This window comes from Zea mays, chromosome 1, assembly GCF_902167145.1.
Source record: "Zea mays cultivar B73 chromosome 1, Zm-B73-REFERENCE-NAM-5.0, whole genome shotgun sequence".
Lineage (NCBI taxonomy): Eukaryota > Viridiplantae > Streptophyta > Magnoliopsida > Poales > Poaceae > Zea > Zea mays.
In genome coordinates, this window is record NC_050096.1 from 234,213,722 (window position 1) to 234,285,379 (window position 71,658).

The following is a 71,658-nucleotide window of genomic DNA, read 5'->3' on the forward strand; positions in this document are numbered from 1 at the left end:
CAAAAGGACGACGACCACGACAGACAAAGGAAACCGGTTAATTCTAACTTTTCTTTTGACTACTCTCGTATTCCGCAAAGTTCAAATTCACATTTGCTTTCTATTCCACTCGGCAAGCCCCCACACTTTGATGGAGAGGACTACGGATTTTGGAGCCACAAAATGCGTAGTCACCTATTCTCTCTCCATCCTAGCATATGGGAGATTGTAGATAGTGGAATGCACTTTAATAGTTCGGATAGTCCTATATTCATTAATGAGCAAATCCATAAGAATGCACAAGCTACTACTGTTCTTCTAGCCTCATTGTGCAGGGATGAATATAATAAAGTGAGTGGCTTGGATAACGCCAAGCAAATCTGGGATACCCTCAAGATCTCTCATGAGGGAAATGACGCTACCTTGCTCACCAAAATGGAGTTGGTGGAGGGCGAGCTTGGACGGTTCGCGATGATAAGGGGCGAGGAGCCAACTCAAACATACAACCGGCTCAAGACCCTTGTCAACAAAATAAGGAGCTACGGAAGCACGCGATGGACGGACCACGACGTCGTCCGACTAATGCTCAGGTCCTTTACCGTTCTTGATCCTCATTTGGTGAATAATATTCGTGAGAATCCCAGGTACACCAAAATGTCGCCCGAAGAAGTACTAGGAAAATTCGTCAGCGGGCGAATGATGATCAAGGAGGCAAGGTATGTGGACGACGCCTTGAATGGACCGATCAACGAGCCGCAACCTTTTGCTCTCAAAGCCACAGGGAACAAGGAGGCGCTACCCAGCAAGGTGGCGCAAATTGAGGCGGCCGGTCTTAATGAAGAAGAAATGGCCCTCATTATCAAGAGATTCAAGACGGTGCTAAAGGGTCGCAATGGACAGCCGAGCAAGACTAAGACCAAGGGGAAGCGATCATGCTTCAAATGCGGTAAGCTTGGTCATTTTATTGCTAACTGTCCTGATAATGATAGTGACCAGGAAAAGGGGAACAAGAGGGAAAAGAAGAAGCATTACAAGAAGGCAAAGGGCGAGGCGCATCTAGGCAAGGAGTGGGACTCGGATTGCTCCTCGTCCGACTCCGACAATGAAGGACTCGCCGCCACCGCCTTCAACAAATCAACCCTCTTCCCCAACGAGCGTCACACATGCCTTATGGCAAGAGAGAAGAAGGTATGTACTCGCAACTCTACCTATGCTTCTTCAAGTGAGGACGAATCTAGTGATGAGGATGAAGTAGATTATTCATGTTTGTTCAAGGGCTTAGATAGATCTAAGATAGACAAAATTAATGAATTAATTGATGCCTTGAATGAAAAGAATATACTTTTAGAAAAGCAAGAGGATTTGTTGTATGAAGAGCATGATAAATTTGTTGAGGCACAAAAATCCTATGCTTTAGAAGTTAAGAGAAATGAAATGCTTTCTTTTGAACTATCTACTTGTCATGAAACCATTTCTACTTTGAAAGGTGTCAACAATGATTTAAATGCTAAATTAGAAGTAGCAAACAAATCCAATTCTTGTGTAGAACATGTTGAAATTTGTACTAGGTGTAAAGACTTTGACATTAATGCTTGTAGTGAACACCTAGTTTCAATTTCCAAGCTTAATGATGAACTGGCTAGTCTTAATGCTCAACTTAAGACTAGCAAGAATGATTTCGATAAGCTAAAATTTGCAAGGGATGCCTACACAATTGGTAGACACCCCTCAATTAAGGATGGACTTGGCTTCAAGAGAGAAGCTAAGAACTTAACAAGCCATAAGGCTCCCATTCCCGCCAAGGAGAAAGGGAAGGCCCCTATGGCTACTAGTGCTAAAAGGAACCATGCATTTTTGTATCATGATAGAAGACAAACTAGAAATGTAAGTCATGATGCTTATGATTCATATGTTTATGATTCTCATACCATGTTTGCTCCTAGTTCCTCTTATGTGTATGATAGAAATGTTACTAGGAGAAATGTTGTTCCTAAAAGAAATGCTATTCATCATGTGCCTAGAAGGAATGTTATTCATGCTCCTAGGAAAATAGCAAATGAACCTTCCACAATTTATTATGCTTTAAATGCTTCCTTTGCTATTTGTAGAAAGGATAAGAAAATTGTTGCTAGGAAGTTAGGGGCAAAATGCAAGGGAGACAAAACTTGCATTTGGGTCCCTAAGGATATTTGCACTAACCTTGTAGGACCCAACATGAGTTGGGTACCTAAGACCCAAGCCTAAATTTGCCTTGCAGGTTTATGCATCCGGGGGTTCAAGCTGGATTATTGATAGCGGATGCACAAACCATATGACGGGGGAGAAGAAGATGTTCACCTCCTACGTCAAGAATAAGGATTCCCAAGATTCAATCATATTCGGTGATGGGAATCAAGGCAAGGTAAAAGGGTTAGGTAAAATTGCAATTTCTAATGAGCACTCTATCTCTAATGTGTTTTTAGTAGAGTCACTAGGATATAATTTACTATCTGTTAGTCAATTGTGCAATATGGGATATAACTGTCTGTTTACAAATATAGATGTGTCTGTCTTTAGAAGAAGTGATGGTTCACTAGCTTTTAAGGGTGTATTAGACGGCAAACTTTATTTAGTTGATTTTGCAAAAGAAGAGGCCGGTCTAGATGCATGCTTAATGGCTAAGACTTGCATGGGCTGGCTGTGGCATCGCCGCTTAGCACATGTGGGGATGAAAAACCTTCACAAGCTTCTAAAGGGAGAACACGTGATAGGTCTAACCAATGTTCAATTCGAAAAAGATAGACCTTGTGCAGCTTGTCAAGCAGGGAAACAGGTGGGAGGAGCGCATCACAGCAAGAATGTGATGACCACTTCAAGACCCCTGGAGCTGCTGCATATGGACCTCTTCGGACCCGTCGCCTATCTAAGCATAGGGGGAAGTAAGTATGGTCTAGTTATTGTTGATGACTTTTCCCGCTTCACTTGGGTGTTCTTTTTGCAGGATAAGTCTGAAACCCAAGGGACCCTCAAGCGCTTCCTCAGGAGGGCTCAAAATGAGTTTGAGCTCAAAGTGAAGAAGATAAGGAGCGACAACGGGTCCGAATTCAAGAACCTTCAAGTGGAGGAGTTCCTTGAAGAAGAAGGGATCAAGCACGAGTTCTCCGCTCCCTACACACCACAGCAAAATGGTGTGGTAGAGAGGAAGAACAGGACGCTCATTGACATGGCGAGGACGATGCTAGGAGAATTCAAGACCCCCGAGTGCTTTTGGACGGAAGCCGTGAACACTGCTTGCCATGCCATCAACAGGGTCTACCTTCATCGCCTCCTCAAGAAGACGTCGTATGAGCTTCTAACCGGTAACAAACCCAATGTATCTTACTTTCGTGTATTTGGGAGCAAGTGCTACATTCTAGTGAAGAAAGGTAGAAATTCTAAGTTTGCTCCCAAAGCTGTAGAAGGGTTTTTGTTAGGTTATGACTCAAATACAAAGGCGTATAGAGTCTTCAACAAATCATCGGGTTTGGTTGAAGTCTCTAGCGACGTTGTATTTGATGAGACTAATGGCTCTCCAAGAGAGCAAGTTGTTGATTGTGATGATGTAGATGAAGAAGATGTTCCGACGGCCGCTATACGGACCATGGCGATTGGAGAAGTACGGCCACAGGAACAAGATGAACGAGATCAACCTTCTTCCTCAACTATGGTGCATCCCCCAACCAAAGATGACGAACAGGTACCTCAAGTGGAGGCGCTTGATCAAGGGGGAGCACAAGATAATCAAGTGATGGAGGAAGAAGTGCAACCGGCACCTCCAACCCAAGTTCGAGCGATGATTCAAAGGGATCATCCCGTCGACCAAATTCTGGGTGACATTAGCAAGGGAGTAACTACTCGATCTCGATTAGTTAATTTTTGTGAGCATTACTCCTTTGTCTCTTCTATTGAGCCTTTCAGGGTAGAAGAGGCCTTGCTAGATCCGGACTGGGTGTTGGCCATGCAAGAGGAGTTAAACAACTTCAAGCGCAATGAAGTTTGGACACTGGTGCCTCGTCCGAAGCAAAATGTTGTGGGAACCAAGTGGGTGTTCCGCAACAAACAGGACGAGCACGGGGTGGTGACGAGGAACAAGGCTCGACTTGTGGCAAAAGGTTATGCCCAAGTCGCAGGTTTGGATTTCGAGGAGACTTTTGCTCCTGTGGCTAGGCTAGAATCAATTCGTATCTTGCTAGCATATGCCGCTCACCATTCTTTCAGGTTGTTTCAAATGGATGTGAAGAGCGCCTTCCTCAACGGGCCAATCAAGGAGGAGGTGTACGTGGAGCAACCCCCTGGCTTCGAGGATGAACGGTACCCCGACCATGTGTGTAAGCTCTCTAAGGCGCTCTATGGACTTAAGCAAGCCCCAAGAGCATGGTATGAATGCCTTAGAGACTTTTTAATTGCTAATGCTTTCAAGGTTGGGAAAGCCGATCCAACTCTTTTTACAAAGACATGTGATGGTGATTTGTTTGTGTGCCAAATTTATGTCGATGACATAATATTTGGTTCTACTAACCAAAAGTCTTGTGAAGAGTTTAGCAGGGTGATGACGCAGAAATTCGAGATGTCGATGATGGGCGAGTTGAACTACTTCCTTGGGTTCCAAGTGAAGCAACTCAAGGACGGCACCTTCATCTCCCAAACGAAGTACACGCAAGATCTGCTAAAGCGGTTTGGGATGAAGGACGCCAAGCCCGCAAAGACTCCGATGGGGACCGACGGACACACCGACCTCAACAAAGGAGGTAAGTCCGTTGATCAAAAAGCATACCGGTCAATGATAGGTTCTTTGCTTTATTTATGTGCTAGTAGACCGGATATTATGCTTAGCGTATGCATGTGTGCTAGATTTCAATCCGATCCTAAGGAGTGTCACTTAGTGGCGGTGAAGCGAATTCTTAGATATTTGGTTGCTACGCCTTGCTTCGGGCTCTGGTATCCAAAGGGGTCTACCTTTGACTTAGTTGGATACTCTGACTCCGACTATGCTGGATGTAAGGTCGATAGGAAGAGTACATCGGGGACGTGCCAATTCTTAGGAAGGTCCCTGGTGTCATGGAATTCTAAGAAACAAACATCCGTTGCCCTATCCACCGCTGAGGCCGAGTACGTTGCCGCAGGTCAGTGTTGCGCACAACTACTTTGGATGAGGCAAACCCTGCGGGACTTTGGCTACAATCTGAGCAAAGTCCCACTTCTATGTGACAATGAGAGTGCTATCCGCATGGCGGAGAATCCTGTTGAACACAGCCGCACAAAGCACATAGACATCCGGCATCACTTTTTGAGAGACCACCAGCAAAAGGGAGATATCGAAGTGTTTCATGTTAGCACCGAGAACCAGCTAGCCGATATCTTCACTAAGCCTCTAGATGAGAAGACCTTTTGCAGGTTGCGTAGTGAGCTAAATGTCTTAGATTCGCGGAACCTGGATTGAATTGTAGCATACATGTAGTTATGCTTTTGATCATGTTCCTTTGTGCATTATGTTGCTTATTATGGTGCTCAAGTTGTACAAACACTCTGGACCTCACAAGTCCGTTGCATAGTGATGCACATGTGTAGGGGGAGATGTGTTACAACTTGACCCTTTGAGACTAACCATGTGCTTGAGTTTGATAATTTAGTCTCGAAGGAGGATTGAAAGGGAAAAGGTGGACTTGGACCATGAAAGACTTCCACTGCACTCCGATGAGAGGGTAACTAATTCCAAGTTCATCTCATGAAATCTTATTGCCATTTGCTCTTAATTGAAGACTTTGGTGAGGCAATGGGGTTAACAGGCCAAGATTGATCCCGTTTTGGTGCTTGATGCCAAAGGGGGAGAAAATAAAGGCCAAAGTGATAAATGGATCAGCTACCACTTGAGAGATTTTGAAAATAGTAGAATAGAGTTTTTGTTTTGTCAAAAGCTTTTATTGTCTCTCTTGTCAAAAGTTGGCTTCTTGTGGGGAGAAGTATTGATTATGGGAAATAGGGGGAGTTTTTGAAATCTTTGATCAATCTCTTTTGGAATAACTCTCTTTATGCTTCAACATGTGTGTTTGACTTAGAGATAGAGATTTGAGTTTGATTTGCAAAAACAAACCAAGTGGTGGCAAAGGATGATCCATATATGCCAAAATTGAATCAAAATCAATTTAAGTTTTTATTTGAAGTGATTTTGCACTTGTTCTAGTTGCTTTATGTTGTGTTGGCATAAATCACCAAAAAGGGGGAGATTGAAAGGGAAATGTGCCCTTGGGCCATTTCTAAGTATTTTGGTGATTGAGTGTCAACACAAGTGCTTAAATGTAAATCAATGCCCATGGATGAACAAAGTGCAAATCTTCAACAAAGGTATGTTTCTAAGTCTTAGTACATTGGTTTTGTGTACTAATATATTTGTCTAAGTGTTAGAAACAGAAAGAAGAAGAGAAGAGAAGACTTGGCTGTGTGCAGCCAAGGGGCTGTTTCGGTCTGGGGCACCGGACTGTCCGGTGGTGCACCGGACAGTGTCCGGTGGTGCACCGGACAGTGTCCGGTGCGCCAGGCTGCCTCGGCCGAAGAGGCCGCTCTCGGGTTTTTCTCCGGCGACTTCGGCTAAAATTCACCGGACTGTCCGGTGTGCACCGGACTGTCCGGTGAGCCAACGGTCGGCCGGGCCAACGGTCGGCCGCGCGATCGGCGCGCGACACGTGGCCGAGCCAACGGTCGGAAGGGAGCACCGGACTGTCCGGTGCGCCAGATCTGCAACGGTCGGCAACGGTCGGCTTCGCTTTCTATGGAAACAAATCGGGCACCGGACAGTGTCCGGTGTGCACCGGACTGTCCGGTGCGCCACGAGACAGAAGGCAAAGATGGCCTTCCAGATTTGTTCCCAACGGCTCCTAGCTGCCTTGGGGCTATAAAAGGGACCCCTTGGCGCATGGAGGAGAATACCAAGCATTCCTTGAGCACTCTTGATCACTCACACATCAATCTCGCGCACTTGTTCGACATTCTAGTGATTTGAGCTCCGTTCTAGTGTGCTAGTCTTTTGAGCTCAAGTCTGGGTCTTGTGTGTGCGTATTCGCTGTGATCTTTGTGTCGTGTGTGAGTTGCTAATCCCTCCTTTGCTCTGTGATTCTCTGTGAACATCTTTTGTAAGGGCGAGAGGCTCCAAGTTGTGGAGATTCCTCGCAAACGGGATTGAGAAAAGAAAAGCAAGAACACCGTGGTATTCAAGTTGATCATTGGATCACTTGAGAGGAGTTGAGTGCAACTCTCGTCCGTTGGGACGCCACAACGTGGAGTAGGCAAGTTTTGTACTTGGCCGAACCACGGGATAACCACTGTGTCATCTCTGTGATTGGATTCTTGTGGTTATTGTGTTTTGACTCCTCTCTAGCCACTTGGCATAAACTGTGCTAACACCTAATCAAGTTTTGTGGCTATAAGTTTAAGTTTTTACAGGATCACCTATTCACCCCCCCCTCTAGGTGCTCTCACTACTCCCCATTGACCACTACCTAGGTGGTCCGGCAGGGCATCACTACGTAGCTTTTACAAAGATTCCCTAGAGATCGTAGCTGCCCGTTAGGTTTCTCCAGTTTGATAAACACAGTACCCCTCCCCGCAGGAGAGTGACTAACAAAGAGCAAAACGAAAGAACCTCGGCACTCAGCCTCGGCAGAGCAAGCACTGTGCCTGGACCCCATTGACGGCACGACGGCTAAGCAACTACACCTCTAGTTCATCTAATTAATCAGCTAAGGGCATCCCATTTCACCCTCATGGTTGCACTGTTATCCCGGGTGGTCTCTCAACGAACCAGTCCTTACGGAGAGGTACTCAGGAAACAGCCTGAGCCCCCTAGAGTATCACAAGATCATCAACATCAACAGGATAACAGTATCATAAATAGTCACATCATGTTCATTGATTATGTTAAAGCAATAGCAAAGTGCTAACCATAACAACCCAATAGGTCATCAAGGACAAAGTAAAGTGTAAAGCTAGTCAATCCTTAGGTTTCCAGTGAGTAATGTGGGGTAGTAAGTTATAAATGAATAGGACATAGTGGGACAGAGGACACTTGCCTTCACCAAACTGCTGATCAGGGGCTTCCTCTGCAACTGCCTCGGGAAACACAGACTGCTCGTTGTCTACGCAAAGCAATCATTCACACTATGCACTTGGGAAAATAACAAACAGAAAACAATATACCAAACATATGCAGCAGAGAGGGGTCACAAGTTCATAACAGAAAAGGGATAGGCACTCTAGTGTTCCCTAGGTCTGGGGTAGAGGACTACACAAAGTGATTCACTATCCACTAATCAGGTCAAAGTTAGTGGTGGGATTAAGTAATTATCTGGTTTAAGTTCCTAAACTTAAGTGTTTAAGTCCATAAACTTAAGTAATCCAACTATTATTAAAGTCTACTCATTTCCAATTATCTTAAATAAGGTTTCAATAGTCTTAATCCTATCCTAGTGATTACCTATTAATTAATACATGGAAACAGCAGGGAAACATTGCATAAACAGATAGATAATAATATTATGAACATTTTGCAATTTGAAGCACCTAATTTGGAGTTCATATGACAAAGTTATGAATTTTACAAGTTTAGGGGTTAAAATTATACCCTAAGGACTTATTTTGAATTAAATAAAAGGGCCAGGGACTTAACTGCGAGAAACCAGGGACGGCGGGCGCAATTTCCAGAAAACAGGGGGGCTCTTTAAGAACATGCGCGGGCGAAGGGGTATCGGGCGCCTACAACCGTTGGATCTCAGATCTACGGCCAGGATTAGATCCTGCGGGCGGGCGCGCGGGCGCGCGGCGGCGGGAGCGGCTGACAGGCGGGGCCGGGCGGACAGCGCGGGCGCGGGCGACTGGCAAGCGGGACCAGGCAGGCAGAGCGCGCGGGCGGACTGACGGGCGGGGCCGGGCGGACAGCGCGGGCGCGCGGGCGAGCTGACAAGTGGGGCCTAGCGGGCAGAGAGACGGGATGAGGGGGCAGTGGGCCTGGGCCGCTGGATCGCTGGCGGACGGCCAGGATTAGGTCCGGGCGAGTTGAATCAGGGCCGCCCGATCTGGGCTGAACGGCGGAGATCGGATGGGCGGCCTGGGTCTTCCCTACGGCTAGCTGGGCGGCGGCGCTCGTCCCCGCGGCGGAGGGCTCGCCGGAGACGAGGGGCGCGGGCGATTGGCGGGGCTCTGGGGCAATCCGAGTGGTCGGGGAGGCTAGGGAGGGCACGGGGACTCCATTGGTGGGGTCTGGGTCAGGGCAGAGGCACCGGAGGGGGGCGATTCACGGCGGGGCGGCTCGGCGGCGGGGCTACTCTACTCCGGCGAGCAATCAAACGCAACAGAGAGCAAAACAAAGGGCGATAGGGGCGGGAGAGGTCCGTTACCTCAAGGCGGGCTCCGGGGACTCCTCGGCGGCGACGGAGACGCGACGGGGACCCGGGTCGACGGTGGCGGCTGCACGGCGGACGACGGGTGAGCGCGGGCAGAGAGAAATAGGGAGGGGGAGAGGGAATTGGGGCGCGTTCCGAGTTGCGGGCGTCGGGGCGGAGCTCACCGGGGCTAAGGGCGCGGCGGAGCTCCAACGGCGACGAAGAACCGAGCTCGGGACGGCGGGGTTATGGCGGCGGTGCTCTGCGTGCGCGCAGCGAGGGGGGGAGAGAGGGTCTACTGGGCGCAAATGGGGGGAGAGGGTGAGGGCGAGTGGGCTCGGGGCACAAGTGGCCGAGGGCGAGGTGGGGCGAGTTCCACGCGCGACGTGGGCGCGGGGGAGGTGGGCGCGAGCAGCTCGGCGGCGGTTACGCGGGGACGACAGGGCTGACAGCCCGGGCCCGCGACGCAGAGAGAGAGAAGAAAGCGGGTGCGGGCGCGAGAGAAGCGGGGCTGACGGGTTGGGCCCACGGGCAGAGAGAGAGCGAGGGAGCGGGCGCGCGCGGGGAAGGCGGGCGCCGACGGGTAGGGTCGGACGAGCAGTGGGAGAGGGAGGCGGGTGCGCGGAAGGCGGGCGCGCCGACAGGCCGGGCCCGCTGCGCAGAGAGAGAAGGGGGGGAGGCGCGCGCGGGGTGGGCCGACTGGGCCGAAAGGCCGAGGAGGGCGGGTAAGTGGGCTGCTTTGCCTTTTCCTTTTATTCTGAATTGTTTTTCCCTTTTCTTTTATTTATTCTATTTGATTCAAATTCAAATGAGCCCCAAATTCAAATTAGACCTTTTGAGAATTATGCACCAAACAAAAGTGAAATCTAGGGTTCAACATGATGCAACAATTCATACTCCACTAGGGTTTAACATAATAAACTATGGTTACAAGTAAAATAAGCACTTAGCTTCTATAGAAATGAGAGAGAAAAGAATTAGGAAGGATGAGAAAAGGAAGTAACACCTGAATTTGTGAATATGAGCAAAGAAATTTTATACCCCCAAATTCAGGGTGTTACAATGGCTCTCTAAGAGAGCAAGTTGATCTTGATGACATAGATGAAGATGATGTTCCAACGGCCGCAATACGCACCATGGTGATTGGAGATGTGCGACCACAAGAACAACAAGAGCAAGATCAACCTTCTTCCTCAACGATGGTGCATCCCCCAACTCAAGATGATGGACAGGTTCCTCAAGAAGAGACGCGTGATCAAGGGGGAGCAGGAGAAGAACAAGTTATGGAGGAAGAAGCACCACTGGCTCCTCCAACTCAAGTCTGAGCGACGATTCAAAGAAATCACCCTGTCGATCAGATTCTGGGTGACATAAGCAAGGGAGTAACAACTCGCTCACGTTTAGCTAATTTTTGTGAGCATTACTCGTTTGTCTCCTCTATTGAGCCTTTCAGGGTAGAAGAGGCCTTGCAGGATCCGGACTGGGTGTTGGCCATGCAGGAAGAGCTCAACAACTTCAAGAGGAACGAAGTTTGGAGCCTGGTGCCACGTCCCAAGCAAAATGTTGTGGGAACCAAGTGGTGTTCCGCAACAAGCAAGACGAGCACGGGGTGGTGACAAGAAACAAGGCTCGACTTGTGGCAAAAGGTTATGCCCAAGTCGCAGGTTTGGATTTCGAGGAGACTTTTGCTCCTGTGGCTAGGCTAGAGTCTATTCGAATATTATTAGCCCATGCCGCTCACCACTCTTTCATGTTCTTTCAAATGGATGTGAAGAGCGCTTTCCTCAATGTGCCAATCAAGGAGGAGGTGTATGTGGAACAACCCCTTGACTTTGAGGATGACAGGTACCCCGACCATGTGTGTAAGCTCTCTAAGGCGCTCTATGGACTTAAGCAAGCCCCAAGAGCATGATATGAATGCCTTAGAGATTTCTTAATTGCTAATTCTTTCAAGGCTGGGAAAGTCGATCCCACTCTTTTCACTAAGACTTGTGACGGTGATCTTTTTGTGTGCCAAATTTGTCGATAACATAATATTTGGTTCTACTAATCAAAAGTCTTGTGAGGAGTTTAGCAGGGTGATGACACAAAAATTTGAGATGTCGATGATGGGCAGGTTGACCTACTTTCTTGGGTTCCAAGTGATGCAACTCAAGGACGGCACCTTCCTCTCCCAAACGAAGTACACTCAAGATCTTCTCAAGAGGTTTGGGATGAAGGACGCCAAGCCCGCTAAGACACCGATGGGAACCGATAGACATGTCGACCTCAACAAAGGAGGTAAGTCCGTTGATCAAAAGGCATACCGGTCTATGATAGGGTCATTACTTTATTTATGTGCTAGTAGACCGAACATTATGCTTAGTGTATGCATGTGTGCTAGATTTCAATCCGACCCCATGGAATGTCACCTTGTGGCCGTTAAGCGAATTCTTAGATATTTAGTTGCTACGCCTTGCTTCGGGATCTGGTATCCAAAGGGGTCTACCTTTGACTTAATTGGATACTCAGACTCCGATTATGCTGGATGCAAGATTGATAGGAAGAGTACATCAGGGACATGCCAATTCCTAGGAAGGTCCCTGGTGTCTTGGAGCTCAAAGAAACAAACCTCTGTTGCCCTATCCACCGCTGAGGCCGAGTATGTCGCCGCAGGACAGTGTTGCGCACAACTACTTTGGATGAGGCAAACCCTTCAGAACTTTGGCTACAATCTGAGCAAAGTCCCACTCCTATGTGACAATGAGAGTGCAATCTACATGGCGGATAATCCTGTTGAACACAGCCGCACTAAGCACATAGACATCCGGCATCACTTTCTGAGAGACCACTAGCAAAAGGGAGATATCGAGGTTTTCCATATTAGCACCGAGAACCAGCTACCCAATATCTTTACCAAGCCATTAGATGAGAAAACCTTTTACAGGCTGTGTAGTGAGCTAAATGTCTTAGATTCGTGTAACTTGGATTGATCTATAGCATACATGTGTTTTATGCCTTTGATCATGTTACTTCATGCATTTATGAAATTTGTTGCTTATTTATGGTGCTCAAGTTGTGCAAGGGATCCCCGGACCTCACAAGTCCATGTGTGAATGATGCGCATATTTAGGGGGAGAAATGCTACAACTTGACCCTTTGAGACTAACCCTTGTGCTTGAGTATACTTGATGTAGTCTCAAAGATGAATTGAAAGGGAAAGGTGAACTTGGACCATGCAAAGACTTTCACTGCACTCCGGTATTAGCTTACTCACCTCCAAGTTCATTCTTATGCTCTAGTTGCCTTTTTGCTTTTAATTGACATTTTTGGTGAGGCAATGGGGTTAAAGGGCCAATAATGATCCCGTTTTGGTGCTTAATGCCAAAGGGGGAGAAATTAAGGCCAAAGCAAATGGATCAGCTACCACTTGTGAATTTTTGAAAACAATAGAATTAGCACTTTTGATTTGTCCAAAATGCTCTTATTACAAAATTTAGTCTCTTGTGGGGGAGAATTTATGATTTTGAGAAAAAGGGGGAGTTTTTGGCACTTGATCAATTTCACTCTTGGATTATCTCTCTTTATGCCCAAACAAGTGAGTTTGACTTAGAGATAGGAAAATGAATTTGATTTGCAAAAACAAACCAAGTGGTGGCAAAGAATGATCCAAATATGCCAAATTATAGTCAAAAACAATTTGGTCCTCATTTGCATCGATTCTAAGGCATCCAGACTCTGCTCCCGCGCATTTGCTTTGTTGTGTTAGAGATTTGAGCTCTATTCGAGTCGAGAACTCCCTGTGTGTCATTTGAGCTCAAGTCTTCACTTGTGTGCATTGGTGTGCTGCATTTTTGAGTCTTGTGTGCGTTGCTCTTCCCAAACTTACTCTTGTGCGTTCTTTGTGATCAATCTTGTGAGGGCGAGAGGCTCCAACTTATGGAGATTCCTCGCAAACGGGAAAAGATATAAGGAAGAAAAGTTGTGGTATTCAAGTTGATCATTGGATCACTTGAAAGGGGTTGAGTGCAACCCTCGTCCATTGGGACGCCACAACGTGGAAGTAGGCAAGTGTTACTTGGCCGAACCACGTGATAAAATCGTGTGTCTCTTGTGATTGTTCTTTCTTTGATTGTCTGTGTTCACAAGAACTCGCTTTAAGCAACTTAGCCATTCTAACTTTCATAACTAAGTTTTGTGGCTATTAGTGTTGAATTTTACAGGATCACCTATTCATCCCCCCTCTAGGTGCTCTCAACTTCACCATTCATGACTCACCCCACTCCTGATATTGGCACTTGCCTCAATCATACTCAGAGACATGGGCCTCACTCCATCTCTCGACTTGCTTGTATCCCCTACTATGAGCACTTAGGTGTAAGATAATACAAGTCTCCCTCCCTTGATTTATGTAGGGCTTTATCTTGTCTGAACCAGGATAAACCTTGTGTGTATTCTTGCATCAACCATCCCGGACAAGGGTACACAACACAAATTTACTAGTTGGTTTAGACCCTTGGGTTCAAAACACTGACAGTTGGCACGCCAGGTAGGGGGCGCCGTGTGTTGACATCACATTTTTATCAAGGTTTCAGATGGAAACTCCTGAACGCCCTTTGCCACTTGGCACAATAATCTGGTTCGAGAGCCTTGAGTTCTTGTCCCTTGGCTACAACTAGGACATGGTACTCCTCCCACCCATACACCACACCGACAACGACTATAGCTTCTTCCAGCTTGGAGGAGCACGACCGCTCCTGCTTTCTTGGCTAGAAGAGGGGCACCCAGACCTCCGTCGTCGTCCCTCTCGCTAGAAGAGACAAAGATAGAACAATCACAACTGCACCGCGGGTAGTGCTTCCAGTGGAGCTAGTGCTTCTGGGTAGGCAAACGGCGCAGACTCCCTTGCGAGGGACCTGGCTGGTGTCATTCTCGTGCCAAGAACAACGACGACTACACGTGTAGATCCCACGACAAGTCCATCAGCCCCTCCTTCCGTGATTCGGGAGGTATGATCGACATCGCTCTCTTTCCCTTTCAGGATGAGCAATGTCGCCGCATCCTACTTCTCTTCGGTAGGTACTCACATGAGTGCATATACCGAGCTTCCAGGACACCATCTGTAGTCAACACTGGACCTGCTCACAACCACTCCAACCTCGAATCGCGTGGACTTCGAGGAAGAAGATGACATGTATCCTAGCCTAGACTTTTTTGGGCTCCACGATCCTGTTTCCATGTGGCACTTCCTATCCGCTTGCGACTACTACCTCTCCAACTGCTCCAACAACTACAACTCCAACGATGAGGGTTACGACCCAACTCGAGAATGCGTCCACGCCGAGCACGAGGAGCACGAAGGAGAGGACCAGCTTGGCATGCCCAGGAACGATAACACCCCAGCGCCGATACCACGCATCGAAGGCCCCAGGGAACACGATGTAGTCCGGACCCCCACGGGGAGTCAGGACGCACAACTTGAACAACTCCATGAGATTCAGGCCAAGCAAGGTGAGGAGCAGGAACAACTACAACAACTCCGGCAAGTCCTCGAGCAGGAAACGGCAGGCTGAGCCCTTGACGGAGGGGCACACACCAAATCGCATGACGTCTACCGTCGCATCATCGAGGACGCAGGGGCCGAGCAACCCGTGGTCTTTAATATGGCCAGTTAGAACCTCGTTGTGGCAGCAATCCTACTCCAAGCAATGCTGGAGCCATGCACTACCGAGGGGCGCCGAGTCCAAGGCGAGATCAAGGATCTCCTAGAATGCGCTGCGGTCTAGCAAGACGAGAGCTCTCCCTCCCGACTTCGAGGACCCTCCTCGGAGCACCAAGTGGGGCCCTCCTGTCAGGAGCGAGAGGCCTCGGTCCATCTCAAGCCCACAAGGGACAAAGCCCCCGCGGTCTAAGACTGCACCCTCAGTAACCACTAGAATCACGATGTCCGAGCATGCCTCGGCAAGCAACTACGTCATGACGATTGCCGCCACACCATGGATGCTACCACCTTCGTGCGGGCGCCCGCTACGACAGTGAGGAGGACCAAAGCCCCTCACTCGAACCTCTAGGCCTCCAAGTCTTCAGCCAAGCTATAGCAACACACTATTCCTGGCTCGATTTTGTGCATCGACTACCCTCACCATGTACTCGAGAGAACTGAAGCCTGAGCTGACATGTCTGTTGGGAGGTACAAATGATGACAAACTCTTCATTCACAACTTGCTCCTGTTCCTATCTGACGCCACCCGAGCCTAGCTCGAGCACCTTTCGCCCGTATAGATCCATGACTAGGACGACTTGGTTTGGGTCTTCAGGTGAAACTTTCAGGGCACATACGTGCGCCCCGGTAACTCTTGGGACCTCAGGAGCTACCAACAGGAGCGGGAGGCCAACCTTGGGTGCGAGACACAATCACGAATCACCTAAGGCCAACCACGGGCGGTAGACACAGTCACGACTCACCCGAGGCCAACACCACCGACCAACTTGCAAGGCAGACTGACTGACCAACTCTTCGTCAACCAAGGTCCAAAGGTGGACCGGTCGACCAACTCATGCGAGGCCAACCCCAGGCGGGAGATGCAGTCATGACTTGTCAGGTGGGAGATACAGTCATGACTCGCCCATGGCCAACCCTAGGCAGGAGATACAGTCACGACTTGTCTGAGGCTCACCTCGGACGGGAGACACAGTCACGACTCGCTCAAGGTCAACCCCGTGCGAGAGATGCAGTCACAGCTCACCTGAGGCCAAAACCGGACAGGCAGCGCATTTCCAACTCGCCCGAGGGCATCTCGGGCGATGCTACGGAAGGTGCCAACTCCGTCGACCAACACTGCAAGGCAGACCGGCTGACCAACTCTCCACCGACAAAGGTCTAAAGGCTGACCGAATGACCAACTCTCTGCCGACCAACTCGCCCAAGGCCAACCTTGGGCAGGAGACGCAGGCACGACTCGCCTGAGGCCAATCCCAGGCAAGAGATGCAGTCACGACTTGCATGAGGCCAACCCCGGACAGAAGATGCAGTCACTACTCGCCCGAGGCCAACCTCGACTGGGAGACGTAGTCACGACTCGCCCGAGGCCAACCCTAGGTAGGAGACAAAAGTCATGACTTGCTCGAGGCCAACCCCAGGCGGGAGATGCAGTCACGACTCCCTTGAGGTCAACCTCGAGTGGGAGACACAATCACGACTCGTTCGAGGCCAACCTCGGACGAGAGACACAGCCACGACTGGCCCGAGGCCAACCTCGACTGGGAGACACAATCACGGCTCGACCGAGGCCAAAACTGGACAAGTAGCACATTTCCGACTTGCCTGAGGCCAACCTTGGTCGGGAGACGCAGTCATGGCTCGCCTGAGGCCAAAACCGGACAAACAGCACATTTCCGACTCGCCCGAGAGCATCTCGGGTGATGCTCCGGATGGTGCCCAACTCCACTGACCAACTCAAGGTGCTCGAGAGTGAAAGGGAAATGTGCTCTTGGGCCATTTCTAAGTATTTTGGTGATTAAGTGCCCAACACAAATGACTTAAGTATAAATTGTGCAAAATGGTGGATGAAGTGCAAATCATCAATAAGTATGATTCTAGACTTAGTACATTATATTTTGTGTACTAACATATTTGGCTAAGTGCTAGAATCAGGGAAAACAGAAAAAGAAAAAGACTTGGCTGAAGCAGCCAAGACTCAGCACAGTCTGGGTGCACCGGACTATCCGGTGGTGCACCGGACTGTCCGGTGGTGCGCCAGGCTGGAGTCTGGTCAAATGGCCGCTCTCGGGAATTCGTCGGCGGTGTACGGCTAAAATTCATCGGACTGTCCGGTGGGGCACCGGACTGTCCGGTGAGCCAACGGTCGGCCGCGCAATCCGGGCGTGACGCGTGGCCGAGCCAACGGTCTGATGGGGGCACCGGACAGTGTCCGGTGCGCCAACGGCTCCAAATCTTCAACGGTCGGCTGCACCAAATTAGGAAAGCAATCTGCATCGGACAGTGAACAGTGCCTGTCCGGTGGCACACCGGACTGTCCGGTGCGCCACCCGACAGAAGGCAAGAATTGCCTTCCTGGATTGCTCTCAATGGCTCCTAGCTGCCTTGGGGCTATAAAAGGGACCCCTAGGCGCATGGAGGAGTACACCAAGCATTCTCTGATCATCTCTAAGCACCAAGACTTCATTCTAGCGCATTTGATTCTTTGTCATAGCAATTTGAGCTCCTCTTGAGTTGAGAACTCCGTGTGTGAACTCAGAGCTCAAGTTGCGACTAGTGTGCGTGTTTGTACTATTGGTTTTGAGACTTGTGTGTGTTGCTTTTCCCTCCCTTACATCTGTGCTTCTTTGAGATCATCATTTGTAAGGGCGAGAGGCTCCAAGTTGTGGAGATTCCTCGCAAACGGGATATAGTGAAAGAAAGGAAAACACCATGGTATTCAAGTGGATCTTTGGATCACTTGAAAGGGGTTGAGTGCAACCCTCGTCCATTGGGACGCCACAACGTGGAGTAGGCAAGTGTTGTACTTGGCCAAACCACGGGATAAACCATCGTGTCTCTTGTGCTTGTTCTCCTGTGACTATTGTGTTTCACAAGAGCTCGGTCCTTAGCACTTGATTTCTTTGTGCTAACACTTAATCAACTTTTGTGGCTTTAAGTTTTAAGTTTTTACAGGATCACCTATTCAGCCCCCCTCTAGGTGTTCTCAATTGGTATCAAAGTCGTTCTCTTCACGAAAGGCAGTAATCGCCCGAAGAGATGGATCCTAAGGGAAAGGGGATGGTGGTCAACGACAATGAGAAGGAGTCCATCTTCAAAGAGCCGAGGGACGACAAAGCCAATGACTCCGGCTCGAGTCAAAAGAAGAAAGATGGAAAGAAGAAGAGGCGCATCAAGAAGATTGTCTACTACGACAGCGACGAATCTTCCTCTTCTCAAAAGGACGACAAATACGAGGAGAAAAAGAAAACGGTTAACTCGAACTTTTCTTTCGATTATTCTCGTATTTCGCATAATTCCAATGCTCATTTGCTTTCCATTCCACTTGGTAAACCTCCACACTTTGATGGAGAGGACTACGGATTTTGGAGTCACAAAATGCGTAGCCATTTGTTCTCTCTTCATCCAAGTATATGGGAGATAGTAGAAAATGGAATACAATTTGATAGTTCGGATAATTCTATGTTTATTAATGAACAAATCCATAAAAATGCACAAGCCACTACTGTTATTTTAGCATCCTTGTGCAGGGAAGAATACAATAAGGTGAGTGGCTTGGATAACGCCAAGCAGATCTGGGACACCCTCAAGATCTCGCATGAGGGGAACGACGCCACCATGCTCACCAAGATGGAGTTGGTGGAAGGCGAACTAGGAAGGTTCGCGATGATCAGGGGAGAGGAGCCAACTCAAACGTACAATAGGCTCAAGACCCTGGTCAACAAGATAAGGAGCTATGGGAGCACGAGATGGACAGACCACGACGTCGTCCGACTTATGCTAAGGTCCTTCACTGTCCTTGATCCTCATCTTGTAAACTCTATTCATGAGAATCCTAGGTACATCAAGATGACGCCCGAGGAAATACTCGGAAAGTTCGTAAGCGGGCGAATGATGATCAAGGAGGCAAGATATGTTGATGAGGCGTTGAATGGCCCAATGCCGATCCACGAGCCTCAAACCGTTGCTCTCAAAGCAACAAGTAGCAGGGAGACGCTACCTAGCAAGGTGGCGCAAGTTGAGGCGGCCGGGCTAAATGAGAATGAAATGGTCCTCATCATCAAGCGCTTCAAGACGGCGCTCAAAGGTCGCAAGGAGCATCCCAACAAGAGCAAGACGAAGGGAAAGCGCTCCTGCTTCAAGTGTGGTAAGATTGGTCACTTTATTGCTAACTGTCCCGACAATGATAGTGACCAGGAATAAGGAAAGAATGGGAAGAGAGAAAACAAGAAGGCTAAGGGCGAGGCACACCTTGGAAAAGAATGGGACTCGGATTGTTCTTCGTCTGACTCTGACGACGAAGGACTCGCCGCCACAGCCTTCAACAAATCGTCTCTCTTCCCCAACGAGCATCACACCTGCCTCATGGCAAAGGAGAAGAAGGTAAGTACTCGAAGTACTATTACGTATGCTTCTTCAAGTGATGATGAATCTAGTGATGATGAAGTAGACTACGCAAGCTTATTCAAAGGTTTGGATAGAACTAAAATTGACAAGATCAATGAATTAATTGATGCTTTGAATGAGAAGAATAGATTGTTAGAGAAGCAAGAGGATCTTTTATATGAAGAGCATGATAAATTTGTTAGTGCGCAAAATTCTCTTGCTTTAGAAGTTAAAAGAAATGAAATGCTTTCATGTGAATTATCTACATGCCATGAATCTATTTCTAGCTTAAAGAGTATTAATGATGATTTAAATACTAAGTTAGAAATAGCTAATAAATCAAGCTCTTGTGTAGAACATGTTGTGATTTGCAATAGGTGTAAGGATTTTAATGTTGATGCTTGTAGTGAACACTTAATTTTCATTTCCAAATTAAACGATGAAGTGGCTAGTCTTAATTCCCAACTTAAGACTAGCAAGAATGACTTTGACAAACTAAAATTTGCAAGGGATGCCTACACTATTGGTAGACACCCCTCAATTAAGGATGGGCTTGGCTTCAAGAGGGAAGCCAAGAACTTAACAAGCCAAAGAGCTCCAATTTTCAACAAGGAAAAGGGGAAGGCTCCTATGGCTAATAGTAGTCAAAAGAATCATGCATTTATTTATGATAGAAAATTTTCTAGAAATGCTTATCATAATAGGAGTTGTGATGCTTATGATTCAAATGCCATGATTGCTTCAAGTTCTTCGTTTGTGCATGGTAGAGATATGCCTAGGAGAAATGTTGTTCATGTACCTAGAAAACCAAGTAATGAACCTTCTACAATTTACCATGCTTGCAATGCTTCTTTTGCAATTTGTAGGAAGAATAAGAAAGTGATTGCTAGGAAATTAGGGGCAAAATGCAAGGGAGATAAAACTTGCATTTGGGTCCCTAAGGCCATTGTTACTAACCTTGTAGGACCCAACAAGAGTTGGGTACCTAAAACCCAAGCCTAATTTGCCTTGCAGGTTTATGCATCCTGGGGCTCAAGCTGGATTATCGACAGCGGATGCACAAACCACATGACGGGGGAGAAGAAGATGTTCACCTCCTACGTCAAGAACAAAGATTCTCAAGATTCAATCATATTCGGTGACGGGAATCAAGGCAAGGTTAAAGGACTAGGAAAAATAGCTATTTCATCCGAACATTCCATCTCTAATGTGTTTTTAGTTGAATCGCTCGGGTATAACTTGTTGTCCGTTAGTCAATTATGTAATATGGGGTATAATTGCTTATTTACAAATGTAGATGTGTCTGTCTTTAGAAGGAGTGATGGTTCACTAGCTTTTAAGGGTGTACTAGACAACAAACTCTATTTAGTTGATTTTGCAAAGGAGGAAGCTGGTCTAGATGTATGCTTAATTGCTAAGACTAGCATGGGCTGGCTGTGGCATCGCCGTTTAGCACATGTGGGGATGAAGAACCTTCACAAACTTCTAAAGGGAGAACATGTGTTAGGTCTAACAAATGTAACTTTCGAAAAAGATAGACCTCGTGCAGCTTATCAAGTAGGTAAAAAGGTGGAAAGTACTCATCATAGCAAAAATGTGATGACCACATCAAGACCTTTGGAGCTACTTCATATGGACCTCTTCGGACCCGTCGCCTACCTCAGCATCGGGGGAAGTAAGTATGGTCTTGTTATAGTTGATATTTTTCCCGCTTCACTTGGGTATTCTTTTTGCAGGATAAAACAGAAACCCAAGGGACCCTTAAGAGCTTCCTAAGGAGGGCTCAAAATGAGTTTGAGCTCAAGGTGAAAAAGATAAGAAGCGACAACGGGTCCGAGTTCAAGAACCTTCAAGTAGAGGAGTACCTTGAGGAGGAAGGAATCAAGCACGAGTTCTCCGCTCCCTACACACCACAGCAAAACGGTGTGGTAGAGAGGAAGAACATGACACTCATAGACATGGCAAGGACGATGCTTGGAGAGTTCAAGACGCCCGAGCGGTTTTGGTCGGAAGCCGTGAACACGGCTTGCCACGCCATAAACCGGGTCTACCTTCATCGCCTCCTCAAAAAGACGTCGTACGAACTCCTAACCGGTAACAAACCCAACGTGTCATACTTTCGTGTATTTGGGAGCAAATGTTATATTCTAGTGAAGAAAGGTAGGAATTCCAGATTTGCTCCCAAAGCTGTAGAAGGGTTTTTGTTAGGTTATGACTCAAATGCAAAGGCTCATAGAGTCTTCAACAAATCATCGGGTTTGGTTGAAGTCTCTAGCGACGTTGTATTTGATGAGACTAATGTCTCTCCAAGAGAGCAAGTTGATATTGATGATGTAGATGAAGAAGATGTTCCAACGGCCGCAATACGCACCATGGCAATTGGAGATGTGCGACCACAGAAACAAAAGGAGCAAGATCAACCTTCTTCCTCAACAATGGTGCATCCCCCAACTCAAGATGATGAACAGGTTCATCAAGAAGAGGCGTGTGATCAAGGGGAGCACAAGATGATCATGTTATGGAGGAAGAAGGACCACAAGCCCCTCCAACTCAAGTCCGGGCGACGATTCAAAGGAATCATCCTGTCGACCAGATATTGGGTGATATAAGCAAGGGAGTAACTACTCGCTCTAGATTAGCTAATTTTTGTGAGCATTACTCTTTTGTCTCTTCTATTGAGCCTTTCAGGGTAGAAGAGGCCTTGCTAGATCCGGACTGGGTGTTGGCCATGCAGGAAGAACTCAATAACTTCAAAAGAAATGAAGTTTGGACACTGGTGCCACGTCCCAAGCAAAACATTGTGGGAACCAAGTGGGTGTTCCGCAACAAACAGGACGAGCACGGGGTTGTGACAAGGAACAAGGCTAGACTTGTGGCAAAAGGTTATGCCCAAGTCGCAGGTTTGGACTTTGAGGAGACTTTTGCTCCTATGGCTAGGCTAGAGTCTATTCGCATATTGTTAGCCTTTGCCGCTCACCATTCTTTCAGGTTGTTCCAAATGGATGTGAAGAGCACTTTCTTCAACGGGCCAATCAAGGAGGAGGTCTACGTAGAGCAACCCCCTGGCTTTGAGGATGAACGGTACCCCGACCACGTGTGTAAGCTCTCTAAGGCGCTCTATGGACTTAAGCAAGCCCCAAGAGCATGGTATGAATGCCTTAGAGACTTTCTAATCGCTAATGCTTTCAAGGTTGGGAAGGCTGATCCAACTTTATTCACTAAGACTTGTGATGGTGACTTATTTGTGTGCCAAATTTATGTCGATGACATAATATTTGGTTCTACTAACCAAAAGTCTTGTGAAGAGTTTAGCAGGGTAATGACTCAAAAGTTTGAGATGTCGATGATGGGCGAGTTGAACTACTTCCTTGGGTTCCAAGTGAAGCAACTCAAGGACGACACTTTCATCTCCCAAACGAAGTACACTCAAGATTTGATCAAGCGGTTTGGGATAAAGGACGCCAAGCCCGCAAAGACTCCAATGGGAACCGATGGGCACGTTGACCTCAACAAAGGAGGTAAGTTCGTTGATCAAAAAGCATACCGGTCTATGATAGGTTCCTTGCTTTACTTATGTGCTAGTAGACCGGATATTATGCTAAGCGTATGCATGTGTGCTAGATTTCAATCCGACCCAAGGGAGTGTCACCTTGTGGCCGTTAAACAAATACTTAGATATTTAGTTGCTACGCCTTGCTTCGGGATCTGGTATCCAAAGGGGTCAACCTTTGACTTGATTGGATACTCAAACTCCGATTATACTGGATGCAAGGTTGATAGGAAGAGTACATCAGGGACGTGCCAATTCTTAGGAAGGTCCCTGGTGTCTTGGAGTTCTAAGAAACAAACTTTCGTTGCCCTATCCACCGCTGAGACCGAGTATGTTGCCGCAGGACAGTGTTGCGCGCAACTACTTTGGATGAGGCAAACCCTCAGGGACTTTGGATACAATCTGAGCAAAGTCCCACTCCTATGTGATAATGAGAGTGCTATCCGCATGGCGGATAATCCTGTTGAACACAGCCGCACAAAGCACATAGACATCCGGCATCACTTTTTGAGAGACCACCAGCAAAAGGGAGATATCGAAGTGTTTTATGTTAGCACCGAGAACCAGCTAGCCGATATCTTTACCAAGCCTCTAGATGAGTCAACCTTTTGCAGGCTGCGTAGTGAGCTAAATGTCTTAGATTCGCGTAACTTGGATTGATCTATAGCATACATGTGTTTATGCCTTTGATCATGTTCTTTATGCACATTGTTGCTTATTTATGGTGCTCAAGTTGTACACATGATCCCCGGACCTCACAAGTCCATTTGCAAGTGATGCACTTATTTAGGGGGAGGCATGCTACAACTTGACACTTTGAGACTAACCTTGTGTTTGAGTTTACTTGTTTCAGTCTCAAAAGTGGATTGAAAGGGAAAGGTGGACTTGGACCATGAAAGACTTCCACTGCACTCCGATGAGAGAGTAACTAATTCCAAGTTTCATCTCCATGCTCTTTTTGCCTTTTGCTCTTAATTGAAGATTTTTGTGAGACAATGGGGTTAAAAGGCCAAAAATGATCCTGTTTTGGTGCTTGATGCCAAAGGGGGAGAAATTGAGGCCAAAGCAAGCAAATGGATCAGCTACCAGTAGAGTTAGAGTCTTTGTTTTGTCAAAATTATCTTATTGTCTCTTTTTGTCAAAAGTTGGTCTCTTGTGGGGAGAATGTTTGATTATGGGAAAAAGGGAGAGTTTTTGAATACTTGATCAATTTCTCTTGGAACACCTCTCTTTATGCCTCAACAAGTGTGTTTGACTTAGAGATAGGAAATTGAAGTTGATTTGCAAAAACAAACCAAGTGGTGGCAAAGAATGATCCAAATATGCCAAATTTGAATCAAAAACACATCTTGATCTCATTTGCATTGATGTTGCACTTCTATGTGTTGCGTTTTGTTGTGTTGGCATAAATCACCAAAAAGGGGAGATTGAAAGGGAAATGTGCTCTTGGGCCATTTCTAAGTATTTTGGTGATTAAGTGCCCAACACAAATGGCTTAAGTATAAATTGTGCAAAATGGTGGATGAAGTGCAAATCATCAATAAGGTATGATTCTAGACTTAGTACATTATATTTTGTGTACTAACATATTTGGCTAAGTGCTAGAATCAGGGAAAACAGAAAAAGAAAAAGACTTGGCTGAAGCAGCCAAGACTCAGCACAGTCTGGGTGCACCGGACAGTGTCCGGTGCGCCAGGCTGGAGTCTGGTCAACTGGCCGCTCTCGGGAATTCGTCGGCGGCGTACGACTAAAATTCACCGGACTGTCCGGTGAGCCAACGGTCGGCCGCGCAATCCATGCGTGACGCGTGGCCGAGCCAACGGTCTGATGGGGGCACCGGACAGTGTCCGGTGCGCCAACGGCTCCAAATCTTCAACGATCGGCTGCGCCAAATTAGGAAAGCAATCTGCACTGGACAGTGAACAGTGCCTGTCCGGTGGCACACCGGACTGTCCGGTGCGCCACCCGACAGAAGGCAAGAATTGCCTTCCTGGATTGCTCTCAACGGCTCCTAGCTGCCTTGGGGCTATAAAAGGGACCCCTAGGCGCATGGAAGAGTACACCAAGCATTCTCTGATCATCTCTAAGCACCAAGACTTCATTCTAGCGCATTTGATTCTTTGTGATAGCAATTTGAGCTCCTCTTGAGTTGAGAACTCCGTGTGTGAACTTAGAGCTCAAGTTGCGACTAGTGTGCGTGTTTGTACTGTTGGTTTTGAGACTTGTGTGTGTTGCTTTTCCCTCCCTTACATCCGTGCTTCTTTGAGATCATCATTTGTAAGGGCGAGAGGCTCCAAGTTGTGGAGATTCCTCGCAAACGGGATATAGTGAAAGAAAGGAAAACACCGTGGTATTCAAGTGTATCTTTGGATCACTTGAAAGGGGTTGAGTGCAACCCTCGTCCATTGGGACGCCACAACGTGGAGTAGGCAAGTGTTGTACTTGGCCGAACCACGGGATAAACCATCGTGTCTCTTGTGCTTGTTCTCCTGTGACTATTGTGTTTCACAAGAGCTCGGTCCTTAGCCACTTGATTTCTTTGTGCTAACACTTAATCAAGTTTTGTGGCTTTAAGTTTTAAGTTTTTACAGGATCACCTATTCACCCCCCTCTAGGTGTTCTCAGAGAGCACATTTCTGACTCGCCCGAGGCCACCCCCGGATGGGAGACACAGTCACGACTCGCCCGAGGCCAACGCCGGGTAGGAGACGCACTCACGGCTCGCCCAAGGCAATCCCCGGATGGGAGATGCACTCATGACTCGCCCGAGGCCAACCACGACGGGAGACGCAGTAACGGCTCGCTCGAGGCCAACCTATACAACCATCACATTTTTGGCTCGCTCGAGGCCACCCCCCTCGGGGGGAGATGCAATCACGACTTGGCCGAGGCTAACCCCGGGCGGGAGACACAATCATGACGCGCCCGAGGTTTAGTCACGACTCGCTCGAGGCCAACCCCGTGCAGGAGACCCAGTCATGACTCGCCCGAGGCCAACCTCGGGCAGGAGACGCATTCACGACTCACCCGAGGCTAACCCTGGGTGGGAGACACACTCACGACCCGCCCGAGGCCAACCTCGGGCGGGAGACACAATCATGGCTCGCTCAAGGACAAAACTGGACAAGAAGAGCATTTCCGACTCTCCCGAGGGCATCTTAGGCAATGCTCCGGAAGGTGCCAAACTCTGCCGACCAACTCCACCGACCAACTCTTGAAGGAGGACCGACTGACCAACTCTCCGCCGACCAAGGTCCAAAGGCGGACCTGCTGACCAATTCTCCACCGATGAACTTGCCCATGGCCACCCCAGGTGGGAGACGCAGTCATGACTCACCCAAGGCCAACACCAGGCAGGAGACGCAGTCACGACTCGCTCGAGGCCAATCTCGGGCGGGAGATCCACTCACGATTCACCCAAGGCCAATCCCGGGCGGGATACGTAGTCCCGACTCGCCTAAGGCCAACCTCTGGTGGGAGCGCAACGATGGCTCGCCCGAGGCCAACCCCGGACAAGCATCACATTTCTGACTCGCCCGAGGCCAACCTCAGGCGGGAACACAGTCATGGCTCGCCTGAGGCCAAAAACTGGACAAGCAGCGCATTTCCGACTCGCTCGAGGGCATCTCGGGTGATGCTTCGGAAGGTGCCTAACTCCGTCGACCAACTCTCCATGGTGCCTAACTCCCGAGGCCAACACTGGGCGGGAGACGCAGCCACGACTCGCTCGAGGCCAATCTCGTGCGGGAGATCCAGTCACGACTCGCCCGAGGCCAACCCCGGGTGGGAGACGCAGTCACAGCTCGCTCGAGGCCAACCCCAGACAAGCAGCACATTTCTGACTCGCCTGAGGCCACCCCCGAACGGGAGACGCAGTCACGACTCCCCTGAGGCCAAACCTAGGCGGGAGACGCAGTCACGGCTCGCCTGAGGCCAACCCTGAGTGGGAGATGCAATCACAGCTCGTCCGAGGCCCACCCCGAACAACCATCACATTTTTGGACTCGTCCGAGGCCAACCCCGAGCGGGAGACGCAGTCATGAATCGTCCGAGGCTAACCCCGGGCGGGAGATCCAGTCACGACTCGCTCGAGGCCATCCTCGGGCGAGATACGCAGTCACGGCTCGCCCGTGGTCAACCCCGGACAAGCAGTGCATTTCCGACTTGCCTGTGGGCATCTCGGGTGATGCTCTGAAAGGTGTCCAACTCCGTCGACTAACTTTGCAAGGCTCTACAGAGGCTGACCAACGTATTGTTAGCATGAGCTCTCTCAAACATTGTCTAGAACTACAATATTGATTATAAATGACTTGTTCATTTTCCTGCAATCGTTGTGTACTAATATCTTAACGAATAATTTATGTTCTGTTGTAACATACGTGCACCATACTACTACCTCTGTTCTCGAATATTTATCGTCCCCTAATTTATTTTTAAATTAAACTAGGACAATTAAAGAAGAGAGTACCGTACTACGTATATACGAACCCGTTTTAGTCGTCAATGTGAGCACCAAACACACCGAAAATGCAATTCTACAGTTCCTAATCTGGCATGAGTATATGATCCCTACTCCCTAGTCTGTATGAACAGGAAATGTTTGTTGGAGAGGGCAGGGAAAACATCTAGGTCATAGGTTTCCGAACGGGTTGGCTTTGATGGAGCAATAGAACAAGTGGGCTGAAAGCTTGAAGTAATGAACGGCTCGAGTTGTGCAGCTTTGCCCCGCATTTTTTTTTGAAAAGTGCAGCGTTCCTCCGTTTCGCTTCTCCCGCTCCCTTCCGCAACGGCGTACTCCCTCCGCCGCCCGCCGACCGCCGACTCCCGCCGCAAAATCCTGCGTCAGAAGCGCCGATTCTCGGACGTCCTCCGGATCTGAGACACCGAGCGCACTACGAGCTGTAGCTGTAGGTAAACTTTCAGGATCTGGTCTTCTGTTTGCTTGTGCTTTAGGAATTTTACGGTGCTTTCCTTGTGCCACTCTCCCGCGCGCTCTCCGGCGGAGTGTTCGTTTCGCCTCCGCATTCACAAGGCGTTGGTTTGAGTTGCGGTGGTTTGTTTTGTCAGCTGTTGTGTACTTGTGTTGTGCTATGTGGTGGGTTAATGTCTAGGGTTCGGCGTAATTTGTGAGCAGTTCACTCAATTTTTTTAGTTACTGCGCTAGATGTCTCCACCCGATTTCTGTATTAACTTTTACGGAGTGATAGCTAGAATTTCACATTCTTTTAGCGAACTCCATATTAGATTGTAGGCATCTCGGTTCACCGTTTTATTTTATTGAGGCTCCCTTCATAGAGTTTTAGACACCTCACATTCTTGCCACAAAATTCTGGTGGATGTATACCCCCTGGTTTTTTATTTTGCACGGATTGATCCTAATTCATGTATATTTTTACGAGTAGAGAATTTGTGATTTTTTTGGTAAATAGTTTATACTGGAGTGATTGTGATTAGATGGTTGTGAAGTGCCTTGGTGGTGTTACTAGGGAATAGAGGTCTGACCAGACGAGTATGACCATAGAAGTCGATGTTTGCTACTCTTTGATAACGTTGTACCGTGCTACTGTCTGCAGTTCACCCATGTACTTCTATGAATATTGTTTGATTTTGTTTAGAGTATATTACTTATGATCCCATTATTGTAGTGCAGTGACCTAAAAATGAGTGAGGGGGATGCTACTCAGCTTGCCCTTGAGAAAGGATTACCGCAAGTGTCTAATGATGATGGTTCGAGTAGTCCTGCAACTATGCACAAGTTGAAAGTTGACACAGAAGATGCTGGAAGCAAAATTGAATCACCCACTCCAGAGAAGCTTGAATCTAGAAGCAAAGGGGTTGTTGTGAGTTCGTTGGCAAGGAATTTACTTGCAGAGAGGTACAAAGATAGATTTGCAAATCAGTTCCTGGAAGATGAGGGTGACATAGATGATGAAGACTATAATGACAGTATTTCGCCAGGCATGAGCCGATCTCAGAGATCAAGAAGCATTGAACTTCTGGAGAAGTGATCCATTTTTATTTTCATCTCAATATCTCATGTATATGTGTGCTTCCTAACCATGATTATTCACCTTGTCTTTCCTGTTCACAATGTCAGGCACAAGGATTTACTGAATCTTTTTAATAGAATGGAGAGTTCTATAAGGTTGCTACGCTTACGGAAGAGGATGGCTACATTTAATAATATTGCCACCCAGGTGGAAATACTCGCAAAAAGGTAATAACTACGGGAGAAATATCTGTGTTTGACAAAAGTTTCTCTGTGGAATATTTTTTATCTGTTTGTTACAGTTGGGTGATAATATTTCTGCATTGCAGGAAGTTATCGTACTGTCATTTGGCCCAAATGAAGTATTTGTTTCCAGAAGCAATCCAGATTAAGAGGGTACTTCTACATGACGAGAAAAGCCTATGCATGTATGCTGATATGGAAATCATACTTGTAATGGATGTTGTGGAATACACAAGTACTGATCACTCTCCATCCATGACAATTTGCGATGCTTTTTACTCGAAGCTTTTGACATTTTTGGATGCTCATCATAAGGTACTAAATTTAATTGGTCTTTATTGGGTAGTTGTTCATTAGTAGTTCTTCACTGTTTATTCACTCAGTATTCTAGTCACAATTGCTATTTATGCAGGGTACAGACATTCCAGAGGCAATCTTACCAGAACCCTTTAACTTGAGGTCAAGGGGCCAGTTAAATCTTGAGGCATCACATAATGGACATGCTGCTGAGCCACATCTGCAAGGCACCACTAAGGATGGATTCTCAAATGCTTCCCACTTCCCACAATCTTTTCGAAAGCTAATGTCCCAGAAAGTCATTACTGATGGAGCTGAAAGGACTCAATTGCTACTTGATCCAACAAAACTGAGCTCTGTGAGTGCTTATGATACAGAAGGAACAAACAGAAGCCCTAAAAAGCAAGACAAACATGCTTCAGTTACAGTGAACTCTGAAATTTCTGCTACTCCAAGCCGTCATTTGATCTCTCGTTGTCAAGAGGGTACGCCAAAACAAGAGACCTTAGAATCACCACTGTTGGCTCAAACACCAGCAACTCAGACACCCAAAAGGCAATTGCCCACTCCACTTGAGAAACTTGAGGCCACATGTGGACACATTTCTGAACCACGTTCAGCTAGTTCTGCCCGCAGATCACTAAATACATCTTTAAAATTTGAAGGGGGAAGCCCTTCTTATCATGATAGAATGGAACATGTGGCTACATCTAAAATTGGAATTCTCTCGGAAGATTCATCTAGTTTCAACAAGTCATTAGAGGTATATTGATTTCCATCCATCACATTTCACATAGACTTGTATTTAACTTTTTTTTGTATGGATTAGCACATAATTACATGCTACAAGATCAGAGATGCCATAGTCCACAATATAAACTAGCAACAAATGCTTGTGCCTGGATTTCTGTGAAGACTTGTATTTATCTTTTTGTGTATGGATTAGCACATAATTACATGCTACAAGATCAGAGATGCCATAGTCATTAGTCAATAACATAAACTAGAAACAAATGCTTGTGCATGGATTTCTGTGAAAACCTAGCGCGCAGCACGACAACAGAATAACTGTGGACAGCTATTCTTGCATTTAATTATGCAATTCAGAGAACAGGCATACACAACGGTTCAATAATACTCCCTCCGTTCTTTTTTATTTGTCGCGGTTTAGTTCAAAAATGAACTAGCGGGCGACAAATATTTGAGAACGGAGGTAGTACCTAGAATGTTAGCAGTGCAGTTGTTCATGCTGTAGAAGCAAGCCAACCAGCAGACTACTCAAGGTCTGCAATATCTTGCCTAAAAATTTTATGCACTGAGGTATAGTGATACCAGAATGACAGTTTCTCTTTTTGCCTGTAGAAATTCACTATAGAAAAAATGCACTCTTAATTTTCTAGGTAAGCCATGGTGTATGACTAATAGATTTCTTGCTTCCTGCCCTTTTCTTATATTGTAAAAGTTGGAAGACTTGAAACTTTTTCCTTGAAGGAGAACGATCCTGTCTTATTTTTCTTATATTGAATGTAGCTGCTCTTCTACAGTGTTCATTTGTCTATCGGTTATTTCCTGACCATACGATCTTTTTCCTTGAAGGAGAATGGTCCTGTCTTCTTTACTGATAGAGACAAAATCAATCTGGCAGACCCAGTGGGTGTCCAGGAAAAGATGGCTTCGTTACGTTCCACATTTGGCATCGTCTGCGATATTTCTCATTCTATCAAGAATTCGCTAATTACAAAACAGGAGCTTTTCCATAATATTCTTGCCAACAACTTGGAGATAGAACAGATGGGTAATGATGACCATTATAACAACTCCAATTTATACTTGTTATTTTGTGAACAGTGCTGATTATATCATCTTTTACTTATAGGAGAGATAGAAGAGCAGCTACATATTTTAGAGGATCTGGCTCCCAATTGGATATCTAAGAAGGTGATAAATGGAGAAGAAATACTTTACAGGCAAGTTTCATTTGGTAACACTAGCAAGCATCCTTTTCTTGGATTATACCACGAAATACTGAGATATATTTTCTTCTCATTTGCAGCTTTGAAACTATAGCAGATCAGAATTCAGTGTGGGAAAGGCTTGTAGAAGCTGTGTGAGGTGTGGAATAGCTGGGATTGGTTTAAAGCTAAAGAATCAGCCGCATAGTACTATGTATGTAACGCTAACGGAACCCATCAAACAGCCACATTTTCTCATCATGGAATCCTCAGGATTGCTCGTCTTATTCAATTTTAATTTTTTCTTCTGTTGCATTGCTAATGTGCTAATTACATGCTTAATACTGAAATTTCTACAAGACATAAATTTGCCTGGGTCTAATTCTGCTTAATATTTCACAGCACTGACATGCTCTGTGAGCTTTCCTTGGATATTTTCAGTCCTAAGAAATAGAATTTGTGTGGAATTGAACTGCCTTTTGGCAGTTGATCACCATGGCATCTGCATGTGGCGCACTGCGTAGGTCGATGTCTCTTGCGTCGAAGGTGAGTGGTATATGAGACCATTTTGTCTGAACAACTGGTCTAGTGAGGGCTACATGATTGACTCTTCGGTAGTGGTCTTTCTTCTGCCGTTTTGTGTCAAAGTCTGCGCTCGATCCACCGTAATCATGTGAATGGTCCCACGGAAGAGTTGATCGGTGAAGTCTTCTTGTATGGGTACTGGTGGGGGTGGTGGGAGGCCTTGGATCTCTTGGTGTTGCTGGTACATATGGTTTTGCTGGTAGGGGTGGTATTGTTCATTGTGGAATTGTCGCTGGTGATATTGTTGGGGGTGGTAGGTGTGGGCGATGACTCGTTGGTTTTCAGCCGGTTGATTTTTGGCAATCCTATCTTTGGTGGCCTTGGTTTCAGGGCAATCCCTGGTGGGGTGTGGAGTCTTTGCCATGAAAAAGACAGTAAAACCTTCGCTGTTGCGGGACTCGGCCTTTGCCTCTGCCTCTGGGGTTGCTGCCGCGGCCCTGTTACGTGGGGTACTCGTGGCGACGAGCGGTGTTCCAGTCTGCTGTTGATTGGCGATAGTGTTCACTTGGGACTGTTACGGTTTGGTCGGCCGGAGTCGGACTGCGCAGGTATGACCCATGTCCTGTTGGACCGCGGAGTGTCCTTGGGTTTCCTCTGTGACTCGACTTTTCGTTGGTGAAGCTCTTCTGACCGGGCATATTTTTTGAATAGCCGATATAACTCTTGCAAGTTTTTGGGTGGGTCTCTTATGCAGTGACTGTATAAGACGCCGACGCGAAGACTACTAATTGCGCAGTGGATGGCTATGTGGCCATCGACAGATGGCAGTTGTGACTTTAGCAGAAGGAACTTTTTGTAGTACTCCTGAATTGTTTCTTTCTCCTGCTGTCTGCAAAGTGATAATTCTGTCAGGGCATCTTTGTTCGGCCTGTACCCTTGCAAGTTTAACAAGAACTTGTCGCGAAGGGTTTTCCATGAATCGATTGATAGTAGCGGCAGTCTTGTGTACCATGTCAGGGCTATGCCTTCAAGTGCTAAAATGAAAGATTTGGCCATAGTGGCGTCATCCCCTCCGGATGATGCGACCGCAACCTGGTAGCTCATGATGTACTGTGCTGGGTCGATGCTACCGTTGTACTTGGGATAAGTACCTGCTCTGAAGTTGCTAGGCCAAGGTGAAGCCTGGAGTTGTGGTGCAAGTGGGCTTCGCTCATCAGGGTAATTTATCCCCTGGAAAGTGGTTGGAGTGATGACTGGCATGTAGGGAGGGTTTTGCTGCATTTGGTGTGAGTCTTCGCCTTACATATCTGCGATTTGTTGTTCTATCTCTCTGGCCTTTTGCTCCTCATCTAATATCATCTGTCTGACCTTGGCTTGCATGGTGCTGATGCTTGGCTGCAAGTATTTCTTTCTGTTTCTGTAAATGATTGTTCTTGATGCGAAGGGCTCACAACTTGAGTTGGCCTTCGGCTGAAATGCCTAAGATTTTGCTGTCTTCGACGATGTCTTCTGCCTCTAGGGGGTGAAGCCTAGCGGGGGTGCCTGAGGTACTCCCTCAAAGATGCACGTGTGCAATGCCCTATGGCGTAGGCAGATTGTCTTGTCGTTGTCTTTTACTGTTGACGGCCTCGTCGTCGAAGGCCTCCTAAGGGATGTCGTCCGCAAGGGGAGCGTTGCCTTTCTTTTCAGCTAGAAGGGCCGCCTTCGCTACGTTGTCGATGGAAGTGGCATCCTTCGAAGTCGCTCTTTTGGGGGCCATCATGGGAATGATTTTTCGTTGCACGAACGGTGGGTGCCAAATATTGGAACTTGCTGACACATGATCAAATTAGCTCAAACAGTGGGAGAACAGAAAATAGTTTGATGCCGGTTAACACAATGTATTAGGGCAATAGTGTTTTTGCCGTCCCCTGCAATGGTGATGTACGGAGGTATTTAGGTAACCAAGGGACGACTTCACCCTGTCAAAGACGGTTGTGCCCCTGGTTACCTATGTTATCTCGAAATATTCCCCTTCCAAGGGTTATCGCGGGTCATTACAGCGTGATTAAGTAAATACATGGACATACACACTATCAACTCTACCCACACAGTGGCTTACAAGTGGGACCCTGCAGCACGGGTCGGTTACATACGACCCCCATTACAATAACGAGCGGGTAACAACACGTGGTCTTCGCGTTTCATGCGCTCAGCCTTCGGTAGTCGCGGTGGCCTTTGCCATTGTCCGCTGAGACGGAGGGAGCGCCTAAGCCTTCGTGCGCTCTGTGCGCTCCCTCCGTCGTGGGGCTCTCGCTCTTCAGTCTTCGCGCTCTTTAGTCTTCACTTGATTTTTCTCCGACATGTTCCGTTTTTGCTGTGTAGTCGATCGAGCGAGAGGGCGTTGCGCCTTCGCCCCAATATATATATATATATATATATATATATATATATATATATATATATATATATATATATATATATATATATATATATATATATATATATTACTATTTATTTTAGTGAACACAAATTACTATGTATTTGTACATATTAATATACAATATTAATTGATGTATTCAAATATATATGTTAAATATCCATCCATATTAATTGTAAATGTATAGGATAAAAAGTCTGTGGACACTTTAATACAAATTAGTGGCTCTAACCGGTACTAAAAGATCTTTGCCTCCTTGGAGGGCATGCCCATGTGGCTGGCGCTATATCCTTTTAGTATTGTTTGGAGCTACGAATCGGTACAAAGATCTATTTTTCAATACAGATTGACGTCCTTAGTCTCAATTGCCCAGTACTGATTGAAAATTTGGTACTGTAGTCGGTTATTAACGGATACAGATAGACCCTTTTATAGTAGTGGCGATTGCAATTGTGTAACCTGCGAGCAGGCCGGCATCGATCAACTGGAGCAAGATTTATTTTCCGGTCACTACAACCTGCCGGCCGGCCTTCGTCGTTGTTCCATTCTTTGTATCAATATTCACTGATCGCTTGTTTTGTTTTACATGATGCGTACATATAGTGTGATGTAAAACTAGCCCGGCGCGGCATGTTTGCATATTGTTACGGTAAACATATCGGGATAGCAGCATAATCGTCTGCCACTCTGCACTAATAAAAAAACCGGCGCCTGCTTCGGTGGACTGAGCAGCGCAGCCGGCCGGCCTAGCCGAATTTTTTGTTTTTGAGTCCTTTTTGTGTTAAAAATTTCCAATTAGACCCCTAGAAAACTTAAATGCAATTTTGGACCTATTTCTCGGCGCCATGGGCTATGGCGCCGAGTTTACACATCTCGGCGCCATAGATCTTGGCGCCGAGCTACCTGCCGCGCTGTCGTTCACGAGCTGACGCGGCGTCAACGTGGCACCGAGCTCGGCGCCAAGATCTATGGCGCCGAGCTCGAATATATAACTACAAAGCTTGTCTAGCTCAGTTGGCAGAGCGCAAGGCTCTTAACCTTAAGGTCGTGGGTTCGAGCCCCACCGTGAACATATTTTTTTTTGTCTTTGTCACTGATTTGTTTTTTATTGTCCAGATTTTTTTGTTTATGCCGCTGATTTGTCCGCACGTTCAATATTTTTTGTCTTTGTCACTGATTTATTTTTTATTGTCCAGATTTTTTTTGTTTTTATCGATTTTCCATCGATTTACCTCCGGTAACCTAAAACGGTTTTGTAAACCGTGAACGGCCCTCATCTGATGATACCATCGGAAATTAAAGTAGCTAGCGTTCTGGTCAAGATGCATGCCACGAACTTGCGCCTGAACTCCCCCAGAGATGCTCTGTCTCTTACGGTTTACTTGTTCCAGAAGGTGCATTCCACCAAATAAAAGCGAAAAGAAGCAGCCTGGCCGGCCTCACCTATTAATAAAGCCGGGTGGAATCCATTCTCGCGCACATATATAAACACACTCAACAACATAAATGATTGTACCATTACACCAACATAACGCATCATCTATTAATAACGCAACTTTATTTAATTCTAGAAGCCACTACTACCACACAACCATCAAAGTTAATCAAGGAGATACTCCATCAGGTCATCTTGTTGCATGAGAATTCAGTATTCCATATCACTAAGTTCATTCACTTTTTATTTTTTATTTATTTATTTTGGTTTGTGATGAGCCACAAACCCATATGGCCTTTCCCCAAAAGGCGCCGCTTCTGTCGTGCGTTCCTGCGTGCGTGCATTTTCAGCCATGCATGCCACTTTGGCCGGAAAGAAAGTGTGTAATATGTATGTATTTCTCCCACGCACCGTCACAAAAAATATTGAACGCACGGACAAATCAGCGGCATAAACAAAAAAATCTGGACAATAAAAAACAAATCAGTGACAAAGACAAAAAAATATGTTCACGATGGGGCTCGAACCCACAACCTTAAGGTTAAGAGCCTTGTGCTCTGCCAACTGAGCTAGACAAGCTTTGTGGTTATATATTCGAGCTCGGCGCCATAGATCTTGGCGCCGAGCTCGGTGCCACGTCGATGCCGCGTCAGCTCGTGGACGACAGCGCGGCAGGTAGCTCGGCGCCAAGATCTATGGCGCCGAGATGTGTAAACTCGGCGCCATAGCTCATGGCGCCGAGAAATGGGTCCAAAATTGCATTTAAGTTTTCTGGGGGTCTAATTGGAAATTTTTGACACAAAAAGGACTCAAAAACAAAAAAATTCGGCCGGCCTAGCTCGATCGGTCGTGGACCCCCATGTCGCTGATTTGCTGCGCCGCGCCATTATCTACGATTCGGTCTCGTACGATGGGCCCGCGGTGTGCGATCAGCTCCGAGGGGACATGTCTTCGGTTCTTGTCTCACACACAGGCCATATTTGTTGGATCATCGTTCACCTAGTCAGAGATCTTGTCATGCTAATCACGTGAGCAGGGCCTACTACGGCCTTTGGGCCTCCACTTGACCTGAAAAATATGTTATGTTGTGCCGTCAAAGCTGGCGCTTATTTTTTTGGAGCAAGGAAGTTATATATAACTTTTGGCTGGATCTACTATTAATCTTGAGCAGAATAATGCATCTTCGCTGTTCATTTTGGTAGACAATATACATCTTCTCTGTTCATAGAAACTAACAGATATTACCATGTATTATAATAGTAGAAAATATCATTGTGCACCCATAAACTAACAGCATAAACCTCAGTTACACCTTGACTTGTAACCCAACTATTACCTGCTTAAAGTTGTCACAAACTTGGCTATTTATATGTTAATTGTAAGAGGAGATATAGTGTTGACGTCACAACAGATTCGGATCACCATACCAGTAAGGGCTAACACGCTCGCAGTCGACACACGATCTTAAACGCAACAAGGAACATAGCGGGCCGACAAAACTGATCTAGAGACCGATAAAACCGATGTTGATTATATTCTTCGTCGATAGATTTTCAAACGCCTCCCGAGAAGATCTCTCAAAGATGAACACGTAGAGGTTGTCCGGGGATCAGCCTAGAACACCGTCAAATATCATCAAGAGACATGACCGACAACAGGATTAAGTGAAAATGATAAAAGAGATAGTAGATGCATTTTTAATTCACTGGATGTTGGATATCTCAAGCAGTTTGATCATCTCATATATAGAGGAGGTGGTTCTTATCCATATAGGAAACAACTTCAAAACATGTTCTCTAAGTTTCCACATCAAAAATTGATTTAAAAACGGATCGGTTTGAAACTCCAGAAAAGTTGGCCTAGCCGACTTTGAAAATTAGATGACTAGAATTCATGGGAGACATGCACTGTAGTTGGTCTAGCAATAGGAAGTCGGTCTGGCTAGCTTTTGAGGGTGGCCTGGTTGACTTTGAGAACCTAGCTTGGTCGGGTTTGGTGGCTGCCCACAAGGATGAAGCTAGAAAATTTTTAGGAGGGGCCCAACTAAACCACTACATCGACATAATCTGACTAAACCACACACAATAAATAAATATAATAGTATAAAGTAATCTTATATTGAAACATCGATAAAACGATGAAAATTATAATATACATAATGGAAAATATAGCATGCAATTTATCCATACCAAAAGGTTAAATCACGAATAGACAGGGGCAAGAGATGTGTCAGTGCTGCAGTAGGCCGATAGGCCGCAACAACACAGGCTATAGGGCACATGCCACATGTGTGTAACGGCGTAGGACAGAGAGCGTCGTGCGGGAATGGCAGTGCAGTGGAGTATAGAGAGAGAGAGAGAGAGAGGGAGTGGCATGCAGGGGACCAGGAGAGAGCGATGTGATGTGCAGGGAACTGGAGAATTGGGGATAAGTTTGTTGTTAGTATTAAGCTTTTGATGGTAAGATCTAAAATTAGTGGCCCAATAATTTTTTACATCTCGGTCTTTTTTACGTTATACTATGTACATTTTAAATTTTAGGAAGGGCTTTAGGGGGCTCCACTAGCTCAGGAGCGGTAGGGGGGTTCAAGCCCACCCGCTCCACCGATGCCACCATCCCCGGTTGGCCTAATCAACTTCGTTAGGGTTTACACCATCTTTTCTTCTTTTCGCTTTATGATCGATGGTGTAATCCAATCTTTATATTGGGAAATATTTGTGTGTCAACATATACCCTCTCATTTTTATGTGAATAATGTGTAAACCAAAAAACATAGAAGTACTAATAGCAATGATGTCCAACTCATTGGCTATCTAGCATCTAGGCTTCTTATCCAACACTTGAAAAATATAAGTACATGCATACATCAACCTTATTTGTGCTAAAGGCGATACAAGTACATGCCATTATTTGGAAAGTACTCTAGGCTTCTTGCCCAACACTTGGAAAATGCCTTTTCAAGTACCTTTCTTTGATTGCTCTAGGAAGACTACCACCTTGCAACATTTTCAACATATATGAGTTATTAAATATTAATTTGATCACTTTATAAGGACCCTCCCAACTTGGTGACCGCTTGCCAAACATGTTGCTTTTTGCTCCAATTGGTAGTATGGTTTTCCGCACTATCAACTTGGAACAACTTGTTCTTGACTTCCTTATTGTATGCTCGAGCAACTCAAGCCGTGTCTTTCTTCTTATCCTTGAGAGCCTTTAATCTCTTGCACAACACCTCATCAATATTTCCCATCATCGAATCATGATACATAACAATAGATAATTTATTTTGTTTAGCAAGCCTATATACATCCAAATTCACCTCGATAGGTAACCCTGCCTCTTGTCCATATACCATCTCAAAGGGAGTAACTTTAGCAACACAATGTATAGATAGACGATGTTCCCATATAGAGCCTTAAACAAAACCTCATGCCACCATCTTGAATTATTCTCAATATTATTTTTTATAAGCTTGATCAAAGTTGTTACTAGGCTCATCATGGCCATTAGCTAGAGCATAGTAGATAAATTGGGTAGTTTGATCTTATATAATTTGATAAAATCTCGTATCTATTTTGGCACAAATGATGTCCCTTGTTTCATAGTTAATGTTTGAGGGATGTCGAATCTATGCATGATATTTTTAGTAATGAACCCAATTACCACCTTGAGTGTCATATTCTTTAAGGGAACAATTTTAGTCCATTTATTGTAGTATTATGTAGCAACCAAGACAAAGTTATGCTCCTTTGATGATGATTGATGAATGTGGCCAATGAAATATAAACCCCAACCATGAAATAGGCCATAATAGGATGAAGCATAACAACAGATATAAGTTGAATATTTTCAAACCATTGGCACTTTCACAACCTTTGTAGTAACAAAACAATCAGTCATCATAGTAGGCCAATAAAAACTAGCCCTACACAATAACAACTTCATCTTTTGAGTCAATTGATGTGTACCACAAATGCCTTCATGAACCTCTCCCAGAGAAGTTAGGTAATCGATCTCATCTCCTAAATCTATACCGTGTTCAACAATGGAATTCGGGATAATTTGACATTTTAATATTTTCAATTGTTTAAGTCAAATCATTCTCAATTAATGTGTATGACTATTTTTCAATCCTTCCAATAACGATTGGTCGATATAACATGTGCTTAATTACATCAGCTTGTCAAGCAAAGACACATTTACTAGACAACAAATAATATCTCATCTTAGCACAAACATAGTACAAAACATCAATCATAAGTTGGACGTACATTGTTACATGATCAAGAATATTTGTGTCATATAAGCAATCACATATTCTGTCTTTTCATCTTCTTGTGTCAAAACAACACTGATGATCTTTTCTTTAGTAGCAATTTATAATCTAAAAGGAACTCATCTTCTAGGTGCACAAGAATTGGTGGCGATGGCAAATATTTCTTTACCTTTTCAAATGTCTCTTGTTGTTCTACCCCAAGTAAATCACATTTAGCTGTTAACTAGAGTATATGGGTAAAGGAATAATATATTGATCAGTTCTGCAACAAATCTTCTCAAGTAGTTCATCTTTCCTAGTTATGTTTGCAAGCCCTTTTTTATGTAGGCCTAAACTCTCTTGATAGTCTCTATGATTTTAGGATCAATCTTTTTGACTTTATTATGAATAATAAAGCCCAAGAACTTTCTGTCAATACACCAAAATCACATTCGAGTTGGTTCATCTTCAAACCATACAAGCATCTCTTCGCAAATGCAAGGCACATTTCAGCCAAATGAGATATATGGACAACTGATTTAATCACAATATCATCAACATAGACTTACATGACCACACCAATCAAATCATGGAAAAACAAATTCATAGCACATTGATAGTTAGCGTCTAGATTGTTCAATCCAAATATCATCACAACCCAATCAAAGAGACTAACAAACCAAGGTTATATGAAGGCAATTTTAGGCATGTCCACTTCAGGCATAAAAATTTGATTATAGCCTTGTGTTACCATCAATAAAACTAAAAATCTAATGTCCTAAAGCTTCATTAATAAGCGTGTCGATTATAATAACAATATATTCATATATTTTGGAGCATCTCTATTCAAATATCTAAAATCAATACAGACTCTCAACTTTCTAGAGTATCTTGTCTCAACTAGCACAATATTTGAGACCCGCTTTACATATTTGCATGCCTTAATAAACCCCTCTTCAAACAACCAATTAATCTACACCTTAATGTAGTCATATATTATAGAGTTAAAGTGGCGAGGATGTCATTTATGAGGCTTAGATCCCGGTTTAATGGCCAATCGATGCTAAAAAATCTCTCAACTTAATTTAGGCATCTCAGTATAACTCCATGAAAAACAATCAACATACTTCTTAAGAAGCATGACTAACTCATAATTAATCAGCTTTCAAGTTTTGATTTATAAACATCAACCTAAACACATAGCCATCCCCAATATCAACCTTTTACAATGTTCCAGCCAACGTGAAAACTACCCAACTTATCAAGCTCATCAAAGTCATTAATAGCTTCATATGCATCGGTCTTAGAAGTTCGATACTGCTCAATATGATGTTTTAACCATTAAACATTAGTGTCGGCGTTTCGAGACCGGGGGGTCCCTGGGCCGACGAGTGAAGATGTCGCCGCGTGCCCCAGCCCAGATGGGTCGGCGCGAGCCGGAGCGCGAAGGGGGGAAGAAGGCAGCCGGAGCGAGAGAGAGAGAGGTGGAAATCCCGCGGCCTTCGTGTTTGTCCCGCGCCCAGGTCGGGTGCGCTTGCAGTAGGGGGTTACAAGCGTCCACGCGGGAGGGGAGCGAGCGGTCTCACGCGAGCGCCTGTCCCGTCCTCTTCCCCGCGCGGCCAACCTCCTGTAAGAGGGCCCTGGTCCTTCCTTTTATAGGCGTAAGGAGAGGATCCAGGTGTACAATGGGGGGTGTAGCAGAGTGCTAACGTGTCTAGCGGAGGAGAGCTAGCGCCCTAAGTACATGCCACCGTGGCAGCCGGAGAGGTTTTGGCACCCGGTTCGTGTGGTGTCGTGGCCGTCGGAGGAGCGCTGGAGCCTGGCGGAAGGACAGCTGTCAGGGTAGTCGAGTCCTTGCTGACGTCCTCTTGCTTCCGTAAGGGGGCTGGGAGCCGCCGTTGTCATAGAGCGTGCGGGGCACCATCATTACTTGTCTGGCGGAGCGAGCCAGATGGGATGCCGGTCTTGTTCCCCGTAGCCTGAGTCAGCTTGGGGTAGGGTAATGATGGCGCCTCCTGTTGACGTGGTCGGTCCGTGCCCTAGGTTGGGCGACGTGGAGGCTCCTTCGAGGTCGAGGTCGAGTCTGTCTTCCGAGGCCGAGGTCGAGTCTGAGCCCCTGGGTCGGGCGAGGCGGAGACCGTCGGCGGAGGCCAGGGCTGAGTCCGAGCCCTGGGGTCGGGCGAAGCGGAGTTCGTCGTCTTCCGGGGCTGAGCCCGAGTCCGAGCCCTGGGTCGGGCGGAGCGGAGTTCGCCGTCTTCCGGGGCTGAGCCCGAGTCCGAGCCCTGGGTCGGGCGGAGCGGAGTTCACCGTCTTCCGGGGCTGAGCCCGAGTCCGAGCCCTGGGTCGGGCGGAGCAGAGTTCGCCGCCTTCCGGGGCTGAGCCCGAGTCCGAGCCCTGGGTCGGGCGGAGCGGAGTTCGCCGTCTTCCGGGGCTCAGCCCGAGTCCGAGCCCTGGGTCGGGTGGAGCGGAGTTCGCTGTCTTCCGGGGCTGAGCCCGAGTCCGAGCCCTGGGTCGGGCGGAGCGGAGTTCGCCGTCTTCCGGGGCTGAGCCCGAGTCTGAGCCCTGGGTCGGGCGGAGCGGAGTTCGCCGTCTTCTGGGGCTGAGCCCGAGTCCAAGCCCTGGGTCGGGCGGAGCGGAGTTCGCCGTCTTCCGGGGCTGAGCCCGAGTCCGAGCCCTGGGTCGGGCGAAGCGGAGTTTCCTATGGTGCCTGAGGCTGGGCCTGACTGCCTGTCAGCCTCACTCTGTCGAGTGGCACAACAGTTGGAGCGGCGCAGGCGGCGCTGTCCTTCTGTCAGGCCGGTCAGTGGAGCAGCGAAGTGACTGCGGTCACTTCGGCTCTGTCGACTGGAGGACGTGCGTCAGGATAAAGGTGTCAGGCCACCTTTGCATTAAATGCCCCTGTGATTTGGTCGGTTGGCGTGGCGATTTGGCCAGGGTTGCTTCTTGGCGAAGACTGGGCCTCGGGCGAGCCGGAAGTATGTTCGTCGCTGGAGGGGGGCCTCGGGCAAGACGGAGATCCTCCGGGGTCGGCTGCCCTTGCCCGAGGCTAGGCTCGGGCGAGGCGTGATCGAGTCCCTCGAATGGACCGATCCCTGACTTAGTCGCACCCATCAGGCCTTTGCAGCTTTGTGATGATGGGGGTTACCAGCTGAGAATTAGGAGTCTTGAGGGTACCCCTAATTATGGTCCCCGACAGTAGCCCCCGAGCCTCGAAGGGAGTGTTAACACTCGCTTGGAGGCTTTTGTCGCACTTTTTTGCAAGGGGACCAGCCTTTCTCGGTTGCGTTTTGTTCCGGTGGGTGCGCGCGAGCGCACCCGCCGGGTGTAGCCCCCGAGGCCTCGGAGGAGTGGTTTGACTCCTCCGAGGTCTTAATGCCTCGCGCAATGCTTCGGCTGGTCTGGTCGTTCCCTCATGCGAGCTAGCCGTAGCCCGGGTGCACGGTCGGGTCCCAAGTTCTCGGGCTGGTATGTTGACGCTGTCAACGGTTTGGCCGGAGCCGGGTTTGCGAGAGCAGCCCCCGAGCCTCCGCACAGGGCGAGAGGACGGTCAAGGACAGACTCGACTTTTTAACATACGCCCCTGCGTCGCCTTTCCGCAAGGAGGAGGGGGGAAAGCGCCATGTTGCCCTCAGAGGGCGCCGAACATGGTGTCTCCGGTGAGCTGCTGGCGGGTAATCTGAGTGGACGCTCGTGCCCCATTTGTTAGGGGTCGGCTAGAGGCCCGGAGGCGCGCTCAAAAGTACCTGCAGGTGATCTGCCGGACCCGGTCCCCTGTCGACGGGGTCCGAGGGCTCGATGCCTCCCTCTGATGGGATTCCGTTACAAGATCGTTCCCGCTGGTCTCGGAAAGGTCCTAGGGTACCTCGGGAGCGTAGCCCGAGCCTCGGTTATGTATCGAACGTACCCAGGGTCATCCCTCGCTCTATGTCTGAGGCGGCTGTGAACCCTTCGCGGGCCAGCCTACGAACCCCTGATTAGTATTGGGCGCGGAGCCCGAGTGGCCTGAGGCGGCCGTTGAACCCTTTCGAGGGGCCGGCCTTCGAACCTCTGACCAGTAGTGGGTGTGGAGCCCACGCGCTCTGAGGCGGCTGTTGAACCCCTCCCAGGGGCCAGCCTTCGAACCTCTAATCAGTAGGGAGGCTCGGAGCCTATTTCCTTCACGGAGAAGGATCCTTTTTGGGGTATCCCCTTTCCTGGTCCCTGTTGTAAGAGAGAGAAAGAGGAAAAAGGAAAAGGATACGAAATCGAATGACGTGGCGTACCTCTTTTGACGCGGTCATTATGGCGAAGGCGAAGCGTCGCTCGCTTCCCCTGCCAGAGGCGCCGCCTTTCCCGCCGCGGAGTTAATGCGACGGAGCGAGCGGCTCGCGGGGCGGCCGTTGCGCGTGCGCGAGCCGTTCGAGGAACGGAACACGGGCGCGCCGTCTTCACACCGTGAGAGAGGGTTCTCTCACTGCCCCAGGATGGGACGTAAGCTTGGCTGACGACGTGACCGCTGCTCCCGCCCGCCTGCCACCGCCATTACTGCCGGCCCATTTTTGGCCGTATTGACCGTCGCGCCTGGCTGGCACTGCTGGGTCGTACGCAGGGTTGCCTCGAGTCGCGGTACTAGTTCCGCAGTCGAGGAGGCGTGGCAGTGGTGCGAGTGGCGGTGCAGTTGCTTGCACTTAGCGACCGGCGCGCCGGTTGCATGACGCGTGGGCGTGGGCCCCCATGCTGGGTGCGTTGGAAGTCGGAGGGGCGCGCCCACTTGGCGCGGTTGCATGCCGCCTGCATGGCTGCCCGCCCTTTCGCCCGCTGGTCTGGGCGAAAGTGGAGGAATGCTCGTAACCACTGGGCGGTTGCATGCACCGCGCGCGACGGTTTGGCTTCTTCTGCTCTGGGCCAGCTTGCATGACGCGTGGGACCCAGCCCCCGCGCCGTAGGGGGGGGACCTTGGAGCGTGTTGGAGAAGACTCAGCCCACGACGGCTGGGGACGCAAGTAGGGAGAGTCGCCTTTAAAAGGAGGGTGACCCCCTTGAAAGGCGACCATGTCTTTGCGCTCCCTTATGCATCGTGTCTTTCCACCTTCCGAGCCCCCGGATGGGGGACACCCGCAGTCCTTCCGCCTTGTCGTTGGAGGAACGCAACTCCGTGGGAGTTGGTACCTTTCAGCCATCGTTCGGCTTCAAGGATTTTCATCATGCAGCCCGGCTTTTTAGCTCCCGAGGGAGGGTCGGGCTTTGCCGAGGCAAGGCTGAACCTTCCTTGATGACCAAATTTTGCATGGGAAGGAGGTATACGAACAACTTGAAAACATCTTAAGGGTAGAAGCGACGTAGCTGTTGGATGTTCCAAGTGTTGGTGTAGACCTCGCCTTGACTGTCGGCCAGCTTGTTTGTTCCGGGCTTCAGAACTTTGGCGATGACGAACAGCCCTTCCCCGGGGGTGCGTGTAGCCCCCGGGTGCCTTCTGCAAGGGGCCGACGAGGTCCAGACCCCACACAGCAAAAGGCCAGGTGATGGGTATCGTCTGCAGAGCCTGAGCAGGCAGGCGGGTCTGCCTCGCGTTGAACTGACATCCTTCGCAGGTGCGGACGATTCTAGCGGCGTCGGCCACCGCCATCGGCCAGTAGAAACCTTGTCGGAAGGCGTTTCCAACAAGGGCTCGAGGTGCTGCGCGATGGCCGCAAGCCCCCGAGTGTATCTCTTGTAGGAGCTCCTGGCCTTCGGCGATGGAAATGCATCGCTAGAGGATGCCTGAGGGGCTGCGGTGGTAGAGCTCCTTCCCATCTCCCAGCAAGACGAACGACTTGGCGCGTCGCGCCAACCAACGAGCTTCGGCCCGGTCGAGGGGTAGCTCTCCTCGGTGGAGATATTGCAGGTACGGAGTCTGCCAGTTTCGATTAGGCGTGACCCCGCTTCGCTCCTCCTCGACGCGCAGTGCCTCACCCTCGGGGGCCGAGGGTACCTCGGGCTGAACCGAGGGTGCCTCGGGCCGAGCTGAGGGTGCCTCAGGACGAGCCGAGGGTGCCTCGGACTGAGCCGAGGGTACCCCGGGCTGGGCCGAGGGTGCCTCGGGCTCGGGCGTGTCGTCGATCTTGACGGAGGGTTGATGCAGGTCTCGGGAGAAGACGTCCGGGGGAACCGTTGTTCGCCCCGAGGCTATTTTAGCCAGCTTCTCCGGCAGCGGGGGGCACCAAGATGGGCGCGTTTGTGAGGAGCGCCTTCAGGTTCCCGAGGGCTTCCTCGGCCTCAGGGGTCCAAGTGAAGCACTTGGCCTTCCTTAAGAGGCGGTACAGAGGCAGACCTCTTTCACCGAGACGGGAGATGAAGCGGCTCAGAGCCGCAAGACATCCCGTGACTCTCTGTACGCCCTTCAAGTCCTTGATGGGCCCCATGCTGGTGATGGCCGCGATCTTCTCCGGGTTGGCTTCGATGCCCCGCTCGGAGACGATGAACCCTAAGAGCATGCCTCGGGGTACACCGAAGACACACTTTTCGGGATTGGGCTTCACGCCTTTCGCCTTGAGACATCAGAATGTCACTTCAAGGTCGAAAAGGAGGTCGGAGGCTTTCCTCGTCTTGACTACGATGTCATCGACGTAGGCCTCGACCGTCCGGCCAATGTGTTCGCCGAACACATGGTTCATGCACCGCTGGTAAGTCGCACCCGCATTCCTCAAGCCGAACGGCATGGCGACATAGCAGTACATGCCGAAGGGCGTGATGAAAGAAGTCGCGAGCTGGTCGGACTCCTTCATCCTGATTTGGTGATACCCTGAGTAGGCATCGAGGAAAGACAGGGTTTCACACCCAGCAGTGGAATCCACGATTTGATCGATGCGAGGCAGAGGGTAGGGAACCTTCAGACATGCTTTGTTTAGACCAGTGTAGTCTACACACATCCGTCATTTCCCTCCTTTCTTTCTCACAAGCACAGGGTTGGCAAGCCATTCGGGATGGAATACCTCTTTGATGAACCCTGCCGCCATTAGCTTGTGGATCTCCTCGCTTATGGCTTTGCGCTTTTCTTCGTCGAATCGGCGCAGAGGCTGCTTGACGGGTCGGGCTCCGGCTCGAATATCCAGCGAGTGCTCGGCGACATCCCTCGGTATGCCGGGCATGTCCGAGGGACCCCACGCGAAAACGTCGGCGTTCGCGCGGAGAAAGTCGACGAGCACTGCTTCCTATTTGGGATCGAGCTCGGAGCTGATTCGGATCTGCTTGGAGGCGTCGCTGCTGGGGTCGAGGGGGACGGACTTAACCGTCTCCGCTGGCTCGAAGTTGCCGGCGTGACGCTTCACGTCTGGCACCTCCTTAGAGAGGCTCTCCAGGTCAGCGATGAGGGCCTCGGATTCGGCGAGGGCCTCGGCGTACTCCACGCACTCCACATCTCATTCGAACGCGTGTTTGTACGTGGGGCCGACGGTGATGACCCCGTTGGGGCCCGACATCTTGAGCTTGAGGTAGGTGTAGTTGGGGATGGCCATGAACTTCGCGTACCATGGCCTCCCCAATACTGCGTGGTAGGTTCCTCGGAACCCGACCACCTCGAACGTGAGGGTCTCCCTTCGGAAGTTGGAGGGTGTTCCGAAGCAGACAGGAAGGTCGAGTTGTCCGAGGGGCTGGACGCGCTTCCCGGGGATGATCCCGTGGAAAGGCGCAGCGCCTGCCCGAACCGAGGATAGATCAACACGTAGGAGCCCGAGGGTCTCGACGTAGATGATGTTGAGGCTGCTGCCTCCGTCCATGAGGACCTTGGTGAGCCTGACGTCGCCGATGATGGGGTCGACAACGAGCGGGTATTTCCCCGGGCTTGGCACGTGGTCGGGGTGGTCGGCTTGGTCGAAGGTGATGGGCTTGTCGGACCAGTCTAGGTAGACTGGCACCGCCACCTTCACCGAACAGACATCCCAACGCTCTTGCTTGTGGTGCCGAGATGAGGCGTTTGCCGCTTGCCCACCGTAGATCATGAAGCAGTCGCGGACCTCGGGGAACTCTCCTGCCTGGTGATCTTCCTTCTTGTCGTCGTCGCGAGCCCTGCCACCCTCCGCGGGTGGCCCGACCCTGTGGAAGTGGCGCCGAAGCATGGCGCACTCCTCAAGGGTGTGCTTGACGGGCCCCTGATGATAGGGGCACGGCTCCTTGAGCATCTTGTCGAGGAGGTTGGCACCTCCGGGGGGTTTCCGAGGGTTCTTGTACTCGGCGGCGGCGACAAGGTCCGCGTCGGCGGCGTCGCGTTTCGCTTGCGACTTCTTCTTGCCTTTCTTCTTGGCGCCGCGCTGAGTTGACGCCTCGGGGGCATCTTCCGGTGGGCGGCCCTGGGGCTGCTTGTCCTTCCGGAAGATAGCCTCAACCGCCTCCTGGCCGGAGGCGAACTTGGTGGCGATGTCCATCAGCTCGCTCGCCCTGGTGGGGGTTTTACGACCCAGCTTGCTCACCAGGTCGCGGCAGGTGGTGCCGGTGAGGAACGCGCCGATGACATCTGAATCAGTGATGTTGGGCAGCTCGGTGCGCTGCTTCGAGAATCGCCGGATGTAGTCCCGGAGAGACTCTCCCGGCTGCTGTCGGCAGCTTCGGAGGTCCCAGGAGTTTCTAGGGCGCACGTACGTGCCCTGGAGATTGCCGGCGAAGGCTTGGACCAGGTCGTCCCAGTTGGAGATCTGCCCCGAAAGCAGGTGCTCCAACCAGGCGCGAGCGGTGTCGGAGAGGAACAGGAGGAGGTTGCGGATGATGAGGTTGTCATCGTCCGTTCCACCCAGTTGGCAGGCCAGCCGGTAGTCCGCGAGCCACAGTTCCGGTCTCGTCTCCCCCGAGTACTTTGTGATAGTAGTCGGGGGTCGGAACCGGGTCGGGAACGACGCCCGTCGTATGGCGCGGCTGAAATCCTGCGGACCGGGTGGTTTGGGCGAGGGACTCTGATCCTCCCCGCTGTCGTAGCGTCCCCCACACCTGTGGTGGTAGCCTCGGCGCACCCTCTCGTCGAGGTGGGCCCGACAGTCGCGGTGATGGTGCTCATTGCCGAGGCGACCCGGGGCCGCAGGCGCTGTGTCGCGCGTGCGCTCGGTGTGGACCGAGGCTTCCCGCATGAATCGGGAAGTCGCGGCGCGATGTTCCGAGGGGTACCCCTGCCTTCGGGAGGTGGAGCTTTCGGCCCATCGGACCGCGGCGCCCTCCAGGAGATTCTTGAGCTCTCCCTGAATCCGCCGCCCCTCGGTGGTTGATGGCTCCGGCATCGCGCAGAGAAGCATTGCTGCTGCAGCCAGGTTCTGGCCGACTCCACTGGAAGCGTGTGGCGGCCTTACCCTGACATCGTCGGCAATGCGGTGCTGGATACCCTGGGGTAGATGGCGCACTTCTCCGGCCGGAGGTTGGCCCGCCCATTCCTGTCCGATGTCCCGGCGGATCGGCTCAAGTGTTCCTTCTCCCTCGTCGAGCCTGGCCTGCACCCCGCGGATTTGCTCGAGCTGTGGGTCATGACCCCCCGCCTGAACGGGGACCACAGCTAGCTCCCGTAGGATGTCAACGCGAGGCACAGGCCTAAGGAGATCACCGTTCTCCGACATACCAAGATGGTTGCCTTCGGAGGGACCCCCTAGATCGACGTGGAAACATTCACGACTTGGGACACAGTCCTCGTCGCCGAGGCTGCGGCTACCGTCGGAACAGTCGGAAAGGCAGTAGTCGCATGCGGTCATGAAGTCCCGCATGGCACTGGGGTTACCAAGTCCGGAGAAACCCCAACAGAAGTCGGGCACGTCATCTTCCTCGGACCCCGAGGGCCCGTAGGTCGAGACGTCCGTCAGCCGGTCCCAGGGTGACCGCATACGAAACCCCAGAGGGTTTGGACTCGCCTCTACGAGAGCGTCCGCCAAAGCGAAGTCGCTTGGTGGGTCGAGGCTGAATCCAAAGGGCGTGAGATGGGAATCGGTGGGTACCTCTTGGTCGACGGGCGGTGACGAAGTCACGTCAGGGACTGACTGCACCGTCGTCTCATGTACGAGGGTGACGCCCAGCAAGCCTTTCACGAGCGTGCTGGCGTCGTCCGTTTGCTTGGGATTGGCGTGTTGCGGGGAGACGGCGCTCGTCTTCGTCTCAAACGCGAGGTCGATGCCCGACGTGCCCCCCGTTGGGGTGCCGGTGCTGTCGACTCGCTCGACAACCGACGAGGTGCCGCCTCCTGCTTGGCCTCGGTTGCCCCGCCTCCTCCTCCGTCGGCGGGGGAGAGGGCGGGGTGAGCTCGAGTGTTGTTCTTCCACCACGCGGGGAAGACGTCGTTGATTCCGCCGCCGGCGGGCGGGCTGTCGGCCGCCATTGTCGCTGTCGCACGGCGGGGGAAGGAGTATCATGTCGTAGCTGCCGTCGAGGGACATGAACTCAAGACTCCCGAAACGGAGCACCGTCCCAGGCTGGAGAGGTTGCTGGAGACTGCCCATCTGGAGCTTGACGGGAAGCTGTTCGTCAACACGCAGCAGGCCCCTACCTGGCGCGCCAACTATCGGCGTTTTGAGACCGGGGGGTCCCTGGCCGACGATTGAAGATGTCGCCGCGTGCCCCAGCCCAGATGGGTCGGCGCGAGACGGAGCGCAAAGGGGGGAAGAAGGAAGCCGGAGTGAGAGAGAGAGAGAGAGGTGGAAATCCCGCGGCCTTCGTGTTTGTTCCGCGCCCAGGTCGGGTGCGCTTGCAGTAGGGGGTTACAAGCGTCCACGCGGGAGGGAAGCGAGCGGCCTCACGCGAGCGCCTGTCCCGTCCTCTTCCCCGCGCGGCCAACCTCCTGTAAGAGGGCCCTGGTCCTTCCTTTTATAGGCGTAAGGAGAGGATCCAGGTGTACAATGGGGTTGTAGCAGAGTGCTAACGTGTCTAGCGAAGGAGAACTAGTGCCCTAAGTACATGCCATCGTGGCAGCCGGAGAGGTTTTGGCACCCGGTTCGTGTGGTGTCGTGGCCGTCAGAGGAGCGCTGGAGCCTGGCGGAAGGACAACTGTCGGGGCTGTCGAGTCCTTGCTGACGTCCTCTTGCTTCCGTAAGGGGGCTGGGAGCCGCCGTCGTCATAGAGCGTGCGGGGCGCCATCATTACTTGTCTGGCGGAGCGAGCCAGATGGGACGCCGGTCTTGTTCCCCGTAGCCTGAGTCAGCTTGAGGTAGGGTAATGATGGCGCCTCCTGTTGACGTGGTCGGTCTGTGCCCTAGGTTGGGCGACGTGGGGCTCCTCCGAGGTCGAGGTCGAGTCTGTCTTTCGAGGCCGAGGTCGAGTCCGAGCCCCTGGGTCGGGCGAGGCGGAGACCGTCGGCGGAGGCCAGGGCTGAGTCCGAGCCCTGGGGTCGGGCGAAGCGGAGTTCGTCGTCTTCCGGGGCTGAGCCCGAGTCCGAGCCCTGGGTCGGGCGGAGCGGAGTTCGTCGTCTTCCGGGGCTGAGCCTGAGTCCGAGCCCTGGGTCGGGCGGAGCGGAGTTCGCCGTCTTCCGGGGCTGAGCCTGAGTCCGAGCCCTGGGTCGGGCGGAGCGGAGTTCGCCGTCTTCCGGGGCTGAGCCTGAGTCCGAGCCCTGGGTCGGGCGGAGCGGAGTTCGCCGTCTTCCGGGGCTGAGCCCGAGTCCGAGCCCTGGGTCGGGCGGAGCGGAGTTCGCCGTCTTCCGGGGCTGAGCCCGAGTCCGAGCCCTGGGTCGGGCGGAGCGGAGTTCGCCGTCTTCCGGGGCTGAGCCCGAGTCCGAGCCCTGGGTCGGGCGAAGCGGAGTTTCCTATGGTGCCTGAGGCCGGGCCTGACTGCCTGTCAGCCTCAGTCTGTCGAGTGGCACAGCAGTCGGAGCGGCGCAGGCGGCGCTGTCCTTCTGTCAGGCCGGTCAGTGGAGCAGCGAAGTGACTGCGATCACTTCGGCTCTGTCGACTGGAGGACGTGCGTCAGGATAAAGGTGTCAGGCCACCTTTGCATTAAATGCCCCTGTGATTTGGTCGGTTGGCGTGGCGATTTGGCCAGGGTTGCTTCTTGGCGAAGACTGGGCCTCGGGCGAGCCGGAAGTATGTTCATCGCTGGAGGGGGGCCTCGGGCGAGACGGAGATCCTCCGGGGTCGGCTGCCCTTGCCCGAGGCTAGGCTCGGGCGAGGCGTGATCGAGTCCCTCGAATGGACCGATCCCTGACTTAGTCGCACCCATCAGGCCTTTGCAGCTTTGTGCTGATGGGGGTTACCAGCTGAGAATTAGGAGTCTTGAGGGTACCCCTAATTATAGTCCCCGACAATTAGCATCCATTAAAATGATTACATGATGATATTGAGTTGTATCAATAATTTTCAAAGGGACAGGTGCAAAAACATTTTTAGTGACACTAATAAAATGAAAATCAGTAAGGTCACGACCATATAAGTAGGTAATGCCATCATTCCCCTTGAGCGAATGAGCATTGGCCATAGCAACATAAGACGATGAATATGCATGGACAATTTCAACATAACCATCACCCACTAAATGAGAAACTAGTGCAAACTATAAGGGACATTCCAATTTGCATGAACCCAATCACACCCAAGTATCAAACTGTAGCTACTTTGCACCTCTATGACGGTGAAGGTTGTGGCCAAAGTCTTGCACCTGACAATAAGCTCCATAGATGAAACTCCTTTGGTTGAAATAGGATCACCTCCTCCAACTCCACTGATCATCATCTTGGTCCTGATCAACTCATTATTCATACCACCAAGCTTCTTATAAAAGCGAATGTGGCATCAAGTTCACTATTGCCCCACTATCTAGCAACATGTTGCGAACTGGTGTCCCAATAATAACCCTTCACAAGTATTGACTTCGATGATTGATGGAATCCACGAGCTTTTAAAGGACCACACTTTGAGTAGCAAAGTCAAACTGAGCCATTGTTGAATCATCTCTAATCACATAATAGTCAAAAGACAAATAAATCACATTGACTTCCACTCTTTCTATAGTAGACAAATAGTCTACCATCTCCTTACCTTGCTCCTCATAAACCTCATCATCACATGTAGGGGCAACATTTGCAACAACAAACATTGAATCAACCTAAGGTGTATTAGTGCTCACTCGAATAGGGAAAGTCGACCTGGCCACCATAATTTCACGTAATTGACATTCTTATCAGAGGGTGTGAAAGCTAGCCTAGATAGCCCTGGCCCAGGCTAGCTTTTATACATGGACTTCATTGACCTAGATGTGATCGTAAGCTTATTTTTTCCACCTCAATCTTTCACAACCTTTCATCCCAAAATCTTTTCTACTTCTAGTGCTTCCTAAGGTTCACTAGTAATGACATTCTTCCCTAAGGTTGTATCGACTTGCTCTAGATGGATCAAAATAGCAGCCCCCTTTCAATCACATTATTTATAAAAGAGGATTTGTCAACTTGTATCTTAGTATGACTCAACCATCCCTCAATGGGAGCCAATTGGACCTATCGATGAAAGATATTGCAATCATTAGTTGCATGAGAGAAATAATTATGATATTTGCAATAAGCTAATCTTTTCAACTCATCAACTAAAGGCAATGTATGTGACATCTTAATATAACAAAATTTAAGTAATTCATCAAAGATTTAGTCACATTGAGCGGAATCAAAAGTAAACTTAACATCCTCTTGTCAATTCTTGTGAATCAGCTTAAGAGAAGGACACATAACCATTTCAATTTGTGTTGGCCAAACAAGTTTAGCCACATTGAACTCCTTACTTTCATCGTCTAAGCTACTATAATAGCTTTCTATGACATGCATATTTAGACAAAATCTATGAACTTCGCATGATTATTTTAAGCGAGATTCAATCACGATGACTTTTTGCAACAATTGATTAACATTAAGAAACTCATAGTGTTCAAGTTTTTCTTTAATACTTGAGTGAAACTAGTAAAAGCTAAACCAGTTAAATCTGTTTTAGAGATCATTAATGAAAACATCAGTCCTTGATGTCTCTAAAGCATTTGACAAAATCAAAGGTGCGTTCATCATACCCTTGATGACTTGATGTAAGATTAGATAATCTTGCTTATGGACTCCAATATATAAGTGTTCATGGAAAATTTCTTCTAACTCAACCCATGAACCAATAGAACAAGTAGGTAATGATGTAAACCATGCAAAAGTTGTGTTAGTAAGAGATAAAGGAAAATAACACACATTCATAACTTCCATAGTACTAGCTTTAGCCATTTGAGCAAGAAACATGCTCACATGTTCCATTTTAGTTTTGCTATCATCATTCCTCACCACTAAATTTATAAAAATTCAGTATCCTCAAACCACTAGGAGCTTTCATTAAATCAAAGTGTGAGGGTTACAATTTATGGTAAATATTCCTACTAGGCTTAATCTATACACCCAAGATAATCAGTAAATTAAGACTTGTCATTTTTAAACTGATGTAAATGTTCATTAAATTGATAATAGGAGCTATGATTACATTATTAACCATAGGATTTTGACTAAGTGACTTCAGTGGGTTAGGGTGATTCGTATTATACCCTACTGAAGCTTGGTTCACTATTTTTTCATAATCGGTCCATGAATTTTGATCTAAATTAGGAGCAAAAGTGGTCATTGGGATATATGTGCTAACTCTACCTAAATTGGCCTTATCTATTTTGATTGACAAAGAGGCCAATTTAACTTTTTAGCTACCACATAAACCCTTGATTCTCATAATAGTTATAAGACATGCCATATTGAAGTTTCTTAAGAGCAGATTCTTCAACTGATAGACAATATAATTTGGTTATTTTATGTCATAGCCACATTAAAAAGTTGTAATATTGTTATTAATAACAATTGTATGACCTTGTAACATCTTAGAATAGTTAGCATGGATAGTACAAGGATCAATTACCTCTTCATCAACCTTTACACTAGGTGTAGTGGATGTATAAACAACAACATTACCGAAGTCAAGCTCACAAAATTGAGTCACTTTATTCCGTTGATGTTTGGTACAACTCTATAAGAAAGCCTTCAAATTGATATCAAGCTTGCCTTGAATTTTATGATGAAGCTCATCAGGAAGCTCTTCAAATGATGTTGAGTGGTTGATGTTCTTAGGATTGAATGGATCGATGTGACCATCCCCATCTTTAGATCTATCACTGCCTAGCATGTTGCTAGTAGGTTGGATCTAGATAGTCTTCTTCTTCTTCCCTAATGATCTTGTCAAAAAGTGTGTTGACATTGGAAGAGATACAGATCCCACACCAGCAAGGGCTAGCATGCCCGCAGGCAACACAAAACCTTAAACATAGTGGGCCGATAAAATCGATCTAGAGACTGATCTAGCCGATGTTATCATATTCTTTGCTGATAGACACTTGAACGCCTGTAAGGCTACCTAGAACAGAGCTAAATCTCATTGGGAGATGTGATAAATAGCAAGATAGAATAGAAAAAGAATAAATGGTAGTAAATGTATTTTTGATCGATTGGATATTGGACACATCAATTGCTTATGATCCAAAACACATTCTCCAAGTTTCCCACATTAAAAACCAATTCAAAAACAAATTGGTTTAGATCTTAAGAAAAGTCTGCTAGGACATGTTTCATGGTGGCTAGGCATTATAATTGGTTTGACAATAGCATGTCAGCTTGACTGGTTTCTAGGGGTGGCCTAGCTGACTCCAGGAATATGACCTAACTTGATCTGTTGATCGACCTGATTAGATTTAACTGATTTGCGCCATGTTTTTTTTTGCTTTTTGATTGATGGTAAATGTCAATATCCATGCCTGATTTTTGTGTGTGTCAACATATACCTTGAATGATAAAAAGACAACGACGTTGAAAAGTAGTAGAGTTTCAGGAAGAGATGATATAGGTTGGCCATTTATAAAATTTAAAAAATAAACAAATGGGATGGACAACGACAAAACTAGCAACATATAAATACATGGACACTGAATCCTGATGGATCAAGGACAACTCCTTCACCACAAGTGTAAATTGGCATTAAATTTTTATCGACATTAAGTTTTGGTACGTATGGCACTTCCTTGGGCATGCAAAAGGCTTGACACCTTGTACGATAATAAGTGTCCAAATGGACCAAAGATACAAAGATAACATACACAAATTTGAGTGAAAACAAAAAAATTCAGAACCACCCAATACCTACATAGGCGTAATTGTTTAACATTTTGATCACTTTATACTATTAGTATTTAGAATTTCCAAAAGTAAAATAACCCCATAAGTAAAAATAAAGTGAGCTTCTATCTTTTGGCTTATAGAAGCTTTTTATCTTGTTAAAATATCAAAAACTTCCAAGAGTGTAGGGAATGGTGACACTAGGGGGGATGAATTAGGCAATATACTTTCTATCTAATTTATGGCCTCTATCTTTTCCTAATCAAAACCTATGCATTGAACCAAGCTAGCTTATGTGCAACTATGGTTTTTACTAAGTGTTATTTTCTTTAACGTAAAGTTTATGGAAACTAGGTTTCAAATCTATCCAGTAGTATATAACTAAGCTAGGAAGGTAAACCACATAATCAAGGTAACACAATATAAATGTGATAGAGATACAAATTTCTATTGACTCAATGTTACTTTTACCAAGGTATTGAAATGCGCACAAGCTTTCCCATAATCCTCATTGGAGCCCCACGCAAGGAAACACCCATACGAGGGTCAAGCTACTTGTGAGGTAACTTCATGGATAATCTCAGGCCTTCTGTATGCACAAGTGGTGCTCGAGTTTTAGCCTCTTCTAGATGCTCGTCGTCTCCACTATCGAGTTTCTGGCTAAAACACCACGAGCCTCGTTCCCCACTAGTACACGGTGGTAGCCACACCAAATATATAGTTTGTATGATCTCGCAAGACTTACAAGCCCCATTCGGCACAAATGCAATGGTACATGCAAGCACCAAGGGATTGAGGGTGTCTAACCTTACTTCTAATCACTAGGGAAATCTTAGAGCAAGCATTAATGAAGCGGACTAACGAACCTAAGAACTTTGCAAAACCCTACACTAATCATCGAGTGATCTTTGAGCACTAGGACATCTAGAGCTATAGGAATAGCGTCTCAAATCTAGCAATGTTTCTAAGTTCCGACATCTCTCAAATGATCTATTGGTGTGGCATATATAGCCCCTAAGTCAAAAACTAGCCGCTAGAAGTCATGCTAATTTTTTGTGTGCTCACTGGATACTCCGGTGCAAGCACCGTGTGCCCACGTCAGCTAGATGTTGGAACTAGCCATTGTTAACTGTTTTAATAAGGACATCTGATGCTTTGATCGGCGCTACATAGGTTATAACAGATGCGTTATAGCCCTTCTTAGGTTGTTGTGCAACCTTTGTTAGTATTCTGCCTGATGGGGTATGAGGTGGCATACTGGACACAATCGATGTCTTATACATCTCCCCAAACACGCTGCAGAACACTCTAAGTTCCATATCATGTGCCCCATCTGGTCTTACGTCCAGTGCACACTTGTGTGTCTGTTGTATTCTATTTATATGTCTCTTGCTTTAGTATAATGCAACTCCTATCCCGTGTTTTATCCGGTGCTTCTAAGTAGCTTGTTTTCTATAATTCTTCGTCTGACATTCTTCCATTTTATGTATTAAACTCTTGCATGATCTTTGTAGGTTTTTAATAAGTCTTCTAATATATTACTTGTGGTGTTGATCATCTAGATCGTTACTTTTTCTTTGTTCAAGTCCATGCTACATTTTTTGAACTATAATTAGAAATACTAGCAAATAATGTTAGCCCAAATAAGTATGTTGATCATCGAACACCAAAACTCTATAATCAAGTGGGTGTTGCATCATTTTCCTTACAAGGAGCTCCAAACAAACAGACCCTAATAATCAAAATTCTGGACTTGGCTAGATTTCTAATGACAGAAATCATTAGTAAAATATGTCGAGTTTTGTACATTCCGAGTCATTTGGACAGTGTATGCACACTATTCTTATTATTTTTTAGACAATGGAAATTATCATCTAGGTTTATTTTCTTATTAAGAGATAAAGTCAGAACACACTTATTGCAGAGGCAGGAGAAGAGCCATCCTAGCATCCCCATGTACTAGGATGCATAAGAAATCGCTTGCAGATATGTCTCTTTCTAAAATTGGTTGTCTTAAACCAACCGTGATTAGAAATTCACTGTTAGAGGTGGCTGCCGTAAGCGGCTATCACTACAAATTAATTTCTAGAGAACACATCTATAAAGTTTATAGTTTTTTCACATAAAATCGGACGAAGCTAAATTTTATAGCAAAATTATAGAAGTTGGTGAGGTCTACACTTTATAGTCGATTTTTTTTATTTAACAGCTATTAGGTGCCCAGATATTGATTAGAAGTTGCTAGTCCTATTTTTAAAAAAGATGATTTTCGAGAATGATCTCTACACGCAAGAGACCTAAGAAAATCGTCACTCATAATAGTCTTTGCTAATGATTCAAAAGGAATTGTCCTCATGTTTATCGACAATAATAGCTATGTGTGACATGGTAAGAAACCAAGAAAGGCTCTCATAACACGAAGAGAGAGTTTGTGGGTTTGGATACTTAGAAAACAGTTACATAAAGTGTGCATTTTCTTAGGAAAAAAATATGCATTTTTGTAGGAAAAATCGTATGTGCCTGGCCATGGGATTAGGAGGTCGCATGGCTGGACCCTGAAAGTTATTTCCTATTTTTCACATCTTTTTTCAAAATCGATTATCTTGCTAACCTCTTGTGGTTTTTTTTTAGAAATGGCTACTGACTTAACCAAACTGTTGGTAGTTTAGACACGAAAATGTTCTGTCATTCCGAGTGGAGGGGCCACTGAAGTAACGTTGATGATTTTGGACGTGATCACATCACATCTTTATTCGACATGAGGTAGAATGATTCTAACCAACGACATCAAGTTTAATTTAACCAGACGGGGAGACGACAGCAGATGTTCCCAACTGGACGGTTCACTTCACTGACCATCCACTAAAACCCCAAGCCAATTCCGTTTGCAACGGCTGGCTATATATATAAGCGCAACGCCTGCCTACAGCACAGACTCACAGCACAGAACTAGCATAGCCTCTCCACTCTCAGTCTCTCACTACGTTCTGCTCAAACAGCGTGCATGGCTAGCACAACGACGATGGCCCGTATCTCCTTGTCCGTGTCGCTCGCGGCCATCCTTCTCCCCCTAGCTCTCGCCACCTTCCCCCACCGCGCGCTGCTCCAGTCCTGCCAGTCCAACGGCTCCATCCGGGGCAAGTCCGGCAGCTGCAACACGGAGAACGGCTCCGAGTGCTGCGAGGACGGGAAGCGGTACACGACGTTCGCGTGCTCGCCGCCCGTGACGGCGCGCACCCGGGCCACGCTGACGCTTAACAGCTTCGCGGACCACGGCGACGGCGGCGGCGCGTCCAGCTGCACCGGCACGTTCTTCGACGACGACGTCAGGGTGGTGGCGCTGTCCACGGGGTGGTTCAGCAGGAGCAAGCGGTGCCGGAAGAGCATCGTGATCAGGGCCAGCAACGGCAGGTCCGTGAAGGCCATGGTCGTGGACGAGTGTGACTCCCTCCACGGCTGCGACACCGAGCACAACTTCGAGCCCCCCTGCGCCAGCAACATCGTCGACGGGTCCCCCGCCGTGTGGAAGGCGCTCGGCCTCAACACCGACGATGGGGAGGTGCCCATCACCTGGTCTGACGCGTGAGGGCGACGCTCTAATCGCCTGCTCTGTCTCTGCGTAGTAACACAATTGTCGCTGTCGTCGTCATCGTCATCGCTAGTGCTCCGTACGCATTGCGTATACATCTGCGTACGACGTTCTATGTCTAGGAAAGCTTATTACGTACCCATACACATATATGTATGCGTCGCTTTTGTCGATCGATCTGTTAGGAAATGTCAAGTGTGCAAGTGTAATGTCTTCTTTCAAATAATGCAAAGTGTTGTTTCCCGAAAACTTGGAACATTTAGGGCATGTTCGGTTACACCAATCTATAGGGGATTAGAGGAGATTAAATCCTCTCCTAGTCAAAATTGACTAGACGAAGATTTAAACTCCTCCAATCCGCCTCTGAATTAGTATAACCGAATAAGCCCTTAAGTGTATTGTTTTCTTTTCATGTTTTGTAGCCTCTCTCCTTCGAGAATCGAGAGGCAGCGACAAGTACTGCGCATAGATCGCGTTCCTCGCGAGCCAGGACGTGGGGGAACGAATTAGGATTTGGTTTCTGTCGAGCCGAGCCAGGTCCAAGCCAAACCCAGCCAACCAAACATTCGCGTCCCCTTGAATTCGTATTTCCAGATAAATATAAAACAATATAGAAAATGATTTAGACCATATGTGCTAGCTGATCGTTTTTGTTTACGAGTCATTCGCGTCCCCTTGAATTCGTATTTCCAGACAAATATAAAACAATATAAAAAATGATTTAGACCATATGTGCTGATCATTTTTGTTTACGAGTCGTTGTAATATTGTATCGAATGAGGCGAAAGTCTTATAAGACCGTGACAACCGCGTTTGTGTCACGGCCATCACCATGTACTGGAGGGAACGAGACCAGCGGTGTTTCGGCTGGAAGCTCAATTGTGGAGACAGCGGGGAGCATCCGAGAGAGGTCGGAAGTAGAGCACCACTTGCGCGTGGAGAAGTCTCGTGGCTTTCTACGGAGTTACTCATCCGTGGTGCTTGACTCTTGCATAGGCTACCCTTTGCGTATGGCACCAACGAGGATTAGTCGGGACCATGCATGGTTTCGGATACCTTGGTAAAAATACCGACGACGTACACAGGATTTTGCATCTCTACCTTTCGCCTTTACATTAAGTACTTAAGTTTCAATTTCTCCTTTCTAGTTAGAATATTTAGGATTGGAACTTAGATTGCAAAACTCTTTTGCGGTAGAGATAGCAACACTTAAAAAAACCTAGTTTACACAATCTGTTTTACTTATTTGCATAAATTTTGTTCTAGTGATTTATTTGTGGTCTAGTTTAGACATAGTTTTTAGAAGTCCTAATTCACCCCCGCTTAGGCGTCATCGTTTCCTACAACGTCCTTATGTAGTGATCCTCGATGCACCATGGCCTTCCTCAGCTGATCAACCTTTACTTCTATAGAGCTTGTTCTTCGCCTTGACTTTAGGTACCTTAGTTACTTTGACTTTCTCCCTTGCTCTAGTACCTCAAAGATCTCATGCATCCATCCTTGGTTTAATCTAGTTGACTCCAGGTCATGCATATTGATTCTCACATAATCAATGTCCATCTTCACTTAGCTTGTGATGTCCATTATCCATAGTCATCTCAGCCTTTGGACCATCACACTTGATCTCCTATGTTGAACCCTGTGAGCTTTGCACTAAGCACATATTCAATACTTAGCAACACATGTTAGTCCTTTAATTGGGTTGTCATCCAAACCACCAAAACTTACAAGAGAGCTTTCATGATCCTACAAATTAAGTCTTGTGATAATCTCGCTAATTTATTCACTAAATCCTTACCCATAGTTACATTTAGAAAATGTGTTTGAGGTATAGGAATGAGACACTTGAGAAATTTGTAGGGTTCAAGTAGAGAGCATCCCTAAATTTTAGCCCTTGCTATTCGATCCTGAAGATTATAAGCTATACAACCCTAAAGGTTGTAGTTGTCCTAAAGACATCTGTTATATTCTTTTTGCCATTATGAGTTTTTCTGAAGTTTCTCATAGATGATTTTTAATGAGGCAACAAGTATAATACATGCAGCGGCATTATGCACTCTTTCTCTATTTTCCCACTAGGTTTTGGGAGTTTTAATGAGGCATGAGTTCATCGCAGTATTAGCCCAATGAAGAGTGTTAAGAACCCTACGAAGGGCTATGTGAGCTAATACCAAACATGCCCCTGAGGAGCTATATTTTTCTATATAATGAACATGTAGCCTCTCCTAATGAATTACAAGGAAATAGTCCCAACCTTTTGTTTCATGTCTCTTATGCTTGCTGCCACGAGAAGGAAAGGGAGAACATGCATGTCTTCTACATTTTTATGCCTCCATTATTGACAGGGGGTTCGAATCCATTTGAGATCCGCAACGATGCCATTTCTTAATAAAACTAATAAGCAAGTTGTCACACCCGGTTCTAAGGGGCAGAGTCGGGTGCATAGCATATGTGTGCCAGGATCTATTTCCACACATATGTTGACGTCACAAGTGTAATATATCAAAAGAACAATGCATAAAAGCGTAAATAACGATTATATTAACATATTATACTTCGAACAAACATAATGTCTTAACCTTTATTCATCAAAGTACAGCGAAACAAGGACATCCATCCACATGAAGATGTCCGGGGGTATCACTAGACTAGCATCCATGGAGCTCAGCATCATAACTTCATCTGCAAACTTCTAATCAAAATTTAAGTAAGGGTGAGCTCACTTATGGTCGGGGCTCAGCAAGTGGGGGAAAAACTAATGCAAGTTTAACAAGGTGAGGCTAAGGTTGAGCAGTAAGCATTTTAGTTGGTCAACATTTTATTAACAACAACTGTCTTACTAATAAGTGTGAATCCTAAGTATTCCCATTAAACAAAGGTATAAGAGTATATCAAAAACACTTAAGTGAAACCACTTAAGCAAATCATTGGCAGATCATTGGATCTTGATTTATTTCCATCTTCAAGTTCAATTATCATGTGAGGAGTCCAGACTGCTCATAACCGTGTGCACGACTGATATATCAGTTTTACACTCTGCAGAGGTGGCACATCTTTACCCATGAGTCGCGATTCCCTTCTAGTCCGGGTTAGCTAGACCCGTATTCACTTCCGAGGCGAATGGCCAGGGTCTCACTACGAGGCTTCTCCCTAGAGTCCTCATTACGCAAATGCTGGAAATGGTCATCTGCATAAGGTACACCTACCGTAACCAACTTATAGTCCAGACTACAGGGTAAAGCTTTGGGAACTATACCCGTATCCAATCTGCCTGAGCCGAAACTATAAGCGCTTGCCAGATGCCCCCGTTCCGGTCGACCACGACCAGCACCCAACATAAGAATTCCCTAGTTATTTAGCCAAGACCAGAGCCATGATAGTTCTCATGGTAGCACTGTTTTCCTGGGTGGTCACTCCATATTCCAATTAATATGCAATAATCTTGTTTAACCATCGGGTTAACAACAATAATGTAAACTTACCATTTGGAACATTAATATCATAAGCGGGAGTGACTGCATAAATTTAAAGTTGTAGCAATAGCATAGCTACTTGATTAGATCATAATCCCAGGTTAAACAAGGAGTAAGGTTGAAAAGGTTTGGTCTATCTAAATAGGTATCCTATCAAATTATGCATATATATATACCCAAGAATAAACTTTATTAAATGTATTGTTTGGGATCAAACAGAGTATGCAGAGGGAGAAGTCCACTTGCCTTGCTTATTGAAAACTTGAGGTTCTTCCACGGATAGGAATAGATCTTGATTCTTAACTACTAGATCAACCACTGAATATCACACAAACAAACAAGAAGAACAAACACCACTTAATAACATACAACATTCACCATACGTAAAGCTAAAAGAAAAGCATTCGTTTTTCAAGAACGTCGCAAGTAATGGTTATAATAAGAGGGTATTCTTTTCAAGAATGTGTGATCTATACTTTCTAAAACAAGACATGAGCTTAAAAATATCTTAATTAAAATATACAAATATTAGGATCACCAATTTAATCTTTTATAAAACGTCATATGTGATATGTCTAAGATTAAGGGTTTATAAGATGATAAAACATGTTATAACAATATTAAACCTTTTTAACCTTTTAGAAAAGATATACGTTATATATCTAAGGTTAATGAGTTATGAAACACATTGTTAAACATTACTTTTATAAAAAGCTCATAAATAGCTTAAACAATTTTTTACGTGAAAAGATCATAATTATATTATTAATCACCTATTTAAGACGAGTTAGGTTATGGGTCTTAAGTGGATTTTCATGCAAAAGATAATAAACAAATAACTATCTTTTAATTTCATTAGAAAACACATAGCCTATATTATTATATTGAAGTCAATATATAAAGTAACATTTTAAGTTATAAAAGAACTTAAACTCTTATTACTTTATTTTATCCTTTAGGAAAAACTAAGTGATTCGTATATAATCTGGACTAAATTCTATGAAATCATTAATCATGTCATAAATCTAGTTAAGAACAAATTGACTATAGGTTTGATTAATAAATTATGATAAATGATAATTAATCTATTAATTATATTTAATTCTATTGTAGGGACAAATAATATAAATGATCTAATTCATTAGAAAGGAAATTATGTATAAACTATCATTTTAGTTTATAAAAGCAATAACCCCTTGTTATCTTTTAATTAAGAAAATATAAATAATCTATTAATTGGACATATATTTATCTTCTATTTTTATTAAGAAACATATGGTCTACATATTCTTTTAAGTTTATATTTAAGACGACTATATGTAAACATCTATAATAAACATTGTTAAATTATGAAAACATGATATTTATTGTAAATGTCATTAAATATTTTTTTATAACAACCGTAATTTAAATTAAACTCTGAAAATACGTTAACTGTTGGATTAAAATGCTTATCACATAATTATGAAACTAACAAAGCCATTTCTATTATTTGGATTCCTAATATACATTTTATAATAAACTGTAATATAGATCTACGTATAAATAAAGGTAGACTGAAGGGGTAGCTAGTAAATCTATTCATTTTCTATAAAGATAATCATCTTTTTTTGTTACAAAAACAACGAGACTAATTTTCTTATTTGGAAAACTACGTGTGGATAAATTACGAAAACATGTATTTTATTGCAAGCGTATCTTATAAAGCTAACTACACAAGAAATCGATTATTTAAACTCTAATTAAAATATTAATCACAAAGTTATAAAATTTACATAACCATTTCTAATTAATTTGGATTCCAAATATTCGGTATATAAAAATAACAAAACTCTAATTAAAATATTAATCACAAAGTTATAAAATTTACATAACCATTTCTAATTAATTTGGATTCCAAATATTCGGTATATAAAAATAACAAACGTCACAAGATCCGAACAATATAATGCGTAGATGGGAGGGTAGTCTGCAAAAATAAATCATGTCTTCTACCTTAGTTCACGTCAAGGATAGCGTCGTCGGGAGCGACAGCGTAGGGAGGTCAAGAATGATGCGGCAACGAACGACGAGGCTTCAATAGGTGGCTCGCGATGGCGACAACGACGTACACAATCAATCCCCGAGAGAAGAATGCAGCGATGTCAACAGGTGATTCGAACGCAGGGCACCACCATGGCATCGTGGCACGCCACAGAAGCCGAGGCGCCAACTCTAGCGAGGTCTCCGAGCACAGGGGCGAATTTCGTCGTTGCACGTCGACGAAGAATAACGCTGGGCAGAACATAGAGCGAGGGATCGAGCGAGGCGGGTGGAACGAGTAGCTGGGGAGGAGGGAAGGAGTGCAGGGTGCTACGGATTTTATAGCCGATGGCAAAGGGCGAGTTAGTGCTATTGAAGCTTGATGAACACTAGTGATGGAGACTTACTGCGCGACGCGAGAAACAGATGCCATAGACACGAGAAGAAACTGGTGTGATTAATGGCGAGGAAAGAGGAAGAGGAAAGGTCATGGCATCGGCGGCGGGGCGCGGGCAGCGTGGCGCGCGCGCACAGTGCGGGGCCGGGGTCTTTGGTCGGGCACTGGGTGCAGGGCGCGGACGTCGGGCTCTGCTCGGCCGGTCCTGGTCGCGGGCGGGGTTGTCGGGGCACGGGGTCGCGCGGCACAGGGGCGTCGGCGTCTTGGCGTCCAGCGGCTCGGGGTCGGGTGGTTCCTGGCGCGCGTGGCTTGGGCGGCTGCAGGGCGCGTCGGGGTCGGTCCTGCGGCCTACCGTGGTCGTGGAGGGCGAGGCGACTGGGGCTTCGTGGGCACGGTGTGCGCAGGTTGCAGGGACGGGTCGCGCGGCGCTGATGGGAGAGAGAGGGGAGAGGGAAGGAGAGAGAAGTGAGAGGAGAGAGAGAAAAGGGGAGGGAGTAAACAGGATGGCGGCGGCGGCTAGTAGCAGGGAGTGAGGAGCGGCGGCTCGCTTAGGGTTAGGGGTTGGGCGCGACTGAGCTTGCTTGTTGGGCCTAATGGGCCGAATGCGGTTTAGGTTAGTTTTTTCTTTTTTTATTTCCTTTTCTAATTTCAAAAACATATTTTAAATAAACCTAAAATTCATAATAATTATACCAAAATTATTTATAAATAAAATATTTATTTTTACTAATAATTATTATATTTATTATTTGGTTTTTCATTTAAGAAGAAATGATATTCAATACCAAAAATCAATTATGAGCAATCAAAAATCTTTCCAAATGCAAATAAATAACAAACACTTAAAAGAAAATTAATTACCATAAGTATCATTAATAACTAAATGTATTATTTTTATTTGATGATTTTTATGGTGTTACACAAGAATCAAATAATCGTGAGAATCTTTGTGTTTCATATGTGTGTGTGGGTGGGGGAAGCAAAACCAAACAGTGCTTAGACCTCACCTTACACTCACATAAGTATATTAGATGAAGCGAGTACTCCCTCATTTAAGGCCTATTTGGTTTGCTACCTAATTTGCCACGCTTTGCCTAACTTTTCTATCTAAGGTTAGTTCTTCAATTCGAACGACTAACCTTAGACAAAGTATGACATAGTTAGGTACAAAAACCAAACAGACCCTTAACACGAATAGAGCGGATAAGTTACATACAAATAAAAAGATTTGCATTTGTCTATTTTCCTTAGTGACAGGTTTGAATAATATAAAAGTAAATTTAGGGTTTATTTTGTGTTGCCTTTTGTAACGCTAAAACGAATATATATAAATTTAGGATTATTTCGATTATCTTTTATAGTGATATTCGTGTGTCATTCATATGCAAATTTAAGGGTTATTTAATAAAACTTCTAATAGTGACATATATGGGTAGTCTTTCTAAAATTATAATAATTCAAATACCTATTACTTTTTATTATCAAAGACTTAATTTTACTTCCAGAAAAGCCCAAATACCAATCAAAGGGATAAACTTTTACTAACGTACTTCCAAAAAAGTAGCTTTTCTCTAGTTGAATTGTCACAGCAGCCTTTGACGTGCTTTTTTTGCTATGGGGGGCGAGCTTTTCCACAAAATTACCCGCAATACCATTATAAACGTACCGATTCGTTTTTCTCGTCGCTGCTTTCGAAGAAATCAGATTGCGCGTGGAACTGTGGTGGCGGCCGTATCCTCCCGAGCCTACTCCCCAGACGGTGGTCGGTCCTCCCTAGGCGGCTCCCCAACAGCTCCCCAGTCGACGACCGTTACTCCCCAGGCGGGTCCCCAGCGGCTACCCAGTCAGCGGTCGGGCCTCCCCAGGCGGCTCCCCAGCGGATCCCAGGCGGTGGCCGAGTCGTTCCAGCGGCTCCCCGACGGTGGCCGAGTCCTCCCCAGGCAGCGGCCATCTACCTCCTCTCAGGCGGTGCCCGTCTTCCTCCCCTGGCGCTGCTCGTCTCCCTCTCTCTAGCATCGGCACTCGACGACGACGGTCTACAGGTGATTGAGCCTTGCAACGTGCCCCCACCCCACTTCATTAACGACTAACTATGTTATTAGGCTCCCCATGGCCGCGAGGTTAGGTACATAGTGGTGGGGGCTTCCTACGATCCGATCCTAGTAGGATTAGTAATGCACGCGGTACACTGCACACACACATACAAGCTGGCGAGCTTGAAAACAAAGTGATTGAGATGATGATCTGCATTGGTTACCTAGTGATTGTATTTCTGTCAGTTAAACCAGTTAATACATAACGCATAACGTATAGTTTTATATTTGGAGATGCTATGGAATTTCATATAAAATTGCAGATACATGTTACTTTATTATTCACATAAATGATTGACAACTTACTTGTCCATGAATGTTTTTTTAATTCAATGAAGAATGGCTAATAAGGCAGATTGGTGTGATGCAAATGTTACATATCTCATTGATATCTGCAAAAAAGAGATAGAAGATGACAATAGGCCTATGCGAGTTTTCACTAGGACAGGTTGGAAAATTTTGGTTACAAAGTATGAAGAAAAAATAGGCCTAAAGCTAACAAAGAAACAATTGAAGAACAAGTTGGACAACATGAAAAAGGAGTATACATGGTTCATGGAGTTCAAGAATGCGACCACTGGTCTTGGATGGAATGAGGCAAAGCAAACTATTGACTGCTCCAAAGATTGGTGGGATGAACACCTAGCAGTAATAATAGTATCATGTCCTTTTTAATTTATCATTTTGCATTCTTCTATATGGACTGACTTGATAACTTTGTTCATTTAATTTCAGAGATGTAACAATCCGGATATAGGTATCAAATGCAACCATGTTAGGTTCAGAAAACAAGGACCAAAACATCTTGATGATCTACATAAGTTGTTTGATAAGATACATGTTAGCGGGACAAGTGCATCATGTCCTGGAGATATTTCATCTGATGACTCAAGTGATGATGTGGTAGAGATAGAAAGAACTCCAGAAAATGATGAAGTCAAAGTGGCTGTTTCGAAAAGATCCAAACCAGTGAAAAGGAAACGCAAGGCCTCATGTACTGCTGTTGAGGAGAAGGAAGAGAAGAGTCCATTCTTTCGACTATATAAGAACATATGTTTGAAGATAGAAACAGTAGCAGAGAAGATATCCACAAGTGTTGAAGCATCATCAACACATCCAACAAGCCAAGTGCCTAGCATTGCAGAGACTATGAAGATGGTGAAAGATTGTGGGGTTAAAGAGAAAACAACTCTAATGCATACAACCACATTTTTTATTGTCAAGCATGAATTCAGAGAGGTCTTCTGCATGCTGGAAACAAATGAAGGAAGGTTTGACTTACTTGAGAGGGAGCATGCAAAGGAAATGATGAGGCACATGTAGAAGATTTGAATTATTTATTTATATTATTGTGTTGTGAGAACTATTTATTTGCTTGCTATGTAAGCACCATTTTGGAATGATGATATTGTGTCCATAATCTTTGTTTTCTGTGCACAGTTTGCTTTGTTGTGTACAATTTTGTTTGTTGTCTACATATTCATTTGTTATTCAAATTTTGTTATAAATATTAATATATTAATATCTTGTGTAGATGGCTGACAACAAGGTAGCTTTGGACAAACAAGCAAACAAAGGTCTATTGTATCATGCCGAACTGTCCCAGCAAGTAGCTGTTATTGGTGAAATGGATGAGGAGTACAATGAGAGATACTTGCACATAGGAGAGTACAGAAACTAGAATACAATGGGTTACAAATTACATGGGTCGTCCAAGGTACTTTTATAAGATGTTTCGCATGAGCACAGATGTTTTCATGGCACTACATGACTTGCTCATCTCTAGTTATGGCTTAACATCAACTAATAATGTATCATCGATGGAGTCACTAGCAATGTTTTTGTGGATCGTTGGAGGGCCACAATCATTTTCATAAGCTGAAAATCGTTGTACCCGATCACTATGGACAGTTCACACCAAATTTCATGAAGTACTAAAATGTTTGCGAAAGTTATCGAAAGATAATATTAAACCAAGAGATCCTACTTTCAAAACTGAGCATGATAGAATCAAGGAGGAACGTTTCTGGCCCTATTTCCAAGGAGCTATCAAAGCTATTGATGGTTCACATGTTCCTGACACAGTGCCAGCAGATGAAGTGCTTAACTATACATGTCGGCATGTGTATACATCTCAGAATGTGTTAGCTATTTGTGATTTTGACATGAGATTTATCTTTGTCGTTGCTGGGTGGCCAGGTTCTGCACATGACACACGGATCCTGAATCATGCTTTAGCAAATTTCCCTTCATTTTCGGTGCCTCCAAAAGGTATATATGTTTGTTTCGTTCAATATTTATATGGATTTTTTGTTTTACTAATTTTTTGATATAGGTAAGTATTATCTCGTCGACTCTGGTTATCCAAACCGACAAGGATATCTAGCCCCTTTCAAAGGAAGCACATACCATATACTAGAATTTCGACTTCGTAATGGGCGTCCTCCTCAAGGGAAGTATGAGATGTTCAATTTCTTACATTCATCTCTTTGAAATTTCATTGAGCGGGCTTTTGGAGTCTTGAAGCAGAAGTGGCATATTTTGAAAGGTATTCCAAGTTTTCCTACACGTACAGAGAAACATATAATTATAGCTTGCATGACGTTGCATAATTTTATTTGTGACAACAATTCAGAAGATAGGTTGTTTGATAGATGTGATGCTGATGAGGAGTACTTGCTACAACAGAGTTTCACGTCACAAGCACAAGGAGATAACAATCCAGAGGGAGAGAATGAGAATACCATGAATACCATTCGTAATAAGATAGCTGATGCTTTGAGTAGTGCCAGAGGGAGATAGTTATGTTGAAGAAGGATATTCTGAATCATCAGTTTGTTTATGTGAAATAAATGTTAATGGTGAATACAAAATTTACAAAAACTAGTTTCTATTTCTAAAATGTTTTTCACTGTCATTATTGCACAAAATAAAGTGTTATAATCAACTCGAATATCAAGTGTCTCTTACAAGGTAGGGCCATTACAGACATTTTATACCAAACCTACAATTTCACAGTTGTTCGAACCAAACGACTTTCTGCTTTTTTCACAGCTCATATCCCACAGTAACTTTTTTTAACAGCTTACAACCCACATCAGCTTTGTTTCACAGCCACAGCACAACCAAACACACCCGACTTGTTTAGGACAATTTTTAAGAGCTTTTATGATAATCTGGATTTCTAGGTAATCTAGCTGTCATGACTCATGAGAAAATCTAGATATTGTCAGATTTACGTGCGAAGGAAGATAATTGGGTTTGCACTGTTTAATGTTTAGTAAGCAGCAGAATTCTTCCACCGTAACGTCACGATAGGTTTTGTATTCACGTTGATTTAGACGATGTTTAGAGAAGCGATTATTACATAAGAGGAGTAAGGTCTTGTTTGCAAGCAAGTCAGTTTTTAAGAAACTGGTTTTTATATTTTAGCTAGGAGAAGGTGGCTTCTTGTTTTTTAAGAAACTGTGAATCCAATTTCTATAAACTGAGACATAAATTGATATATTTGGAACCACAGAGTCAGTTTATTAAAAACTGTGTGCTTTTAAACATGCCCTAAGAAGCTACAGGTTTAGCGGCCGGAAGTCGATTTTGACCACCAGAATCCGGCCAGAAGTTGAAATAAATAGGCCCTAAATTGAAGACCGAACGTTCCTTTTTAGAAAATGACTCTATGGTTTATCTTTTTGTCTATCGCATCTCATGATAATCAACATACATGAATGCGGCTTTCTGATAATTGACATGGATGCTTTGCCGGAGACTTTATAAGAAATCAACATATAGAGATGTGAATTCTTTGTCTTGGATTAGATAACCTCGGTTCGTCAGCCTATCATGAAGCTAACGTCAACGGAACCTTCTGGACCTTTGCACCTTCCAAACAAGTCTG

At 46.6% G+C, this 71,658-nt stretch overlaps 3 protein-coding genes across 10 annotated transcripts; all 3 read left to right on the forward strand.

Moving 5' to 3' along the window:
- Positions 1-27,509: 27,509 nt before the first annotated feature.
- On the forward strand, positions 27,510-31,865 carry LOC100274350 (CDT1a protein). 8 transcript variants are annotated; one of them, XM_035965122.1, is made up of 8 exons: positions 27,510-27,913; positions 28,648-29,006; positions 29,100-29,219; positions 29,321-29,549; positions 29,647-30,294; positions 31,128-31,326; positions 31,408-31,498; positions 31,585-31,865. In XM_035965122.1, exons 2-8 carry the CDS (start codon positions 28,663-28,665, stop codon positions 31,640-31,642), a joined length of 1,689 nt encoding a protein of 562 aa, XP_035821015.1. In that variant the 5' UTR covers positions 27,510-27,913; positions 28,648-28,662; the 3' UTR covers positions 31,643-31,865. The 8 variants fall into 8 exon arrangements, with proteins under 8 accessions (XP_035821015.1, XP_008668496.1, XP_008668490.1 ...); XM_008670274.4 differs by having other exon boundaries at positions 29,626-30,294; positions 31,585-31,850; XM_008670268.4 differs by having other exon boundaries at positions 27,520-27,913; positions 28,653-29,006; positions 29,626-30,294.
- Positions 31,866-59,137: 27,272 nt separating this feature from the next.
- LOC103643419 (kiwellin-1-like) lies at positions 59,138-60,017 on the forward strand. Its single transcript, XM_008666595.2, has one exon. It carries the CDS (start codon positions 59,194-59,196, stop codon positions 59,773-59,775), a length of 582 nt encoding a protein of 193 aa, XP_008664817.1. The 5' UTR covers positions 59,138-59,193; the 3' UTR covers positions 59,776-60,017.
- Positions 60,018-67,748: 7,731 nt separating this feature from the next.
- On the forward strand, positions 67,749-69,141 carry LOC103643420 (uncharacterized). The gene is made up of 2 exons (XM_008666596.2): positions 67,749-68,411; positions 68,499-69,141. Exons 1-2 carry the CDS (start codon positions 68,103-68,105, stop codon positions 69,084-69,086), a joined length of 897 nt encoding a protein of 298 aa, XP_008664818.1. The 5' UTR covers positions 67,749-68,102; the 3' UTR covers positions 69,087-69,141.
- The last annotated feature ends 2,517 nt before the right edge of the window (positions 69,142-71,658 follow it).

Coding starts and splice junctions, on each gene's coding strand:
- LOC100274350 (XM_008670274.4), top strand. CDS start 28,663: ATGAGTGAGGGGGATGCTACTCAGCTTGCCCTTGAGAAAGGATTACCG. Junction 29,007..29,099: donor AGCATTGAACTTCTGGAGAA/GTGATCCATTTT, acceptor TCACAATGTCAG/GCACAAGGATTTACTGAATC. Junction 31,499..31,584: donor GGAGAAGAAATACTTTACAG/GCAAGTTTCATT, acceptor TCTCATTTGCAG/CTTTGAAACTATAGCAGATC.
- LOC103643420 (XM_008666596.2), top strand. CDS start 68,103: ATGGCTAATAAGGCAGATTGGTGTGATGCAAATGTTACATATCTCATT. Junction 68,412..68,498: donor GGTGGGATGAACACCTAGCA/GTAATAATAGTA, acceptor ATTTAATTTCAG/AGATGTAACAATCCGGATAT.
- LOC103643419 (XM_008666595.2), top strand. CDS start 59,194: ATGGCTAGCACAACGACGATGGCCCGTATCTCCTTGTCCGTGTCGCTC.